The 65,000-nt window shown below is 43.3% G+C and overlaps 2 protein-coding genes across 3 annotated transcripts; both read right to left on the bottom strand.

The window, feature by feature from the left end:
• Window positions 1–4,597: 4,597 nt before the first annotated feature.
• LOC133138505 (ADP-ribosylation factor-like protein 8A) lies at window positions 4,598–18,857 on the bottom strand. Its single transcript, XM_061257319.1, has 7 exons — window positions 18,498–18,857; window positions 13,097–13,177; window positions 11,862–11,935; window positions 10,924–11,017; window positions 8,984–9,051; window positions 8,140–8,210; window positions 4,598–7,792 (listed from the first exon to the last, which is right to left on the bottom strand). The coding sequence occupies exons 1-7, from the start codon at window positions 18,618–18,620 to the stop codon at window positions 7,740–7,742; spliced, it is 564 nt and encodes a 187-aa protein (XP_061113303.1). The 5' UTR covers window positions 18,621–18,857; the 3' UTR covers window positions 4,598–7,739.
• A 5,059-nt stretch (window positions 18,858–23,916) lies between these two features.
• On the bottom strand, window positions 23,917–44,461 carry LOC133138889 (tyrosine-protein phosphatase non-receptor type 7-like). 2 transcript variants are annotated; one of them, XM_061258015.1, is made up of 10 exons: window positions 44,279–44,461; window positions 34,109–34,297; window positions 32,041–32,224; window positions 30,394–30,478; window positions 29,864–29,943; window positions 28,589–28,726; window positions 27,099–27,209; window positions 26,398–26,555; window positions 25,012–25,125; window positions 23,917–24,238 (listed from the first exon to the last, which is right to left on the bottom strand). In XM_061258015.1, exons 2-10 carry the CDS (start codon window positions 34,267–34,269, stop codon window positions 24,055–24,057), a joined length of 1,215 nt encoding a protein of 404 aa, XP_061113999.1. In that variant the 5' UTR covers window positions 34,270–34,297; window positions 44,279–44,461; the 3' UTR covers window positions 23,917–24,054. The 2 variants fall into 2 exon arrangements, with proteins under 2 accessions (XP_061113999.1, XP_061113998.1); XM_061258014.1 differs by lacking the exon at window positions 44,279–44,461 and adding an exon at window positions 34,683–34,813.
• Between the last annotated feature and the right edge of the window lie 20,539 nt (window positions 44,462–65,000).

Consider the following 65,000-nt stretch of genomic DNA (forward strand, 5'->3'; position numbering starts at 1 on the left):
CTGACATTTTAACTCTACAGTACTTCTTTAAACGCACATGAACGACAGCCAAATACTGTTCATGCATCCCTTACCATGCTCTAATCTATGAGTGAATACTCAGTGTTGGTGTATATGGCCACTTAGCTCATTTAGCCAGAGTAACTGGTGGAAATATAAACCTGTATAAACACCAGCACTCCAGGAATTGCCCTCCCCTGCCATATCATTAAATGTATTGACTGCAGTTGAAATGTTTTCAGCCGTATTTTTCCATTTTCAGATGGTTTGCTGCTGCCCCCTGCTGTCTGAAAAGCAGAGGCACGTCTTGGTCATCGCAAAACACATATTGTCGACCCTGCCTTCTTGAACAGGGGTGACCAATCTTTTGCAAAAAGGGTCAATGTGGGTGCAGGTGTTTTAGCCTGGCATACCTCATTAAACTAATTAACGAACCACAATCTTCAAACAAGATCTTGGTAAAAAAATAATAATAATCTAATCGGGTGCTGGGCTAAAATAAATTGTAAAACTAGTATGCTCAATAGTAGGCAAGTAAGGAGTTTCTGACACGGCCTAGCACCCTGCACCCACACTTGCCCTTTTTGGATAAGATCGGACACCCCTGTCCTGCAATCTAGATAAGGGTCTGCCAAATTACGGTTGAAATGAAAACCTACAGATCTCCTGGAAGATGGTTGGGCAGCCCCGATCTACTGTAATTCCATTACCTGAAAGCAGGTCGATGCGTAGGATAAATATGTTAAAACCTTAAGTGCAGCATATGAAGCTATTCTGAAGGATCTACTGTAGGACACATGCATAACATTCACTATTCCACAGAGTTAAAACATTTAATCTCTTCGATGTTTCATTACGGACTTCATGGTAGATGCCATAAGTGAGGATATGTGGTGCTGCAGTAATAGAAGTCTCTTAGAAGTTCCAACCATAATCGCAAACTCAGAATTTTAACAAGCAGTTAATTTGTCTTAAGTTAATTTAGGTGCTTCATGTTTAGAGGGTATATGTAGCTGTGCATGCCATGAAGAATAAAACTCTTAAGTTCATATTGTGCTTATTGTGCTATATTGCAAAGTACTGCATAAAAATAAGTACATGTTGAATGATCAAATTAAGAGCCCGAGTTGAATCAATATTTTCATAATTGCTGAGAGTGTGAACACCTGCCTACTAAAACTAATCATCAGGAAGATAATTAAAAAACTCCAGACAAAGAAAATGATAAAGAGCCAATGGTATAAGAGTGTTGGTATAATGAAATAAAACAATAACCTAAATAGGAGCATATTGATTAACCTCAGTCTTTTATTTGAAAAAAGCATTAGATGATTCATGGCATGCAAAGCTATGTCTGACGTAATCCCTTGAAACATGAAGCACCTAATTAAGCAAAATTAACTGTCTGTTAAAATTCTGAAATTACATGTCATTTGGTTGACGCTTTTATCCAAAGTGACTTACAGTTGATTAGACTAAGCAGGGTTAAGGGTCCAACAGCGTTGCGGATCTCATTGTGGTGATTGATCCATCGACCTTGTAGGTCCCAGTCATGTAACCTAACCACTATGCTACGGGCCTCTGCTGGATTTGGTTATGTTATGCTTAGAATGAAAACCAGCATACACAGGGGGCCCCCAAGACCCAGTTTGGGAACCACCATCTTAAACTACTGAAAAGTCTACTAAAGTCTACTGTAACTGGATATGGACTCGCTACATTGGGTATGTATAAGGTTTAACAGCCCCTTTACGACACAAACCTGAACAAACGCCAATATAGGCCCTTTCTATGAAATGATAATAAAATAAATTAATAAAAAAAGGTTACCAAACTGATTCAAACCTGCTGGTCCGGTTTGCCTTGCACCTTAATGCATTTGACCATTACATAATTACATTAATGGCATTTGGCAGACGCTCTTATCCAGAGTGACATATAGTTGATTAGACTAAGCAGGAGACAATCCTCCCCTGGAGCAACGCAGGGTTAAGGGCCTTGCTCAAGGGCCCAACGGCTGTGTGGATCTTGTGGTTACACTGGGGATCGAACCACCAACCTTGCGTGTCCCAGACACGTACCTTAACCACTACGCTACAGACTGCTGCCAGGCCACTCACCGATGATGTCACTACCACAACCTCACCCAAGCCACTACTCCTAAATATCAGGCTCTTTCCAATCGCTCATTTCACATCCTTCTTCCTTTCCTTGCTCCTAGCTCCACCCATGGGGGAGGCAGAAAAGGAAGTGAGAAAAGGAGGTGACGGAGACAGACAAGAGAAAGCGTGAATGAGGATGTGAACAAACGCCCTCTCACCTTCAAATGTGAACAAACGTCCTCCCACCTTCAAATGTGAACAAACGTCCTCTCACCTTCAAATGTGAACAAACGTCCTCTCACCTTCAAATGTGAACAAACGTCCTCTCACCTTCAAATGTCAACTCGAAGCCGCGTCAGTTACAGACGTGGCAGACAGGGTGCGGTTGATCCACAGGGTCACACATTCCTTCCCCAAATACTTCCGCAAAGGATGCGCTCATGTTTTCTTGCTCAAGAAAAGCTTAGTTTCTGACTTCTAGCTCTTAGAAGGAATGTTTAACTGATTTACATTTCCTTAAAGATGCCAGCCGGCCCTATATCAAAATCACTGGAGTATGCCGGGATGTTAGTTGCTTAATTAACTCAGGAGCCACACCTTTTTGGAAGCACCTGCCCTCAAATATACTTTTGACTCCTTAATTTACACTCGTTGCCTTCATGTTGGCAGTTACCAGTACCAACATGGTTTTAAAATTGTATTACAGAAAACCTCAAAAAAACATCATCCACAACTATGTCATATGCACAATTAAAAAAACTGAATAAAATAGATTTTACTTACTGAAAGAATTTCATAGTATTGGCATGAGGCCGTTGTCTATTAATTGAACAGCACCGCTGTGATTTTAGCTGTTCTAACAGATGAAAACATGTCAGTTCACTGTGGGGACCGTTTTGCAGGGTCAGTCAGCCATCTTACACAGGCTGAGGCCTCCATCTTAGGCAGGGAAATGCACAGCTTCACAGGAAGCGTGTTGCCTCCTAGCTCCGAACTCCTAACTTTTCCTTTTTTGATGGGAGTTTTACTTCATCAAAAAATAAACAGGGTTTTGATTAAAAAATAGTGAGTCTGTTCGATTGCCACACAAATACCAGCAAGTATGTTATATTCACTGGGAGTGAGGTTCAAATTCCAATATGTACACTAATCACGCAGTATTTGTTTTTGGATAATTTAAAAATGTGTAATATACAGGTATTGTATATCTTTTTAAAGAAAATAATAATAATAAACAATAGATAAAATGTCTCCATTCCTGTAAATGATGTTGAACAGTACATGTCTTTCCTGGGCCACTAAGTGGCATGTAGAGAGTAAATTAGTAAATTAGTCCACTCAATAGAGGGTAACAGGAATAATGCATGTCATTTATACAGGGGACGTCATGGTAACCACCTGTAGCCAGCTCCAGTATTGGTAATTAGCAGCAGTGGCTGTATCCATGGAGACGGACAGCAGAAAGAGCACAGAATGCCCCTGCCTCACCTCAGAACCTTTATACAATAAGCACACAGCAACACACATTCACACAATCAGTATAGCATAAACACACAGCAACACACATTCACAAAATCAGTATAGCATAAACACACAGCAACACACATTCACACAATCAGTATAGCATAAACACACAGCAACACACATTCACACACTCAGTATAGCATAAACACACAGCAACACACATTCACACAATCAGTATAGCATAAACACACAGCAACACACATTCACACAATCAGTATAGCATAAACACACAGCAACACACATTCACAAAATCAGTATAGCATAAACACACAGAAACACACATTCATACACTCAGTATAGCATAAACACACAGCAACACTCAGTATAGCATAAACACACAGCAACACACATTCATACACTCACTGAGCACTTTATTAGGTATTTACTACTTATTTTTTAGACTTCTACTGCTGCAGCCTATGCACTTTGAGTTATGATGCGTTGTGCTCAGAGATACTCTTCTGCATACAACTGTTGTTATGTGTGGTTATTTGTGTTACTGTCACCTTCCAGTCAGCTTTGGCCAGTCTGGACATTCTCCTCTGACATCCCTCATTCTGTCTGCAGAACTGCTGCTCACAGGATTTTAGTTTTTTGCACCATTCTTTGCAAACTCCACAGACTAGTGTGTGTGAGAAAATCCAAGGAGATCAGCAGTTTCTGAGATACTCAAACCACCTTGTCTGCCACCAACAATTATTCCATGGTCAAATTTCTTCCCTATCCTCATGGTTGATGTAAACATTAACTGAAGCTTCTGAGCCGTGTCTACATGACTGTATGCAATGCACTGCTGCCACACAAATAAGCAATAGGTGTAATAAAATAAAAATGTTCCTAATAAAATGCTTGGGTAGTGTACATTCATACATATACATATACATATGTATATATATATATATATATATATATATACACACACACACACACACACACACACAGTAATCACTGATTCCACATAAAACACAAAGTAACTTTCACTATTTGGTTTTAGTTGCTATATACAGGAAAGTCCCATCAAAAACACAATTATGAACGTATTTAAAACATACAAAATTACAATGTACACAAATTTACTTTAATGATAGTAATACACTGTTCTTCTTTACCCATTAAAATAAAGTTTGTTTGTTCTCTGGGATATGTCAGATGCTTAAAAAGAAGAATGATCACACGTGGAATTAAAAGGCAGCAGAAAAAAATCGGAGGGTGTTCTTTACCAGTTCCAACTACCTTGAGTGTTGTCAACAAACAACACACAGACAAATCTCACTATAAACCTAATCAGAGGTGAATGAACATAGTTCACTAAAAATGAGCTCTTATCCCAAAGATGAAGACACGTTTGACATCTGGAAATGCATTCAGGTTAGGTACCGATGACCAGAGAGAGTATTCGGATTGCTTTATGATTTATGAGTGGATGCTGGCCATTTAAGATGGAAAATATACGACATTCATCTCAATTTAGATACACTTACTGTTCATTTATTATCACAGGTATATACAAAATCTCACAGCTCATGAGCTGGCCTTGATTGGACCCATACAGGTAATGCCAGGAGTGAAGTTATGGAACACTGACCACCTGGACAAATATACACTTACATCTACCTGTCCAGAAGGTCAAAACCTTCATGTTGTAAGCAGTAAAATAGGAAACATATAAACTTAACCTACAATATTTCTTCATCCTCCATTATGTTAAAAATCAATGATATATACAAACAGCGAACATACTGTATGTGAATGCGATAAAGTCAACGTTGCTGTAAAAGATTTGCCACATTATGTTTTTTTTTTTGTTTTTTTTTTTTTGAGACAAGTTATACTTAAATATACTTGCCTTATCTATTTGAACAACAAGAAAGCTCTATGGGCAACAAATATTTTACCTTTAGACAAGAACATAGATGCAACAGTTCTATCTGTATTCTGTGCACTGCTAATTCATTCCCACAGAATGGAAACAGAAATGTGAACATGTCAAAAGATACAAACAAGAAAGTTCTGACAACATTCAACATGGCAGATGATTCTTGACCATTATCCAAAATACAAAGCAAAAATGGTTTCTGCAGTAGTGCTTACATATTATTAAAACGGCCATATGATTATGAGTTTGTTTTTGTGAATGAAACTGCCATTTACAGTTTTAAAATAGTGTACAGATTTTTAAGTGAACCAAACAGTTTAATACATCAGACTCCTGCAAATTTGCTAATGTAAAAAAAAAAGAAAAGAAAAAAGTGCTAAATTAAATATAGCTATAATTAACCAGAATATTAATATAAATTAGGGGTAGGACGCTAATTATTAAATATTATGTAGTTGTATCATATTTATCAGTATGGAGAAGATGAAGGGCTTTTTTTTTTTAAAGGTGCAAAACTATTATGCCACTTCCTGCATACCTGTTTTAACATAAAGCCAATTTACAGCAGTATGATAATTATGCGCTGCATGAAATGTATTTTTCTATTGCAGTTTACGAAGTATCTTAATAAGGAAGTGTCCACAGCCCTTCACCCAATCCAAGCGCTCTATCTGATTTACTTGACTTTCCTTCAAATGTACGTTAATGCAAAGGTTTGGTTTCAACCAAGCAATTAGCAAAGTGACTGCAGATCAGCAGCATGGTCTGGCTTTTTCAGCACTTTAAGAGAAAGTTTTAAGAGCGAGGAGGATTCGGCACAAACAGGTCTGTTGACGTGTTAGGCCTTCATGGCACAACGCCTCATTATGAATCAGCCGTTCTTCATAAGGTTCAGGGATAATGAGAGGGACAGGAGTGTTGCACCGTCACTTTTTTGCATGGAAACAAGCTCCACCAATCACAAAGTATGTTGCTAATAATAAACCTATCAGCCTATGACCCTGTGGGCAGCATGTAGCCGAGCGGCTACAGTACATGACTGATACCCAGAAGGTTGGTGGTTCAACTCCCAGTGTGGCCACGATAAGATCCATGCAGCTGTTGGGCTGATGAGGCCCTTAACTTAAGCGTCTGCTAAATAACTAATGTAATGCGATCCATTACAGCACCTACACAGTACAGCAAGAAGGTATCTAGCGGTTACCATCCATTGGTCGCCAATCTACTCCATGATTGGTGGACAGCTCCTCTCTGGTTTCCAAACAAAATGGAGGTCATTCCTATCCCCGTTTTTACATCCCAGATCACGTTGCTATTGGTTGCTTTCAATGATGTCATAGACACGCCTCTGTAAGTTGTGGTTAAAATGTCGCCGTCTTTTCCACCATGCAAGGACTGGATTACGATTTACAGATGACCACTGGAGTAAAAAGCTGAATGGAAAATCGTGTGTTCTTACCATGGATGTCAGACAGGAAAAAAAATAAATCACTGAAATATGACATTAAATTAAGTGATAAACTGCAGACAGGCAGAAGAGCCTGAACTCTTAAATAACTCAATGCTTTAGGAGATGGCACGCACACAGTTTGTGTCCACGATTGACCCTACAAGGTCTGGAAGCATTTGAACAGTGACATCCTTTTAAAGGACTGTAATTCCCACACGCTCCATGCAAGTGGGTGTAAATATCCTCAAATTGAAGTGCAGACTTTAATTAGAGGGCATGTACACCCATATCGAGTGCACTGAGTAGGAACTACAGTCCTTTAAAACTGTCACTGTCCAAATACTTACTGACCTCGCTGTATGTTCAACTCCTCAGTCCTCAGTGATTCTGCAGGTAGAGCTGGACTGCAGAACTGCGCACTGCTTTATTGTGTCTATGTGAGCAGCAGAAGAGGCTATGTCCCCTACACAGATTTACTTTGGGGGGACTTCTGTACCGGAGTTACAAATGCATGAAAACAACGTCATTGCACCAGTGATTGGCAAGCATCAGGTTATCCAGTTCCAATAAGTCACAAATAAAAAGAAAAAAAAGTAAAGTATAAAATAAAAAGTACTGAAATATTGCAAATAATGGTCTTCACACCATCATAAAGAGAAGAGAATGGGGGGGGGGAGGGGTTGGGCAGGGTGGTGGGTGGGAGAGGGAGGTGGGGGTAGAGACTCTGGATGAACAGGGAGACATCTCAGGGTAATGTCGTCAGGGTGATGTGATCAGGGTCTGGTTTTCAAGAGGTCCGCCTTGTTCTGGAGTGCTGGATCAGCCACTGTAGTGTGATATCTGGAATATAAAAAAAAGACAGTGGCGTTACAGTACAACAGTTTCCCCCTTTAGAAATCAATTAAAGCACAGTTGGGCCTACTGCAAATAGCACCAAATACTGACCTTAGACAACACATTTAACGACACTGGAACTGGGAAAATGCAACACAGAGTACATATGGTTTAACCCTTTGAAGAGTAAGGTTTTTTTCAATGTTTTAAAAAAATTCTAAGCAGTGATTATCACATCAGCAAGCTCAGTTAAGATCGTTCTAATCGTGTATTTGTGATCTCACACCCTAAACGGTAAAATCATCAAATTTGGAGTTGCACTCAGATTACAGTGACCGTGAGCAGGTTCTCACCAATGTTATCCTTTTCCTTGCAGGAGATGGAGTAACAGCAAATCTCTCGGTCCTGAATTGCCGATAAATTCCTGTAGGAAAACAGAGCCATCACACAACATCCATCCATCCATCCATTATCTGAACCCGCTTATCCCGATCAGGGTCGCAGGGGGGCTGGAGCCTATCCCAGCATACATTGAGCGAAAGGCAGGAATACACCCTGGACAGGTCGCCAGTCTATCGCAGGGCACACACACCATTCACTCACACACTCATACCTACGGGCAATTTAGACTCTCCAATCATCCTAACGTGCATGTCTTTGGACTGTGGGAGGAAACCGGAGTACCCGGAGGAAACCCACGCAGACACGGGGAGAACATGCAAACTCCGCACAGAGAGGCCCCGGCCGACGGGGATTCGAACCCAGGACCTCCTTGCTGTGAGGCAGCAGTGCTACCCACTGCACCATCCGTGCCGCCTCATCACACAACATGAAACATGAAAATGATGTACCACTGGAGATAAAAGTGACAATGTTGGCGGCATGTTTTCTGCTACATCTTGCAGTGTGAACTATACACTGTTCCAGGTACCACAGATTTTAAAATGTTCCTTTAGATGATCTCGCTCCCCACCGGTGGGTTTGCAGCGCAAGGAACAAGGGAGGAGAGAGAGAAAGGAACAGAGGAGAGGCAATGAAGGCAGGAAGAAATGAGGCAGGACAGGGAAAGAAAGAGGAGGGAGTTTGACAGGGAGTTGGAGAGGGAGAGCAGAAGGGTGACCAAGAGAAAGATTATGAGACAAAGGGAGAGTGAGAGAGAAAGGGAGAAAGAAAGAGAGATAATCCCCCCATACTCACATTCTCTCGATCAGTTCCTTCTCATCCAAGGCACCAGGAAGATCCCTCTTATTGCCCAGAACAAGGACCTACGAGGAGGAACACAGCCAGAAAACAGCCACGCTAAGACACTGGACCACTGCTTAACAAAATTCACTGAATCTGAAACGCTCCTTCCCCACACAGCAACATACATTCATTCATACAATCATAATTAATCCTTTCCAGGTGTGGTTTTAAAATCAGTCCTTTCTACCTCGATGGGGAGAAAAGCGGATGTCCCGCTGGATTGCATTTCCCGTATACTGAGAAATGCGAGGCTAGCGCATTTCATCATAGACGACAGCAGCGACAACGTCATATAAGCAAATGAAGCATTAATGAACAGTACAAGGCTCCAGATCTTACGCAAATGAAATGCATCTTTTCATTCCTTTCTTTAAAACATCGTAGTCACAAGCGCACGGGCATATTTCTGTACCAAAAACAACAACAAAGATGACATCCATCCTCAGCTGGCCAGTCTCATCGGACGTACCAAAACATTTGTGTGTTCTCCCCAATTGCGCTTGACATCGGTTGCAGGTTGCCATTGATAGGCTACTGATTAAATGAATGCATCCAATTTTTAATCAAGTTTATATGTTAAAATGAAGTCGGATTCGCACGAGTCGGATAAATCAATAGACACACTGCCGGTGGCATTAGGATGGTCCAATTAAGGAAGTTTTGTCACTGTGAAAGGGAAAGCATTATGGGAGCCTGAGTTTTAGCCTCTGTGATCCAAAAACGCAAAACATGATTTTTTACGAACTGAAATCCCATCGTTTTTAGGATATAGCTACGCACTTTAATCATGAAACTTTGAACCCAGACTTCAATACTATATTTAGCTTTCACCCCTCTATTTAACCCATTACGGACACCGAGGCAAAGGCCGACAAAAACAATGAATTTCAACAGTCATGCGTCTTGAAAAAAGGTTGCATGATCAAATACAACGCTGGCGTCACATCCGTCTGTTAAGGGAGATGTAATGTGCAGGTCACATCCGTCTGTTAAGGGAGATGTAACGCACAGGTCACATCCGTCTGTTAAGGGAGATGTAACACGCAGGTCACATCCGTCTGTTAAGGGAGATGTAACGTGCAGGTCACATCCGTCTGTTAAGGGAGATGTAATGTGCAGGTCACATCCGTCTGTTAAGGGAGATGTAACGTGCAGGTCACATCCGTCTGTTAAGGGAGATGTAACACGCAGGTTACATCTGTCTGTTGAGGGAGATGTAACACACAGGTCACACCTGTCTGTTAAGGGAGATGTAACACACAGGTCACATCCATCTGTTAAGGGAGATGTAACGTGCAGGTCACATCCGTCTGTTAAGGGAGATGTAACACACAGGTCGCATCCGTCTGTTAAGGGAGATGTAACGCGCAGGTCACGTCCGTCTGTTAAGGGAGATGTAACGCGCACGTTGCGTCTGCCCATAAGGGGTTCATAGGGAGCAGTATACAGGAAGTATTGTTCCTCTTTACCTCCCTATAACTCAGTGAAACTACGACTTCCACCTATTGCTTCCCTTACTTTCAAAACGGTGAAAGCTTGGTTAGTCGTGAACCACTTGGGGTCTGAAGACCAGAAAGGCCGGAGCGACGGCCATGTGTATTTACTGCCAATTACACTGTCAGCTCATCACGCTCCTCCTTCCATTACTTTTCCTAAATAGCTGGGCTTCAAAGAACTACGGTTAAAAAAAGAATAATAATAATCAAAAATACACAGTTCGGTGTCAGGCTTGGCCACTAGGTTCTAGGTAGTAAGTAGTAGTTCTGCTGTTAAACTACCAGTGGATCTGAGTTAGTGTATCGACCCTGTCATTTTCTGAGAGAAGTCTATTAGCCAGCAAGTTGAGAAGAAAAGCACAGCACAGCAGACAGCCAGTGAGATGGAGGACTCACTGGGATCCCCTGGAGCTGGGGTTTGTCTAACAGGTTGTGCAGTTCATTCTTGGAGGCCTCGATCTTCTCCGGGTCAGCGGCATCCACCATGTACCTGTACACAGAAGAGTAAGAGAGGGTGAGAGCTTACCCCGGGAAGGACAGGGCACAGCACAGGGGACTGCCACACACCTAAAATAACTGACACTTCGCTTAATTCCACTCCAACTCAGACCCAATACTCAGGAAAGAGAATGTGTGAAACAGGAAACAAAAAACAGGGAATTTAGTCCTCTCTTATTAATTTTGCTCAGGATTACACAGTAAAACTGAAAAAACAAAGCTGTCTCAACTCAAGTATTTTAGTCCCATATTTAGCCTGAACATTTTATTTATGTATTTATTTATATTCCTTTTTTCAGAACTGCCTTTGACAGTCATGTTTAATTTGACATTTGATTTTAATATTTGACCGTTTAATGTAGAATAAAATAATCCTTTTTAATATTTGTTTGCATATCCTTTGCATGCAAGGACTGCTTGACATCAGCAGACGCTGGGTATCTTCCCTGCGATACTCTGCCAGGCCTCTCCGGCAGCCTGTCTCCTCTTCACATTGTGTTCCACTTTCTCCACTGTTAACCGTTTAACCGTTCACACCCCCAGTCTAAAGGCATCAAATATAGACAACTCAGTGAAACTAACCAGATGGATAGATGATACTGGGTGGAAAAAGTGGAAACATACTCCAATTTAATTTGGCTTAACTACCCCTTTTTCTGATTTTAAGTCTCTAGACTAAAACAGAACAGGTCCAAAGTGTTAAAACGGTCATCATATAGATCATCATACAGGTACAACTGAAGTGTCCCTGTGCAGTCAAACCGAGCCCAGTCAGAGTGAGGGCAGAATGTGAGGGGGGTGGAGCAGGGGGGTAGAGCAGGGGGGTTTGTACTCACACAATGGCGCTGACTCCACGACAGTATCGCTCCCACATGCTCCGGAATCGAGGCTGCCCGCCAATGTCCCACAGCTGGAGAGGGCAGAGAGGAAACACCATCAGCCACAACCCAACCTAGCATGGACGCAGCCACAACCCAACCTAGCATGGACGCAGCCACAACCCAACCTAGCATGGATGCAGCCACAACCCAACCTAGCATGGATGCAGCCACAACCCAACCTAGCATGGATGCAGCCACAACCCAACCTAGCATGGATGCAGCCACAACCCAACCTAGCATGGATGCAGCCACAACCCAACCTAGCATGGATGCAGCCACAACCCAACCTAGCATGGATGCAGCCACAACCCAACCTAGCATGGATGCAGCCACAACCCAACCTGCTACAGCATGGATGAAGTCACTGCAACCCAACAAACTGTATATCTGATACAGGTGTGTGCAGCAATAATGTAGTATACCTCAGTACAGTAACATGTTACAAGGTTTCAGCTGCAGCAGTAGTAACAGCTTTCTGACCGCATAAGCACAGACCTATATGCACAGTATTAGCAAATATTTTGCAATATACAACTGCAGCTGTGGCTGCATTACCGCTGAAACTGCAAAGGCTAAATAAAACCGGCCATTAGACTGAGGTGTCACTGAGGACATGAGCATCCGTTAGACCGAGGTCGCACTGAGGATATAACCGGCCGTTAGACTGAGGTGTCACTGATGATATAACCATCAGTTAGACCAAGGTCTCGCTGAGGATATAACCGGCCGTTAGACCAAGGTCGCACTGAGGATATAACCATCCGTTAGACCAAGGTCTCGCTGAGGATATAACCGGCCATTAGACTGAGGTGTCACTGATGATATAACTGTCCTTGGATTGAGGTCCCACTCTGGATATAACCGGCCATTAGACTGAGGTCTCGCTGAGGATATAACCAGCCGTTAGACCGAGGTGTCACTGATGATATAACTGTCCGTGGATCGAGGTGTCACTGAGGATATAACCGGCCGTTAGACCGAGGTCTCGCTGAGGATATAACCGCCCGTTAGACCGAGGTGTCACTGATGATATAACTGTCCGTGGATCGAGGTGTCACTGAGGATATAACCGGCCGTTAGACCGAGGTCTCGCTGAGGATATAACCGCCCGTTAGACCGAGGTGTCGCTGATGCAGTAAAACACAGCTAATGGAAACAGGGACTGGCCGCAGTCTTCCCGGGAGGCTGACCTTGATGGTGACGTTTCCCTTGGTGATCTTCCTCATGTTGAACCCCACCGTGGGGATCATGTCCTCACTGAACTGCCCAGACTGTGGGGGAAGAAGAATCTCACATTACAAGACAACACAAAAACAATGGCTCATTCACTTCTCCACCGGCGAAACAACCCGTTTATTATTACACTGCCACCTGGTGGCTGACTACGGACACTGCAATCAAGCTGATAATAATATTCAAATAGATACGTTCCTTCGGATTCAAATTTGAGCCTCAAATCCGGATCATGGCAGTGCAGGGTGGGTCTCACATGGACCACAGCTGTGCTTGTAGACAGGTGGACATTCCAGATAGGGGTGGAAAACTGGATATATACCGCTCTGTTTTTATTTATTTTTCAAATAGGAGGGATTTTTTTTAGACACAATGTACAGTAACTGTGCTCTTCTGTTCACAGAAGAAAATGCAGCAATGACCCAATCATCCAAATATTCTTGAAATACGTTCAAATGTTATTTTTTTGTGTGTGTGTGTGTGGGGGGGGGGGGGGTCCATGAATAATGAACATAATGAATATACACGACTCTGAATTTCAGCAACAAAAGCGGGGGTGCACTCCGGTCCTGGAGGGCCGGTCTGCAACCAGATACCTTAATTCATTTTTATAACAGCTCTAGAAATGATGTTGGTTCACTCCTGTACTTGAGCGCAATAAATTCTTTAGGACAGACTTGCAGTCTGCAGCTGGTGTATATAGAACGTCTGATAAAAGCATTATTTAGCTAATGGAATCATTAAAAGCAGAAGTTGGCATAAAATCCTGAAGCGGATTGGGCCTTGCTGTGCACCACTGCACAAAAGATATGAACAGCGCGGACTGCACCCATGTCACACTGAGGCAGTCTAAGATTAGTGGCATTACACATAATCAAGAAAGGGAAATTTCTGCCATTTTAGTTTGTAGTTCAACCCATTCCCAGCCAACCGGAATATCTCAGCAAGGACTACAACCCCCACGGGCGCCAGAGTCGCCTTTAACTGCAGCCATACCTGCAGCAGTCAGGGAGCAGTCAGGGAGCTGACAGGGAAGCATATAACAGATTCCAGCTCATCCCAGTAGAGTAACAGATTAAAGGTGGAGAACTTGTGCAAAGGCTACACTCTCTTCCTTCAAACACGCAGGGGTTGGAGGTGGGGGTGAAAGGAGATACCACATAACTGTCTCAATCAAATGAACTATAACTGGCTCACTAGTTGAAGAAACCATCATAAAATGTAGTGCACAGATTCTCTTTGTATTCAAAATCAGGGAGCACTAAAGAAGAGTCAAGGAAAGGTAGGCCCGCGGAGACTTCACTAATTCCTTTGCGTCACTGAAACTCCCAAAACTTTCATTTCAACTGGTTGGCCTGGTTTAGTTACCACAAATATTTACACGTAGCAAACCTGCTAGCATATGTAGATAATGGGGGTGTGAGAGGATGTTGAAAGGCTAAACTGTCCTCACAAATGAAAACCAGAAATTAGTGAATGTAATATCTGTGTAATGTAATGATATCTCGGCAATGACTCAAATATCCAAGACCAAATTTTCTGGGAACGGTGTTGACATTATAACCTAAATTTGGTGAAAGTTTAATTCATTTTAATTTTTTATTTTTTTTTGCAAATCGGATTTCAATGTTATAATCACTCATAATTCTGTTACCTTTCATTTCGGATAACATATGTAAAAATAGAGCTGGTGAAGACCTATCGAGTGATATAAGAAGCTTTCCTCTATGAAATACAGTAATGGAGATATGGTGAGTCAAAGACGAATTACTACAAACTTTGTTAGCACAAATATCCCAGAATGACAATCGTTCCAGGGCTTTCTTAGTAGGCCAGGTCTGGTCAGATCACATTCAGATGATTAATTCCGGGGAATTTGCTCAAAACAAGTGTAGTTTACACCAATCAAATTATACTTACAAATGTTCAGCTGGAGAACAACATGCACTGAAATGCCTCCTCCCCTGGCTGCAGCCAGTAAATACTATGAAAGTGAAAGTGTAAAACAGGCTTGCAATGTGAAATAACAGGTCTCTCCACCTCAGGTTTTTGTCAGTTGATTAAAAAGGTGTCATTAGCAGTTTGTCCAAGATCATAATTTATTCCTCATTGCTGGCCACACCATGAAAACAAGATTTTTTTTTCATCTTTATCATGATGTTACACCCAGCTCGAGATTGCCCATAGCATCAGAGCACAACGTAGCAATCTATCATTTCTGAAGCTTACGAGAAATTATTTTCTGTCCGAGGCAAAAATTTACGCAGAGATGACCTTCTGGTGGGTGTGTGTTTTTATGTCCCCTGAGCATGGGAGGAATATTTATCAGACCGTTTCACTTCCTCCGAATCCCACAAAGGGGCCTCCCAGCAAAAATGGCCCATTAATCCACAACGGTCTTCCTCCAGAGGTTTGCACGGCTGTCATGAAAGTGCAAGTGAAGGTATCAAATGTACCATATGATCTGTGGCTGCAGCTTAGACTGTGGGCCATATATACTAGAGCTCAAGGGCGTAACTTCAGTTTGAAATTATCATTTTGGGTGAAAAGCGGAAAATACTTCAGTCTACTGCCGATATCCCAATCACAACATTAAATCACCATCTTAATTTTATCAAATTATTTTTCTCATTGTCATGCTATGTTATTGGGGGTCACCCTTCTGTAAGCTCCAACCTGACTGCCAGGGACCAAAAAAAATTATGACACAGGTACTATGTCTACAACAGGTAACTTGGAATTCTGCAACCGTAAGAAACAAGCACGTCTTCCATTGTTTATTACAGAAACCCCCTGAAGTGCTTTGAATTTGTGTACTGTGTAAAAGTGCAGCGTCATCAATGGGGTAGCATATACAGCAACAGGCACCAGGAGGCACAGATATAGTGGTGAATCCCATTAGCTGATATGGCATCAAATCACCTTTTAGGGATTAGCCTAAACTAATAGTGCATGTACTAAACTGGAGCACAGCGCAGGCAGTGTTAATGCTTTGAATTTCATTAATTTTCTCATGCATTTTCCATTTTCTGATGCACTCAATTAATTCAGTTAACCTTAACGTAACACTGGTAGCCTCAAGTTACTTGGCTAAATAAAATTAATGTTGTTCATCTCGTGAGCCAGATAGCTGGTAAAGTAACATTAGCAAATAAAGAAGCATTGCCTCATTTTTTTGCCTCACTGATTTGATGAAAATAGTAAATTGAATAAAATTGACCATCAGCATTCTCACATTTTACCCCAACAAATGGTAAAGTTGTGTTCAGTAAGTTATGCTTCTTTCCGTGCTAATGTTACTTTGCACCAGCTATCAAGCCCACTAGACGAACAACATTAATTTTATTTAGCCAAGTAACTTGAGGCTACCAACCTTGCATTGAGGTTAGCTGAATTAAAACCAATTAATAACCAATTTTAACAGGTTATTCCTGCCTTTATTCAGACCCCATAACCTCCTGTACAGCTGCATGATCCTAAAAGCTGTATGTCTGCTGCCCACGGCATTGCAGTATTGACTGCAACACTAATGCTGAGGAACAGGGATAAAATCAAATCTATTTGTCTCAGTTTTCGTTATGTATTGTTGTTGCTGTTTATATTGGAAAACCCAGGTAATGTTTGGGGTTATTTTGCTCTATCATAGGTACTTTTCAGATTATTGTCAGAGTGTTTTTTTTATTTTCGCGCCCAGTTTTGCTTCCCCTTCCCTCCTATATGAATCACTTAAACTGGCCCAGAGGTCCCTATATGAGGACCTTAGAGCACAATCTGAAATGGATGGGCTACAGGACTGGAAGGAGCAGAACGAAAGAGACAAGGGGAACCTCTGCTTCAGGTAACCACGGCTACCTCGCAGAGCAGTATAATGAGAGAAGCCTTTTGAAGTTACAGTTCTTACATTACATTTTTTTTTCAGATTCATGACCATGGTACTTCCTCCTGGGTGTAAAATCATGCTGTATGCTAAAAGCCCGGCAGTTGCAAGCCCGTTTACTCTACTGTTCCCATTCACTAGAGCTGTCAGTTTAAAGCCATTGGTTATGTTTGGGTTTTTTTTCAAATGATAAAACAAAACTTGGACATTCAGGGAAATATGAAAGATAACTCAGTCAAAGTCAACTACTATGAGGGTTTCAGAAGTTATTTTAAGATGCTGTTCAGTAGGCCTATATCAGCATAACTGAGTACCACTGTGTTGAGACTGACCCGGAGAGAGGACCGTTAACAGGACCCCAACCGACAGTGACATCATTAGCCAATAATGAAAGAGACAGGCCTAACACTTCGCATCCCAGCCTCACGGTTGCCATGTTGAGTAGACATACTTGACAACTCGGATCATTTTCTATTTTACTGAACGCACACGCAATTATTAGCTACATACCTTAAACGTACGCAATTCGAACTTGGAAAAATAAATGCGCTCTATAAATGCGCTCAATAGAACATCACACGGAATATTAAATATATTGTCTTCTGCTTTTAATTCACTGGCATATTTGTATAGGCCGTTCCAGCTTCAGCACGTTTCTATGCTTCTAAGGGCTGAGGAACAACGTCCATATAAGCTGAAGCCCTATCGAACATCCCCTGACCCACAATGGGAATAATTTCGCTACTGCAACCAAGAGAAACATTCCCGTAAAATAATTACCCATGTGTAGGAAGACTGGGCACATGACTTTTATTTTAACGAACATTTGCGTAGGCTGCTGCCAGCAGCCGATCAGACACCAGTGTACAGATTGGGCCACATATCACTCAAAGTGGAACAACTTACACGTGACATGTTTTACTCCAGGCGTTTGCGCTTGTGAGACGTCCTCCAATTTATTTCTAACAAACCGACTCGTCCGGAGGTGTTAACGCGATTTTGGCTTATGTGCGGCTTTTACCATGAAAAATAATTCAAAATGAATCTGTCAAATTGTAGGTAACTACATATACACGTTTAGACAAAAGCACACGTTTTAATGAAGCTAGATTTTATTGACGTTAGCATAAGACCTCAATGCTAGCTCATACAGACTAAATGTGGATGAGCTAAGGTAGCCTATGTAGCTACGTCTTCCGATGCTGTCATTGATGGCCAGCTCATATGATAGCGAACGTTACACTGAGTCATGCACAATGGTTTTCCATGCTTATTAACCAATTAACCTGAAATATAAAGAAATCACAGCATTTCCAATTCTCCACTCGGCTAACGCTTGGTAGATTTAGCTGAGAAGTAGTTCTCCGAGGACGGTAAGCGCGCATAATGCGTCTCGTAGGCAATTTGGGGGCGCCGCGTCAATCGCTCGTTATGACCCACAACAATAGATACGTTGATACAGAAAATAAATGACGGTTTACCGCAATCACGTTCACGAAGGTGGTCTTCCCTGAATACTGGAGCCCCACAAGAGTCAGTTCCATTTCTTCTTTCCAGAACAGCGCTTTAAACCAGTCCAGGAGCTTGTTAAACAAGGCGATCATTTTGGAAAAGTGGCTTGTTACAAATAACAGATATCAGCTATATACAGCCTCCTCACTCGTATCGCACAGTTAGAGGAACACCAATACCAGTATTGAAACTGTTACTTCCGTGCGTTGTTTTTATCTACGACGCTCAAACACCTCTCTTGTTTAATACAAATCCAAGCCCGTATTCTCTCCGCCTGTCTTTCTCCCTGCGGCTTGTCCTTCCTCATTGGGTGGGGTTTCGGGGCCATGCACAGCTGATCTGGGACAATGCACTGTGAGCAGAGCCGAAGTAAAGAAAGTACACGGCAGCTAGCGACGTCCGCCTCTCAGGACTGCGCCTTCTACTGGCGACGCGATCCTGGAGGGACAACACCACTGACTGAGACACCAAACAGTTTTGCTCATACGGTACAAGTACAAGTTTTTTATCCGGTTTTTTTTATATGCTTGTTCCAGTTTTGCTACTTCTATAGAAATGTTGCGATATGCCGATGCGAGGAAAGACAGCCACTGGTGAGTGCAGGAGGAGACTTATTTGTAAAATAATCTACAGCACAGAGTTACACTCCAGATATATTCTGGGAGGCTACCAGACCTGGGTTAAATAGGCTACGCAATTATTTTGGATACAAATACGTTTCTGTGCTCGTTTCTTGATCTTGCCTAGCGCCATTGGGTCAATCAAGAGGACCAAAAGGTGGGGTTTGCGTATTTCATAGGTTCCAATACACCAGACAAGCTCGGTAAAGCATAAAAAAGTATTTGACCCAGGTCTGGACGTTGGGATCCAATGCCAGAGACTGGAGGACCAACCTTTTCTCGACAAATAAATAGCTAGGCCTGTTGGAAAATATATATACATTTTTAAAAATACTCAATTAATTAACGTTGACAAGTTGGCCTAAAAAAACATTCCAGGTTCTCCCAATGGGACAAATGTACTTCCAACTGGATACAGACATGCACCTACAACTGTAATACTCAATAAATCTTTTTGGCCCTAATTGCCATTTTGTACAGGACATATAGCCATATGCATGCTTTTCCAGACAGATGGTCTCCTGCAGTCATTAGATTACAAACTGTATTTATCTGTCACAGTGAGTGGCTGTATCTATGTGCTGCTCTGTGCTTGTGCAGTGCTGTACCTGTGTATTGTGCCTGTGTGCTGTGCTATTGAGGTGCTGGGCCTTAGCTGTGTTGTCCTCTGTGACAGGGTCATGCATCCTTAGTCCTTATAGACATAAATCTCTAGGTAGGTAGTAAAATAACCTAAAAATAACCTATGAATACATGCATAAAGTAATGGCTTCTGTCAGTTTCATATAACTCTATAAATAGGGCGGAGTGGCTATATGCTGTGCAGCATAATGCATGTGTAGTTTATATGACGATCAATAGCTGGCTAGTAAACATGATCCGTTCACAAATTATTCTGACAATCTTTCCAATGTAGAGTACTGTGCAAAGGTTTTAGGCAGGTGTGAAAGAATGATTTCAAAAATAGAAATGTTAATAGTTTATTTTTATCAATAAACAAAATGCAAAGTGATTGAACAGAAGAAAAATCTAAATCAAATCAATATTTGATGTGACCACCCTTTGCCTTCAAACCAGCATCAATTCTTCTAGGTACACTTGCACAAAGTCAGGGATTTTGTAGGCATGTACTCAGGTGTGTGATTAACCAATTATACCAAGCAGGAACTAATGATGTGTAAGTTGAAACGCAATCATTAACTGAAACAAACAGCTGTGTAGGAGGGTTAAAGCTGGGCGAGGAACAGCCAAACTCTACTTCCAAGGTGAGGTTGCTGAAGACAGTTTAATGTCAGAATCATACACCATGGCAAGACTGAACAAAGCAACAAGACACAAGGTAGTTATACTGCATCAGCAAGGTCTCTCCCAGGAAGATATCCAGAAATGCAATAAGCTCAGAATTGGCAGAAACCAGTGGGACCCAGGTACACCCATCTACTGAGTGGAGAAGTCTGGTCAGAAGTGGTCTTCATGGAAGAATTGAGGCCAAAAAGCCATACCTCCGACATGGAAACAAGGCAATGCGACTCAACTATGCACGGAAACACAGGAACTGGGGTACAGAAAAATGGCTGCAGGTTCTCTGGACTGATGAGACAAAATTTTGCTCAAAAATCTGCTCAATGCTGAGAAGTGCAGGCAGATACTTATCCATCCTGCAATACCATCAGGGAGGCATCTGATTGGCCCCAAATTTATTCTGCAGCAGGAAAACGACCCCAAACATACAGCCAATGTCATTAAGAACTATCTTCAGCATAAAGAAGAACAAGGAGTCCTGGAAGTGATGGTATGGCCCCCACAGAGCCCTGATCTCAACATCATCGAGTCTGTCTGGGATTACATGAAGAGACAGAAGCATTTGAGGCTGCCTAAATCCACAGAAGAACTGATGTTTGGAACAACCTACCTGCCGGGTTCCTTTAAAAACTGTGTGCAAGTATATCTAGAAGAATTGATGCTGTTTTGAAGGCAAAGGGTGCTCACACCAAATATTGATTTAATTAAAATTTTTATTCTGTTCATTCACTTCTTCTGTTCATGCATTTTGTTAATTGATAAAAATACTATTAACATTTCTTTGAAAGCATTCTTATCTTACAGCATTTTTTCACACCTGCCAAAAACTTCTGCACAGTACTGTATAAAGGGAACAAATTAATCGTCAGCGTTTACAAATGCAGTCTGTCCATAATTTGTGCAAGTAAGCGCTTATGTAGCTATCATTTGAACTACTGTCACATAATTAAAATGATGATTTAAAGTTGCATTGTCATTACAGACGGGTGTAGGTTTACCCGAGCGACCACAGTCCACAATGAGAATAGCAACAATTAAAAATAGAAATGAATACAAGAATTTAAATTATAAAGATATATCCAGAAAATGTAAAATCAACAGCACGCCAGCTCGCATCACGGCAGACAATGGCCGGAAAAGAATGGCCCCTCTGCTCCTAACAACTACCGGCCTGTCTCCCTTCTACCTTTGGTAAATGGTAAATGGTTGGCATTTATATAGTGCCTTTATCCAAAGCGCTGTACAATTGATGCTTCTCATTCACCTATAAACACACACACACTCACACCCCAACGGCGACTGGCTACCATGCAAGGCACCAACCAGCTCATCGGGCGCAATTAGGGGTCAGGTGTATTGCTCAGGGACACTTTGACACACCCAGGGCGGGATCAAACCGGCAACCCTCCGACTGCCAGACGACCGCTCTTGCCTCCTGAGCTAATGTTGCTACCTTTCCTATCTAAAACTCTGGAACATGACATCTGTTCTCAAATGTCTACTTCAGAACATTCTTTATGATCCCAACCAACCAATCAACTGCCCAACTGCCAATCTCAAGGCTCTCCAGTCTGCTAGAGCCAATTGTCTCTTGGTTCAGTTATCTCTTCCCATGGCTTCTCTTATCATTCTTATGCCGACGACACTCAACTCTTTATTTCCTTCCCCCCCCCGATACCCAGGTCCCCACACAGATCTCTGCCTGCTTGGCTGATATCTCTGCGTGGATGACTTCCCACCACCTGAAGCTCAACCTTGCCAAAACTGAGCTTCTCTACATCCCTGCTAAGTTCTCTTCAGCAATGAAACTCTCACTGACCATCGAGTAGTACCCCCTTCCCGCTCAGCCAATAATCTTGGGGTGACTCTTGATGACAATCTCAGTTTTGCTGCACACATACCCTCCACTGTCAGAGCCTGCAGGTTCTTCCTCCACAACGTACGCCGGATCCATCATCTCCTGACGGGGAAAGCCACCCAGCTCCGGGTGGTGGAAATTGGAAATCACGTGAAAGCTGATTTGAATCAGTTTGTTCAGTTCAGTACAGAGATTCTGACAGTGGGATTCATTCACTGATGCGCTCAGTTCATCTAGCGCACAGATATTCCAGTAAGCACATTCAGTTCACTCTACTTCTGGCACAGTACCGTTAGTCTCTCTATAAATTCTATTTAGAAGCACTTTACCTCATATGAAGCATTTTTACTTTGCCTTGTAGTTAGTTTTCTGACATATGCTACTCTAAGGCCACTTCAGTGATGGTTTGAAAATGTATTAGAATATACAGAAATAGGCTTGCACAAGTACAACTTCAAGTTCTGATCATTCCACGGTAAAAAGTATGCTATTTTTAAAACATGAAACGGTAGGCTAAAGTTATCGGTAACGAGGGTCATAGTTTATCCTCTTTATTGAAGCCAGATCATTTTTTTCTTGAATGTCGGTGTACAGTCAGGGAAGCCCTTATACAGAGGGTTACTGATTGTTTTTTTTTATTTTAGTTCATCACACTAGGTAGTCAGCAGTTCATAGCCTGGTAATTTGGGTGGGTCAGTACTTAGTACAGTTCCTTTGAAGATCCCACCCCATTCTCCTTCCTCTTAATTGTGATAGGCTGCCTCATGTAGCCGGCCTATGACAGCCTTAGATGACAGCAAATAATATTTTATTTCATTCCCCCCGCCTTTATCGCCTTGCCTGCTCCACTGTACATCCAGAAATGCACCTTACATCCCAGCAAGACCATTCTGGTCTGCCAGCTCCGGTCCCCTTGTGGTCCCCTCATTAGAAGCACCAGGTGGTTGAGCTGCACGTTCATGCCTGTTCGCTGTTCTGATTCCTTAGTGGTGGAACGACCTGCCTACCACTGTCAGAACGGCAGAATCCCTCCCCATATTTTGACGGAGACTGAATAGACACCTTTTCAGACTGTACCTTAGTCCTCTCTTGATTATCCCCCCCCATACGCTCTTCTACAATGTAACACATTTGTAATTCATTCAAAAATATAAATGCACTTACTATGACTATTGTTTATGTTTATGATTGTGCTATTTGCTAGTGTTTCACTATTTCTGCATTTCATGCTCATGTACTTGTAAACTGCTTTGGATTAAAAGCATCTGCTAAATGGCAAAAATGTAAAATGTAAATACCAGCGATAACCCACTCACTCACTCACACACTCACACACACACTCACTCACTCACTCTCTCACTCACACTCACTGACTCACTCACTGACTCACTCACTGACTCGCTCACTCAGTCACTCGCTCACTCACTCACTCTGTCACTCACACTCACTCGGTCACTCAGTCACTCACTCACACACTCACTCAGTCAGTCACTCACTCACACACTCACTCAGTCACTCAGTCACTCAGTCACTCGCATTAATTCCAATCCATTCGATCCTGTCCATTCACTGTCATTCATTTACACCACTTTTATAGAAACAGCAGGGTACACTGACATACAAATATTTATTTTAGCCAAGCCTGTCTGCTGAGGCATTTAAAACAAAAAGATTGGAAGAAAACAAAGGTATTATGAAAGTACAGTTCTTAAAATGATACAATATGGAATACAGAAGCTGGTGGGATCAGGGATCCTGAAGCGGTGCTGGTGTTGCTGGGATGTGATGGTCCTCCTGGGCCCTTCTGTCTGTTTGGCTGGTGTTGCTCCGCCCCCTGTCTCCATGGTGACTCTGGCTCAGCTGACGGCTGTACAGCGCCAGGGTGAGGTACAGAAACTGATACTGCTCAGTGGTCTGGATCATCCCGCCCCTGAAACACAGTCTCATTACCATCACGCCCCTGGAACACAGTCTCATTACCATCTCACCCCTGAAACACAGTCTCATTACCATCACACCCCTGAAACACAGTCTCATTACCATCTCACCCCTGAAACACAATCTCATTACCATCTCACCCCTGAAACACAGTCTCATTACCATCACACCCCTGAAACACAGTCTCATTACCATCACACCCCTGAAACACAGTCTCATTACCATCACACCCCTGAAACACAGTCTCATTACCATCACACCCCTGAAACACAGTCTCATTACCATCACACCCCTGAAACACAGTCTCATTACCATCCCACCCCTCAAACACATTCTGATTACTATCACAGCCCTAAAACGGTCTCATTTACGATCCCACCCCTGAATACGGTCTCATTTTCCATCCCACCCCTAAAACACATGTTCTAACACAGATTAGCTGTAACATGCTCTATGTGTAGCACATGTTAGCTATAACATGTTTTATGTGCAACACAGGTTAGCTGTAATATGATCTATGTGTAACATGTTAACTGTAACATGATCTATGTGTAACACATGTTAGCTGTAATATTATCTATATGTAACACAAGTTACCTGTAACATGATTTATGTGTAGCACGTTAGCTGTAACATGTTTTATGTGTAGCGCATGTTAGCTGTAACATGATCTACGTGTAACACAGATTAGCTGTAACATGATCTATGTGTAACACAGACTAGCAGACCTGCTGTTTGCTCATATATGGATGACTGTAGTCATACCTGTCTAGCCGTAACTGACAGACAATTCCCAGCACATCCACCTCCCCGGTGTGCTGGAGCTGCTGGCAGCCAATGCTGCTGGCAATGAAACAACCGGTCCTCCCAATGCCTGCACTGAGGGGGAACACACACATCAGAGACATGACACACACACACACACACATATCACAGACATATTTTTCTCTCACACACGCATACACACACACACATCACAGACATCTTTCTCTCACACACACATACACACACACACATATCACAGACATCTTTCTCTCTCACACACACATACACACACACACATCACAGACATCTTTCTCTCTCACAAACACACACGCACATCACAGACATCTTTCTCTCTCTCACACACACACACACACACACACAGACACACAGGCACATCAGACATCTTCCTCTCCCTCTTTCACACATACACACACACACACGTCAGAGACATGACTCACACACACATCACAGGCATGGAACATAAATACACACACGTCACAGACATCTTTCTTACACACACACGTCACAGTGTGTGAGTGTGTGTGAGTGTGTGTGTGTGTGTGTGTGTGTGTGAGAGAGAGTGTGTGAGTGTGAGTGTGTGTGTGTGTGAGAGAGAGTGTGTGTGAGTGTGAGTGTGTGTGTGTGTGTGAGTGTGTGTGTGTGAGTGAGTGTGTGTGAGAGCGAGAGAGAGTGTGTGTGTGAGAGTGTGAGTGTGAGTGTGTGTGCCTACCTGCAGTGCACTATAGTGGAGCCGGGGTGTGTGTGTGTGTGTGTGTACCTGCAGTGCACTATAGTGGGGTGTGTGTGTGTGTGTGTGTGAGAGAGAGTGTGTGTGAGTGTGTGTGTGTGAGTGTGAGTGTGTGTGTGTGTGTGAGTGAGTGTGTGTGAGAGCGAGAGAGAGTGTGTGAGTGTGAGTGTGAGTGTGTGTGTCTGTGAGTGCGAGTGCGTGTGTCAGTGTGTGTGTGTCTGTGAGTGTGTGTGTGTACCTGCAGTGCACTACAGTGGGGCCGGGGTGTGTGTGTGTGTGTGTGTACCTGCAGTGCACTATAGTGGGGTGTGTGTGTGTGTGTGTGTGTGTGTGTGTGTGTGTGTGTGTGTGTGTGTGTGTGTGTGTGTGAGTGTGAGTGTGAGTGTGTGTGCCTACCTGCAGTGCACTATAGTGGAGCCGGGGTGTGTGTGTGTGTGTGTACCTGCAGTGCACTATAGTGGGGGGTGTGTGTGTGTGTGTGTGTGTGTGTGTGAGAGTGTGTGAGTGTGTGTGTGTGTGTGTGTACCTGCAGTGCACTATAGTGGGGCCGGGGTGTGTGTGTGTGTGTGTGTGTGTGTGTACCTGCAGTGCACTATAGTGGGGCCGGGGTGTGTGTGTGTGTGTGTGTGTGTGTGTACCTGCAGTGCACTATAGTGGGGCCGGGGTGTGTGAGAGCCTCTCTCTTGTGCTGCACGTCCCACAGCAGCCGCAGCAGTGGCTCGCCACAGTCTGGGGTCTGATGATCCAGCCAGGAGGAGTACCAGTAATGCCTCACCTGCCTGCTCTCACTGCCCAGCTGAGAGACACACACCTGCATCACACTCCTGACACAGCATTATCACACACCTGACATGACATTATCACACACCTGTATCACACTCCTGACACGACATTATCACACACCTGTATCACACACCTGCATCACACTCCTGACACGACATTATCACATACCTGACACGGCATTATCACACTCCTGACACGACATTATCACATACCTGACACAGGATTATCACACTCCTGACACGGCATTATCACACGCCTGTATCACACACCTGACACGGAATTATCACACACCTGACATGGCATTATCACACACCTGACACGGCATTATCACACACCTGTATCACGCACCTGACACGGCATTATCACACACCTGTATCACACACCTGACACGGCATTATCACACACCTGACACGGCATTATCACACACCTGACATGGCATTATCACACACCTGTATCACACACCTGTATCACACTCCTGACACAGCATTATCACACTCCTGTATCACACACCTGTATCACACTCCTGAGATGGCATTATTGGCGGGGCAGGTCTCACCTGAAGGCTGAGGGCTCGGATTGTGTATCCCTCACACTCTGTCACTGCAGTCACCCTCACATGGAATCTGCCAAACTGGCCTTCTTTCTCCGGCCAGTACAGCACACACTTCTGAAACACAGGACCAGCCCCTGCTCAACCACACCGTCCTGCCGGCCAACACGCACTCTGAGACTACGCTCAATCTAAGCACAAAATGGCTTTCACATTGGAGTGCTTCGCTTAAGTTATGCAAGCCTCAGGTCAACCCTTAAGTGTATTTCATTCCGTGAATTCCGTGAATGTCTGTTCCACTCAAAGGCGGTTGTAATCAAACTTGAGAATGGGTGGGTTTGGTGACAGAACCGCCTATTTAAAGGAGTAACATGGTGGTTGGTCACTTTCAAGATTTTTATATGCAATTTGCACAAGAGGGCATTGAAGAAACATGATGAAAGTATTAAGTATGTCCGTTCTTTAGTTTTGGAGAAGTAAGCGTTTTAAATGTATTGTCCTATTTTAAACCGCTTGAGAATGTTCTCCTCGTAGTGCGTGACACGCGGATAACCACTCCGCTTATGACCCAGAGTTTGCGCCGTTGGCCTCCAGGCATGATATTTGCAAATATTTGACAAACGTTTGGTTCACTTAAATTAGACTGCCTTTTAAGGACTATTTCTGGTTATATTAATTTCACCTTATGAAAGGTGACGTTAATGTTTGGCTTCATAAGGACGTTATAGTACAGGACTTTAATCTTAACTTGGCTAGCTAGCTAGCTAAAATTATCATCGATAAATCAGCGTCCTTACCTTAGCTATCAATAGTTGATATACTAAGCTAGCTAGCTAGTGAAAATTCAGTCTCCCAAGAGTGTGAATCATGGAGATGGCTATGGTAACAAACAATGTGTGGAAAGTGGGGGCACGGTCTGTCAATCATAGCTAATTGACAGTTCTCATTACCACGCCCAGACCATTTGGGTAAACTTCTATTATGGGTAATTTAGGCTAAGAAAAAATAGTTCCAAAATACATTTAAATGACTGAATAATAAAAAACAATATGCATATTTGTTTTCGTTATTGCCTAAAGACAACTGGCAAGTGTCACATTCAGCCACCATGTTAATTAACGCATTTAATGCAAGTTAACTGCTACACCACAGGAAGTGTTTGCAAATGTAATGAGTGAGTGTGTGTGTGTGTGTGTGTGTGTGCTCGAGTGCCTGTGTGTATGTAAATATATGAAAATAAAAACATGCTTTTTCTCTGCATCGATATTATTGTTCTATGTAGAAAAATATTTCTACATTGTGCAGGTATGCTCATTTATGCAGGTATGAACTAATACACAGAGGAAATCATTATTACTCGTTTAACAGAGAGAAAAGAATCAGCTGTATCTACCGCCGTTACCCCCGTAATCACGGCATTCGTGTACAGTAAGGACTTCAGAAACTCCTGGAAGCTGACAGACTGAGAAAGGGAAAGCACCACACTTCCATCGCACCTCCTTCTTCTCCTTCAGGTCTGTGATCATGACGATGACGCTGGACTCCTCCTGCCACACCATCTCCCAGAAGTCCCGCACGGTGTTGACCATCGGACCCTGGGTCGCGATGTAGCATTTTACCGCTCCCCCGTAACCCTGCGGGCAAAAGGGGAAGCAGGGATTCAATCAAAGGACACATTAGCTCCGACCGCTGTGCTGACAAACACTTAAAGGTCCCATATTGTGGGAAATTACATTATTCTTGCTATGTGAATTATAGAGGAGTGCTATAAAGACACAGTAAAAGAATGCATAGTCCCCAAATAAGTCCACATAATCGGTATGAAGAAAACAAGCTGTTTGGACTTCCGTGAATTTGTGACATCACAACGATACGCTCGTTTGGTTCAGAACGGCCCACCTGGTGTCCGGAGCAAATCAAAGCGCTCGGCACAGACAGCATTCAGTTAGTTGGAGATAACCAGCCAATCAGAACACAGGTTCACTGATATCAATGAGCCTTAAAGACACAGTCACTAAAACAGCCTGTTCTTGATCAAGCTCATGAGAGGCACTGGAGAATGGACATTTAAAACTGTTTTGGCACTTAAAACCACACAAACACCTTCTTATGGCTATCAGGACATAAAATAAAACACTGCGAAAGTGTACAATAATGGGACCTTTAAATATTCAAGCGTGGCATACTGGAGAGCGAGAACAAATAATATGTCAAATTTAGTAGTGCCACAAATCCACACAATCGTCATCCATGTTACACAACCGATAACTAAACAGGATGGCAGCAGTCACCATTTCCTCATGACACTTCAACCCATTGAGTTTTATTATCTGCCACATTACACGTGGGAGGAAGTGTATTTATTTAAATGTAGGCCTTTAGCAGATGCTTTTATCTAGAGTGACTTTCACAGCTCACAGTTTTACAGACAGTCTATTTATACCGTGGGATAATTACTGAAGCAATGCAGGTTAAGTATCCTGGGCATTGTACAACGCTGCTCTTAAATCCTGTTATGCCAGCTTGACCAGCTTGAAAATTCAGCTGGTCAAGCTGCGCATAAGCTGGTCTAGCTGGGTATGAGCTGGTCAACCTGCTAGTGCTGGTAGCTTGTCTGAGCTGGTCAACCAGCTAACAGCTGTTTCAAAATATAGCTTGAGCTGTTTTTTTCAACAGGAAACAGCGGTGTGAATGTAACCTGCAACAATGGAGTTACAAATAATTATTAAACATATAAATGTATTCGGTAAACAACAAAGCATCACTCGAACCCGGATGTAGTTTGCGTTGATGTAGCCATCTGCCTTCTCTTCAGCCCCTGGGGTCTGGAGGCACACCCGAGTCTCTGGGTCTGGTGGAGACACAAGAACAAGCAAAATGCCAATGTATTTAAAGGTACAATGGGTCATTTTGGACTCTGTGTGTCGTGTGTGTGTGTGTGTGTGTGTGGGAGAGAGAGAGTGTGAGTGTGTGTGTGTGTGTGTGTGTGAGAGACCCCCACCCACAGCTATACAATGTTTTCTACAGCAGTACAAATTGTATGTGATCTTCAGAACTGATGGAAATCCATACAGTCTGTCTCAAACATTGCTGTTTGAGACAGAACTCTTAAACTAGGTTCTTCTGTGGAATCACATGGTTCCTTTGGGAGCCATTTTGTCTTAGTGTTCAGTAGAGTGGAAACTAATAATTCACCACGACATGCTGATCACATCCAAGGTTTTGGCAAAGTATGTGATGTCCTTGTGTATTAAAATAACTATTAAAATAACTGTTTTGACCTGGTTTTGGTCGTACTCACTGGGAAGAATGGTCTTATAGCGGTCCTTTAAGGCGTGGCCTGGGATGTCCAACTCTGACGAATTGACAAAGTTTGGAGGTATTTTCTGTTATGGAGCAGAGAACAAAATATTTATGCAGCTATTTTAATGCAAAGCATGAACTGCAGATATTAACCTTTAGTGTGAATGGATGCATTGGAGACTGGGTCAAATACGTAATTGTTTTGGATTCGAGTACTTTCGATTTTACCTGCTGTAACTGAGCCAACCAAGAGGACCAGACGGCAGTGTTTGTACTTTTTGAGTATTTCATAGACATACACCAGACAAGCTCAGTGAAGCTAAGAAACATATTTAGATACAAAACAATTACACATTTGACCCAGGTCTGAATGGAGAGGGCCATTACAATTATACACTCACTGCGCACTTTATTAGGAACACCTGTACACCTACTTATTCATGAAATTATCTTATCAGCCAGTCATGTGGCATCAGTGTAATGCATAAAATCTTACAGATACAGGTCAGGAGCTTCACACATTAACCATCAGAAAGTGTTGGGAATGTTTTCTTGGCCCACTTTGGGATCGTTAATACAAATTAATCATCGCTTGAACGCCACAGTCTATTTGAGTATTGTTGCTGACCATGAGCATCCCTTCATTGCCACAATGTGCCCATCCTCTAATGGCTACTTCCAGCATGATAATGCACCATATGACAAATCAAAAGTTTCATGAACATGAACAATGAGTTCAGTGTTCTTCAGCGGCCTTCCAGTCACCAGATCTGAATCCAATAGCACACCTTTGGGATGTGGGAGAATGGGAGATTCAAATCTGCAGAAATTGCATGATGCAATCAGGTCAGCATGGAACAGAATCTCAAAGGAATGTTTTCAATATCTTGTGGAATCCATTGCATGAAGAATTGAGAGCAAAGGGAGGCCATACCCAGTTTTAGTATAGTGTTCCTAATAAAGTGCTTAATGAGTGTGTATATATATATATAAATCTCAAATGTGTTCTTTTATACAAACACACACACACACACAAAAACAACACATATGTGTGTTGTTTGTGTGTGTGTGTGTGTGTGTGTGTGTGTGTGTGTGTGTTTGTATAAAAGAACACATTTGAGATTTCCAAATATTCATTTTCCAAAAGATTTAATTTTACAGAGACATTTTTGCATTTAATTTAAAAAGTAAAATATTACTGTAAGCAATTTACTACTTTTTACATAAAAACAAGGAGCCAACCAAAGTCTGCAGAAAAACTGTGGCAAGTTCTCCAACATGCTTGGAACAACCTCCCTGCTGATTGTCTTAGCCAGTTCTATATCTCAGAGAAGTGATGCAGTTTTAACGCCGAAGGGTGTTCACAAAAAATATTGATTTGATTCAGTTTTTAACTGTTCTGCCAAATTACTAAAATGTAATGTAAAATGTATAGTACGTTTATTTAGGACCTTTCATTGAATCATTTTTGAAATAATCTTATTTGTACAGAATGTTATACAGGTGCCTAAGACTTTTGCTCAGTACTATATATATATATATATATATATATATATATATATATACACACACACATACACACACACACAAAATTATAATAATAATACAATAATAGCTTTCTTCCTAATGTATGTGGCTTGGGTACCTGGTACTCGTTGTCCAGGGCTTTGGCAAGGCCTGAGGCTTCCTGCAGTTGGCAGGCAGTCAGGGGGCGTGTGCTGGTCCGGAGGAGGTGCAGAATGGTTTCTTTTGGGGTTGAGATTGAGCACAGGGGTTCCACTGTGCCCAGACTACTAACGTCCAACACCAAGGACACATTGGAGCCCCGCCTACAGACACAAGGGAGTCTGAGGGTGAGACACTGACACACAGAGACACTCACATGAAGAGACACTGATACACAGAGCAGAAGTCTGAGGGTGAGACATTGACACACATAGACACTGACACATAAAGGCACTGACACACAGAAATACTGACACACACAGCAGAAGTCAGGCTGAGACACAGAGACACTGACACACAGAAACACTGACACACAGCAGAAGTCTTGACGGTGAGACACTGACACAAAGAGACACACAGAGCAGAAGTCTGAAGGTGAGACTCTGACACAGAGGCACTGACACACAGAGCAGAAGTCTGAAGGTGAGACACTGACACAGAGGCACTGACACACAGAGACACTGACACACAGAGCAGAAGTCTGACGATGAGACACTGACACAAAGAGACACACAGAGCAGAAGTCTGAAGGTGAGACTCTGACACAGAGGCACTGACACACAGAGACACTAACACACAGAGCAGAAGTCTGAAGGTGAGACACTGACACAGAGGCACTGACACACAGAGCAGAAGTCTGAAGGTGAGACACAGAGACACACACAGAGCAGAAGTCTGAAGGTGAGACACTGACACAGAGGCACTGACACACAGAGCAGAAGTCTGAAGGTGAGACACAGAGACACACACAGAGCAGAAGTCTGACGATGAGACACTGACACAAAGAGACACACAGAGCAGAAGTCTGAAGGTGAGACTCTGACACAGAGGCACTGACACACAGAGCAGAAGTCTGAAGGTGAGACACAGAGACACACACAGAGCAGAAGTCTGAAGGTGAGACACTGACACAGAGGCACTGACACACAGAGACACTGACACACAGAGCAGAAGTCTGAAGGTGAGACACTGACACAGAGGTACTGACACGCAGAGCAGAAGTCTGAAGGTTGAGACACTGAGACACAGAGACACTGACACACAGAGCAGAAGTCTGAAGGTGAGACACAGAGACACACACAGAGCAGAAGTCTGAAGGTGAGACACTGACACAGAGGCACTGACACACAGAGCAGAAGTCTGAAGGTGAGACACAGAGACACACACAGAGCAGAAGTCTGACGATGAGACACTGACACAAAGAGACACACAGAGCAGAAGTCTGAAGGTGAGACTCTGACACAGAGGCACTGACACACAGAGCAGAAGTCTGAAGGTGAGACACAGAGACACACACAGAGCAGAAGTCTGAAGGTGAGACACTGACACAGAGGCACTGACACACAGAGACACTGACACACAGAGCAGAAGTCTGAAGGTGAGACACTGACACAGAGGTACTGACACGCAGAGCAGAAGTCTGAAGGTTGAGACACTGAGACACAGAGACACTGACACACAGAGCAGAAGTCTGAAGGTGAGACACTGACACAGAGGCACTGACACACAGAGCAGAAGTCTGAAGGTGAGACACAGAGACACACACAGAGCAGAAGTCTGACGATGAGACACTGACACAAAGAGACACACAGAGCAGAAGTCTGAAGGTGAGACTCTGACACAGAGGCACTGACACACAGAGCAGAAGTCTGAAGGTGAGACACAGAGACACACACAGAGCAGAAGTCTGAAGGTGAGACACTGACACAGAGGCACTGACACACAGAGACACTGACACACAGAGCAGAAGTCTGAAGGTGAGACACTGACACAGAGGTACTGACACGCAGAGCAGAAGTCTGAAGGTTGAGACACTGAGACACAGAGACACTGACACACAGAGACACTAACACACAGAGCAGAAGTCTGAAGGTGAGACACTGACACAGAGGCACTGACACACAGAGACACTGACACACAGAGCAGAACTCTGAAGCTGAGACACAGAGACACAGAGACAGAGAAGAGGGCACCACTGATGGTCTTACCTCTCCTGGAGACGGATTGGTTTGCGGGGGGCTGTAATAGATGGAGGGGTCCCACAATGGTCCCTGTGAGTAGGGTCGGGGAGGGGCTCTGTGGAGGGGTCCATATCAGTTTGATTACGGAGTGAAAGGACAGGCTCTTTGGAGGAATGCAACACCACCATACTGTGTGGGCCCCAAACTAGGGAGGGTCTGGGACAGAGAGGGGGGGGGGGGGGGGGGGGGAGAGAGAGAAAAGAGAAATCAAATCAATGCTTTGCTCAGACTCATTTTGTGCTAAATATCCACTGCAAACATAAAACCTGGGCAGCTACATCTCTCAACCACAAATCCTGTTTTAATGCAAATTGGTACATCTCCCAGTCAGGTGATTTAATCATTTTATTTAAGTATCATTCCATGTTGTGCAGTAGGCTATTCTTACTGATTCCAACAGTGAATGATTTGTAGGTTTAATGAAATTCTGCCCTGTGAGGAAACTAATTGCAACCGACAGTAATTGCTTTCTTTGTCATCAAAATAGACTTTTAAGGCCATCTAGCATTCCCACTAACATCCACTTATTCATTTTACATACATGAAACGCATGCGAATGAGTACTGTTCACACCACCAGAATAGAGAAATTTACTCTTTTTAATGCTTGAATATAACAATTTACATCAACTTCACGTTAATACACATCAAGGGGTGTATAAATGTACAAAGCAGCGCTCCTCAACTACGCGTACTGCGGGCGTTACCCCACGTGATTTAACGAATTATTTTACCTGCGCGGTTCAGATAATAAGCTAATTAGTGAGATCAGGTGGTGTAGCGCACGGTTGAAGCAAATGCCTGTAGACACTGAGGCCCACAGGACGTGGAGTTGAGGAGCCCTAAAGTAAAAAATGTCATGCTACAGAATTGATAGTAATTCTAGACCATTTCCTTTATGATTGGCAGAGACAGCGCTACACAGTCCAACGCTGATCTTTCCTCTTCCACTTCCACTATAGCCTGCGCAAGAGATCCATACCTGTTATCCGGACACAAGATATCTGAGATATTATCCCAAAATGGATTAAACTGGTCCTTTGTGCGATTTAGATTCGGAGCAGGGTGGGAGGAAATGTGTCTCTCCCAGGAGAAGGAGAGTGAAAGTACGCAGGAATGGACATGTAGCAGGTTTTTTTTTTCTTTGAGGGGGTAATTTTTGACCCACAGCTTCGACACGGCAGTGAAGAAACTGTTCCTCGGGCGTCCTTCGGCGCACATGTCTAAACGTGAGCGAAGCAGATGCTTGCGGAGAAATTTCCCTGAGGGCAAAAGTTAGGCTGCCCATTACATTATTTCGCTCCTTTCAGATAGGAGCCTCAATTGTGAGTTTTAATTCCCGGTTTGATAGGCTATAGCTGTCGCTTACTTCCGCTGATAGAATAGTTTACACGGTACAAAATGAAACAGCACGGCCAGGATTGGACACCAAACAGTTGTGTGCATCACTACACCAAAAACGAGCGTTTTACCCCCAAGATATTTAGTCGTGGACAGACGTTAAACGGCCTATTGTCAAGTATATTTGGATAACACAATACACTGCACCACTGTGACGGCCTCTGATTAAACGTTGTTCACTTTGACTAATAGTAAATTCACTGAAGTTAAGGTTTTTTTTTCTTTTTTCATATCCATCCACCAGAGGGCACAATCGATTCACTTACTCATATCGAGTGTCGTGTACGTGTAGTTTTACAAACTACCAGTTACTTCACATTGAAAGTAGTTGAACTAGAAGCCAAGCTGCCTTAGAGTAATGCTGCGAAAGTCCAGCGAAAGAGTCGTCGTGTGAAACTACAATTACTCAAAAAAACTGCTTTATTAAAGTAACAAGAACATTATTAGCATGTTCAGCAGACATGACACGCATGTGAGCTCTGTGTTCCTTTTGCACTTGGGGAGAGTATCTGCAGTGTGTGGCAATAGGCAGTTCACTGGAACTATAGTGGAGGCTAGTGCTACTCACTAACCAGGACTGGAGGGGAAAGAGAGAGAGGAGGTGGTATTTTGTCAAAAGGGATTGGAAAAAATAGGGAGAAGTGGTTCCTGGAGTTAACTGCATGTAAAAAATTACAGAACAAAGTAATTACCTACTGGAACCACTACAAACAATTGTGTGAAATTGGATTGAATGTAGTTGAGTCAGAGACGGATGTATCTGCTGTGTTTATTGTGTTCACAGGGGGCTGCTGGGCGGCTCACTGGGGAAAAGCACTGCTTATGGCACGCCAGGCAGCGCCATGGTGGCGGGTTCAATCTGGCCCGCGCCATACGGCCATAGGAGCAGTGTTTCAGGGGGGAACCACAACTTATTATTTGCTCTCCCTGACCTGGCAGCCGGGAAAAAAATAATAATAATAATAATTATAATTCACAAAACCCTACAGTGTCTAATATATTTTTCTGATGTGTAGCACATATTCTGTGTCCCTTATTCTTCATTAATTCTCATTCCAATCCTTTATTTTTCACCTCTTTTTCTTTTCTCCTTTTCTAGGAAAAGATGAAAGAAAAAGTAAAGACGGATGAATTGAGAGCCACGTTCAAAGCCACGTCACTTAAAGACGTGGATCCACAGGTCAATCATTTATACGTAAGGCTTTCCAAAAAAATACTTCCACAAAGTATGCACTGATGTTTTCTTGCTCAAAGGGAAGATTGGGAGTTCCTAACTTCTACTTCTAGCTCCTAGACCAGGGGTCGGCAACCCTGGTCCTGGAGAGCCGCAGGGTGTGCTGGCTTTCGTCTCCACCTTAAAATAAGCAACTGATTCAGACCCAAGAAACCAGGTGAGGTGAGTTAACTGTGCAATCAACGGCTTTCATTGATCAGTATGGCATCAGTATATCTCCTCCACAGTCTCTGGCATCAGTATATCTCCTCCACAGTCTCTGGCATATCAGTATATCTCCTCCACAGTCTCTGGCATATCAGTATATCTCCTCCACAGTCTATGGCATCCGTATATCTCCTCCACAGTCTATGGCATCAGTATATCTCCTCCACAGTCTCTGGCATCAGTATATCTCCTCCACAGTCTGTGGCATCAGTATATCTCCTCCACAGTCTCTGGCATCAGTATATCTCCTCCACAGTCTATGGCATCAGTATATCTCCTTCACAGTCTATGGCATCAGTATATCTCCTCCACAGTCTCTGGCATCAGTCTATCTCCTCCACAGTCTGTGGCATCAGTATATCTCCTCCACAGTCTATGGCATATCAGTATATCTCCTCCACAGTCTATGGCATCCGTATATCTCCTCCACAGTCTATGGCATCAGTATATCTCCTCCACAGTCTGTGGCATCAGTATATCTCCTCCACAGTCTATGCTCCACCTCTAATTTTTGGCCGCCATTTAGAATTTGTAAAAAGGCCATAAGACAACTTCTCTAAGTCTGAATGATTGCAGATTTGGTATGTGTTGTAAATGAATGATTGCAGATTTGGTATGTGTTGTAAATGAATGATTGCAGATTTGATATGTGTTGTAAATGAATGATTGCAGATTTGGTATGTGTTGTAAATGAATGATTGCAGATTTGGTATGTGTTGTAAATGAATGTTTGCAGATTTGGTATGTGTTGTAAATGAATGATTGCAGATTTGGTATGTGTTGTAAATGAATGATTGCAGATTTGGTGTGTGTTGTAATGAATGATAGCAGATTTGTGTTGTAAATGAATGTGTCTGAACAGTACATGGGGGACTGAAGCAATCGGGCAATGAATGAAATCATTTTAATTTAATCTTTTAGTTTCTTCTGTTAGTTGAAGTATGAAAGGCAGAAAAATATTTTAAAGGCCTGTTTTATTTTTGGTATTTTTCATTATTGATATTGAACTGGTATTAAAAGTTGAATATAATTGAAAAGTAATACTTTGTCTTTTTGCTTATTTATTTACTGACATACTTATCTGAGTAACATTCTGTGAGTCAGCAGGATAAGTCGTTTATTTCACTGCAGTGATTCAATGCATGTTGTCCTAGGATGTTGCATTTGTGTGTGGAAAAAGTACATTGTTTATTTAGCTGATGCTTTAATCTAAAGCGGTGCATAATAGGTGTACATGAAGTGCCTACCAAAAGTGGACTTACAGAACAGGTTGGATAAGGTACAATTCACAAAGTATCAGTTGTCTACAGCCATGAGTATCAAGTCTAGTTCTCATGGTAAATATATGCCAAGTCAGTAAGTAGGGCATGTCAAACTACAAGCGTGGCAAGATACAATACATAGGGTAAACAACTACGGCACCAAAATTGATATGTATTTGTAAGATAGTGCTAGAAGGAAATACACAGTGCAGCTAGAGAGGGCTTGAAGATTGATGCATATGTGATAATAGATTAGAGCACTCCAGCAGCAGAGTAGAATAACAACTAGTGAAGGTATGGTTTGAAGAGATGTGTCTTCAGACTGTGGCGGAAAGTGGGCAGTGACTGAGCAGTTCTTGGAGGAGTGGGGAGGTCGTTCCCCCTCTGGGGAGCTGGCGCTCAGAAGCTCTGTGGTCGAGACGAGTGAAAACCGTTCACGCAGGTGGCAGGATGTGCAAGTCAGCCTGTGGCGGCGGAGCGGAGTGCTGATCTGGTGTGTAAGATGTAATTATGTCCCGTAGACAGCGAGGGGCTGCCTTGTTGGCTACGGCGTCGGCCAGGGACCCTGGCAGCAACAAGCAGCCAATGGAGTGACCTCAGCAGGGCTGCGATGGGAGGTTGGGAGGTTGAACACAAATAGGGCAGCTGTATTCCAGATGAGCACTTAAGCACTTGGCCAACAATGTAATATTAAGGCATTCAAAGGGTCCCAAACCCCAAGCTGTCATGTAACGTGGTCTAAAAGTTGAACAATCAACCCAGTCACTCTGTTTGAAGCACCGTAGGATAACAAGTTAATTGTTGCAATACCATTATGTTGAAGAATTTTCCATCAATAAGGTACATTGTTATATTTCTGGCGGCACGGATGGTGCAGTGGGTAGCACTGCCGCCTCACAGCAAGGAGGTCCTGGGTTCGAATCCCCGTCGGCCGGGGCCTCTCTGTGTGGAGTTTGCATGTTCTCCCCGTGTCTGCGTGGGTTTCCTCCGGATACTCCGGTTTCCTCCCACAGTCCAAAGACATGCAGGTTAGGCCAATTGGAGAGTCTAAATTGCCCGTAGGCATGAGTGTGTGAGTGAATGGTGCGTGTGCCCTGCGATGGACTGGCGACCTGTCCAGGGTGTATTCCTGCCTTTCGCCCAATGTATGCTGGGATGGGCTCCAGCCCCCCTCCGACCCTGATCAGGATAAGCGGGTTCAGATAATGGATGGATGGATGGATGTTATATTTCTTTCACCGTTTTGGTTGTTTTTGGCTTTGCATTACAACCACACAGCTACTATATTGTCAAACACCTCTGTTTTTATTTCATTAACATTTATTAAGCCAGGTTTGTGCAAATATCTTGCACAATATCTGGCAAGTAAAGAGCCCTGGTCGGTTCAAGTCCTGGGACTGTCTTGCCTGGCATGTTGCGATCCCCTTCTGACCAGTGCCCTGTTTCACAAAGCAGGATTACCGAGTTAGCTGGATAACTGCACCTGGTAAAACATGGAGCCAGATCTGGGACATGGACTAAAATAAAAATAGTCTGTAATCCCGCTTTGTGGAACAGGGCCCTGGTTCCCTGCTTGTGCCACTGACCCTGAGCAGCTAATACAGAATGCATCTGCATTCTTCCAAAGCACAGCCCTGTCACCTTCCTCCTTTTCTCTGGCCGTCTGTTACAGACCTGCTGGTCTGCAGGGCAGTGAATGAGCCTGCTCCACCTTATCTCAAATCTTCATTCCCTATACCCTGGCTATGTATCCCCATTCCACAACCTCAAGATCCACCCCATGCAAAAATTTGTACAGGGAGCAGACCTGGGTCAAATACCAAGTCAACCAAGAGGGCCAGAAGGCGGGGTTTGTACTTTTTGAGAGTATTTAATGGGTGCAAATACACAAGCCAAGCTCAGTGAAGCGAAGAAAAGTATTTTAATCCAAAATAATCACGTATTTGACCCAAATCTGACAGGGAGATTTTAAAATTAGTGAAGGGATATTGAAATCGGAACTGGGCAATGATATTTTTTAGCTCATTTTTCACTGTTGGTTGATTTCCCCCTCTGCATCATGAAAGGTGCCACTCCAGGGGCTGTTTGGAAAGTATTGGCCAGCACAGTTAGCTGTGCTCTCAGGACATGACTCTCTGAAGTAGTTACAAATTCATCTGATGTGCAGAGGGTCATTTATAGAGCATCACCAAGTAATTCTATGGTGCTTTCATAGGCACTTTATAAGAGCACATTATAACAGTATGGCTCACACTGGAGCCAATAGGAGCACAGGTTCGCAGTATGGCTCACACTGGAGCCAATAGGAGCACAGGATAATAGTGTTGCTCACACAGGGCCCAATAAGAGCACAGTATAACAGCATGACTCACACTGGAGCCAATAGGAGCACAGGATAATAGTATGACTCACACAGGACCCAATAAGAGCACAGTATAACAGCATGACTCACACTGGACCCAATAGGAGCAGAAGATAGTATTATGGTTCACACTGCTGTTATTAAACACTGTCTTTTGTGAAATGATGCAGAAAGGCATGGCACATATGAAGAAATACAGATTAGAATTGGCAGACAGAAATTTTACCATTTCCAAAATGTGAACACTCCCCTAACTTATACACATCTCACCAGAACCAACCCCTGTTGTATACACATATAACTCTAATTAACCCCTGGTTTATACACACCTAACCATAGCTAACCCCTGATTTATACACATTTGACCCTAACCAACCCGTGATTTAAACACATCTCACCCTAACCAACCCCTAGTTTTGTGCTAAAAGAACAAAAGTGGTTGAAAAGGCACATATCACACTGGCACAGAACAGCACATGGTTTCCCCTGGCAAAAGAGTGGCAGAAAGTATATATGAAATGAAAAATCTCATAAATACAGAGTCAGAGTAACTTGTTTATCAGCTAAAGTTTTGCATTTTTAACTCAAGCAACAAACAAAGCCAGTTTAGGAAAATGCTAGCTGGTATATGTTAGCTGAAAGGATCAATGATCTAAGGGGGTTATTTCTCTGTATGGTTGGCATGGTTACAGGTATGAGGCTAACAGCCCAAGCTGGGAAATATACACACTACACCATAGCTTTTTATTCTGTATTGCTTTAATATTTCATTTAGAAGTACGCCCTGAGAAACAATTCACCGCCTTAATAAAGATTCTATAGCTTTGGGGCATAATTTCAACAGAGATCTTCCCTTACAGAAATGAAATATCCTGCAATACACTGATTAGGCTCAAGATCAGAAAAGCTATTCATAAAATATAAGACAGTAATATAAGGTGAAATATTTGGTCATATAAAAATATGATATTATTGATCACCATTTGAAGTCACTCTGGCTAAAAGTGTTTGCCAAATGCATAAACTGTGAAATGATTTTGCAACGTTTCACAATATATGGGCAAGTATATTGCCACTTTCAGATACTGAAAAATAGTTTTTAATAATACATGACTATGAAATGTATTTGTCACTGTATTTCTCAAAAAGCCCACATAAATGGTAGGCTCAGTGGTGCTTTAACAGCTGTCCTCCAGCATATTGGAATATTAAGTCCAATATTAATAATAAGTAATAATTGTTTTCTGCTACAAATGCCTTTCTTAAGATCTATTCAGCAGAGGTTTGTAAAACTGTTACGAATTTGCCACAACTTTCAGGAAATAAGACAGGTGCACCTCAATGCCACAGACACTGAGAGAGCACAAGCAAGACTAACATGTACAGGACTTGAAAAGTAACTTCTGCATGTCTACAGTACTCACCGAGCTAGAAACCTATTTATTTATTTATTAACTATTTTGTCATGTACTAATATTTACATTTGTTTTCTGCACTAGAAATTATTATTTTCAAAAATGGCAGAATGATGTACTGCAATTATACAGACAAATTTGGATGAACAAATATTGACCGATTTTTGTGTTAATACTTAACTAGAGTTGAAGTATTAATACGCACCTGCACAAAATACTCTCTGAATAAAAAAAAACTCTCCCAAGCTAATTTGTTTTCATATTTCACAAATATGCATTTTATATTTTTCATTTTACTATAAAAATGACTTGAAAAGGCAGAGCTACAGAATAATTTGCATAATCTGAAGAACTAATCTAAACTGCTTTTCACAATTATAACATAAATTGTGTAATAAAACTTAATGTGTGTGTTTTCCATGGTGACATGTCATAGGGTGACCGGATGACACCAGCTTTCTCTTCCTACTTCCTGTTAATTCCATTTCCCTCTTCCTGCGCCGAAGCTTTATATAATCTTCTACAGAGCTCCTTGTGGAAACATTGCTTTGGTTTGTTGATTTTATTGAACAAATGGGAACAATCTTGCCCCTTATTAGCAAATCAATGTAAAAGGTAGAATACAGAATAAAATGCGATCAAGTTATCTGTTTTTGTCTGTTTAAGACAAGACGCATGCTGAATTACAATCAGGATATTTGACCTATTTCTGTAAGCTCAACCTCGCTCATTTCATGACCAAAGGGCAAATTGGACCCTCTTTTCCACATGCACAATTGCAAGTATGAATATCATGATGTGTTTTTGTTGCTATTGGAAACAATGCGTTTTCACAAAAGACATAGACATCACATACCTTCATGGATTACCAATATAAAAATGGCTAAAATTGGTAGTGCGACTTCAGAATCATAAGGGAACACGATTGTTTCCTGTCTGCCATTTAATTATTATATACTCTATCCCATATATCCTAAAAATAATATTTTAGTATACTTTTAACCTAGCTAGTATCTTAATTAACATTTCTAGAATGTCATATTGAACAGAATACTTCTACTACTACTACTACTACTACTACTACTACTACTACTACTACTATGACTACTACTACTACTACTAATAATAATAATAATAATAATAATAATAATAATAATAATAATAATAATTATATGAATGGTACTAATAAAAGTAATTATTATTATAATAACAATAACGGGCAATATCCTCACTAATGAAAAAATGGATAACATGGTATCCAGGTGTTTGCCATGATAATTACTCAGAGAGCTCTCCTAGAAGGCTGTTAGGGCTGGATGTGGAGGGGTTTAGACAGGGCACACCAGGTGCTAAATATATGTGTTGTGAGTAATACTCGCCAACAAACACATAACGGGAATCTTGTCAGTTGTGCAACTAATTATTCCACTTAAAAATGTTATAATGAATGCTGGGCAAATAAACACAATAAATCATGACTGCTGACACATTAGATCTGAAAATTACATAAATTAGCCTTTTCCAGGTTAAAGCAGTTTGCTCATTTTGGGCTATTAGTGTGCAACATTTCTGCCTTTGATACATTCAACCCACAAGATCTTCATATTAAATACAACTGAGGAAATTATCATTCATTCACAAAGAAAGAAAATTTTGGAAACTTGAAGCACAGGATTCTAGCATTATTTTAATTTCATAATTCATAATTTCATAATAAAGACTTTTTTGAGGAATGACAATGAAACCTGATGTCTTGGGATTTTGTATAGTGCAAGTTTCTCCACTTGCATTGCAAAATCTTCTGGTTTCAGAGTCAGTGCTGACATTTTCTGCTTTCTGTTGAACAGAGTTAACCCATCACCAAATCTTCTGTCCTTATTTTATAGGAGGTCTATACTACACCATCCTGCTAAGAATGGAGAGATGGTGGAAAAGTAGAGAAGACAGCAGACCAGAGCAGTGGAATGAAGTTCACTCTCACTCTTAATCAGCGACTACTTTCGTAAATGTATACTGAATCAAGAACCCTCTGCTAGTTCACTATCACAAACTTATTCTGCTGCGCATACATTAGGTCTAATTGTGATAGCCACTTTTTCAGCTGCGCACACAAACAGCAGCTGAAACAGCCCCCTTGAGCAGACTTCAGTCTGAACACACAGAATCGTGCGTTCTAGCAAAGCGCCTTTGAAAACCGTCTATGGTCTCGTGTGTGGGCATCCTGGAAATATGCACCTGTCTGCAACCGGCAGCTCACCTGGAGTCGGGCGGCTCAGAGCTGTCCCATGGTCCCGCTGGTCCGCACGGAGGGATGTTCAGTTCACAGGAGCCTGGGGTACTTTCACACACACACACACACACACACACGGAGATGCGTGTGAGACAGGCGCTGTGTTGCTGAGTTGTAGGGGAAGCTGAAGAGCGCTTTTCTGTTACCTCTCAGCTGCTTCCTCTCTCCCCTCCCACCCACTCATTCTCTCTCCCTCTCTCTCTCTCCCTCTCTCTCTCTGTCTTTCACTCTCTGTGTCTCTCTGTCTCTCTCTCTCTCTCTGTCTCAATCTATCTCTCTGTCTCTATCTCTGTGTCTCTCTGTCTCTCTCTCTCTCTCTCTGTCTCACTCTATCTCTGTGTCTCTATCTCTGTGTCTCTGTGTCTCTCTCTTTCTCTGTCTCACTCTATCTCTCTGTCTCTATCTCTGTCTCTCTCTCTCTGTCTCACTCTATCTCTGTGTCTCTATCTCTGTGTCTCTCTGTGTCTCTCTGTCTCTCTGTCTCTTTCTCAGTGTCTCACTCTCTCTCTGTTTCTCTCACACATACACAGATTTTTCACTGCTGCTACCTTGCAAAGACCATACCCCCAGCGGCACACACATTTGCTTTTAACCTCCTAAAAAAGGACAGAAGGAGGAGGACGAGGAGCGTTCGGCGCGTATGTTAGGGGGTTCTCTCGTTCACCGTGGGGTAGTGTTAATTATTTCCAGTTACACAAAGCACCAGTCTCTCCAGCCAATTAGACCAGAGGAAACAAACAAGCAGCGTCAAAGCAATTTCAGTCTGAATGAAGGCATTAAACGCGCTATGCTCGTAGGAGTGAAACGGTGAGTGCAGGTTTCAGCGGCTGGCTAAACAGCACTGTTCTCGTCTGATACCCCCGGTCCGAGCTGCCATTGTCCACCTGACCGCACGCCACACCTCTGCCAAAAACGGCACACAGGGAAAAAAATACAATAAAAAAACAGGTGCTCCCTGTACTATCTCACCTGTAAAACTTCATATCTGAGGGAGAGAGAGAGGGAGGGAGGGAGAGAGAGAGAGGGAGGGAGAGAGAGGAAGGGAGGGATGGAGAGAGAGAGGAAGGGAGGGAGAGAGAGAGGGAGGGAGGGGGAGAGGGAGGGAGAGAGAGGAAGGGAGGGATGAGAGAGAGAGAGGGAGGGAGAGAGAGGGAGGGAGGGATGGAGAGGGAGGGAGGGAGGGAGAGAGAGGAAGGGAGGGAGGGAGAGAGGGGAAGGGATGGATGGAGAGAGAGGAAGGGAGGGGGAGAGAGAGAGGGAGGGAGGGAGAGAGGGAGGGAGAGAGAGGAAGGGAGGGATGGAGAGAGAGAGGAAGGGAGAGAGGGAGGGAGGGAGAGAGAGGGAGAAAGAGAGGAAGGGAGTGAGGGAGAGAGAGGGAGAGAGAGGAAGGGAGGGAGGGAGAGAGAGGGAGAGAGGAAGGGAGGGAGGGCGGGAGAACCAAGAACTGAGACTGAGGCAAACAGCCCCCCTGCTTAAATGGTGCGGCGGTTTGAGGAGACGCGAGAGAGCAGCGATGTGGGCCCGCACTCCCCCCCTCCTCATAAAGAGCAGGACGACTGCCAGACTGAAACCGTAATTAGTACAGCAGGTTATTACGGCCGTGAGCGAGCCGAGGAGCAAATATTGGCTTTCTGTTCATGTGAGAATCATGGCGTGTGGCTGAGTCCCACGTGGACCAATGTGCCTTTTTGGAGAGGAGGCTATCAGTTCTCCTGAGCCGGGATGCAGAGCAGTGATGATATCAAACACCATTAGGTATATGTGTAGCGATCTACAGGGGCCCAGAGCAGCAGATGCTAATCAAACGCTGACAGGGTAATAAGAACATTGTTGTAAACAGTCACACAATGCTAATCCTGCTACATTGGAGTACAATACAGCCGTGTATCAGTTTGCACGCTTTGTGCGGGGTTTCCTGCGAAGGGTCAACTGAGCTCTTATCTTTCTTACTGCAAAATGGTATTAAAGAGTATTAAAAATGATTTTTTTTTCTTCCTTAGAACCAATTTCTCTGCTTCAGGCACTTTTTGCAATTACCATAACCAGTTATGCACTGCGATTGTTGCCAGCAGGTGTTTTTCTTGATAGTCTCTCCCCAGCTGACATAAGACTGTTCTCAAAATGTTGCAGTGAGTCTGCTACAACACGCTAGTACAATCATGTAAAGGTCAAGGGTGTGCAAGATGCAAACAATAAACCGGGTGTCTTTGTTGTCGCTGACTGAAATAAAGAATGTGCAACATGACTTTTGGTCAAGCCGATGAATGGAAATATGATATGGTAAATGTATCTGGAACCTGGGGCACAAATTCTCATTGCAGTATATGGCCCATTAGTAATGAAGAAAAGTTTCACTTCGAGCTGAAGAACCACATGACAGAGATAGACACCCACTGTCCAAATCAACTTGCACTTCCGGCAGTTGCTACGGGGGTGGGAGCTCCTTAACAACAAGCCCAAAGCTGGAAGCTAGGGCTTGAGCAAACCACTTCCTGCCACAGTGACACAGCACTTCCTGTTATTAACAGCCATTCAGAACCTCCACTGAATGTCAATAGAGCACACTATCAATGCTATTACTATGACTGAGCATTGCCATAATCAAGGGCATTAATATGTTTGGTATAATTTCTATGACTAACAGATATGATTTGGAATGGAACAAGAGTTCTAGCATAAAATAAAATCACAAGACAATGTTATGTGCTATTACATGCTATATGTTATATGTAACATGTATTGTATAACACAAGACACTCAAGAGGACAAGAGAACTACACCGAAGGGGACAGGTAAAATGTATTTTATTTAATACAACACAGAGTACTATGAAAAAGCAAGCTCAAATACTTCTGGAGAATGACTACAATAGTACACTTTCCGATAAATAAAGAAATAAATAAAAGATCTTGAGCCTTGGCCCCTATGCTCTTGCAAACCATGCAATATCCCAGGATGGATCTATTTTAAAGACGTAGGAGCAAAAGGCAAACTGTATTTTAGTTGGTTTGTAAATTAAAGTCGATTATATTGAAGAGTTTTACAGGATTCTGAGCCTACCACTCCATTAGTGTTGTCTTCTACACATCTCTTTTGAGTGAGAAAATGTATATATTTCGCCAAAATGAAGGACAATTAATGATGAAAACAACAAATATAAAGTTTCTTATGAAATCAAAAGGGACCTTTGGGCACTGGAGGCAACCCCAGGAGCCCCCCTTCCCCCTGCTAGTCAGGATGAGCCCTTAGTGTTGTCCCTTAAATACGCAGAAAACACACACACTGACGATGTGACTCACTGCTGCCCCAGTCTTGGGGGATCAAGACCTTTTCATGCCCCAGTCCTTTAGCAGGCTATGCTAACTGTTTCCTCAACACATTTGTACTGACAACCTGCTCTGTGTTTTCCAAACATACTAGTAAGCTTTTGTGCACCATATTTCCTCTGGTATATCATAGTAAAATTCCTCCCTGTGGCAAAAGAGAAGATAGTAAGGACAGCATAACACATAATACTACTACTAACAATAATAACACTAATAATAATAATTATTATTATTATTATAATAATAATTAGTTTTAGCATTTTTTAAATCATCATTATCATGTGTTTAGCTACTCTCCTGCACCCTCCTGATGTGCGCCTAAAACATTTTGTGAATTAAATTTGTGAACGACAGCATTATTGCACTTCCTGTTGTTTGATATTTCAGAACAGTGGTGGTGAAAACCATCTCTTTACTTGTTACTTTAAGCACCAGGACACATACACGCACACACACACACGCACACACACACACACACACATACACACACACACACAGGCACACACACATACACACACACACACACATACACGCACACGCACACACACACATGCGCACACACACGCACACACACACTTATGCACGCACACACACACGCACACTCATACACGCACGCACACACACTCACACACACGCGCACACACGCACTCATGCACACACATATACACACACATACACGCACGCACACACACTCACACACACATGCACACACACATACACAAACACACACAGAGAGACACACACACACACATGCACACACGCACTCATGCACACACACATACACAAACACACACAGAGATACACACACACACTCATGCACACACACACACATTACCATGTATGGTGACAGTTCCAGTATTAACAGTACTTGTGGTATGACTACTACTGACTGCTCACCAATTCCCCATAGTACGGCTGGGAGCACTATTCAGAGTGCCATCTCTTGGGTGAGATTCCTAGAGCAAGGTCCCCAGAGTCCAAACCTGTCAATCAGGTGAATATGATGCAAACTCCCTTGAAAAAAATCACATGTTAATTGAATTTGAACATATTAAATAGTATACTCACATGTGAAAATAAAATGTAACATGTGGACTGGACAGTTTCACCTGTGATCGGGTTTTTTTCACGTGAATGAAAATTTCCACATAAAAAAAGAAAATTAGATATGAAATGTCACATTTTCATGGGACTGACTTCTTCGAAAAATTTCAAGTTTTCCTGTATTTTCTAGTTCTGTGTTCCGTTTCTTAATTTGCACCGAACCTGTCCCCCCCACATATGTTACCTGTTTCCTAACGTGCAATCACACTCACCTCAATCCCACTGTGTCTCATTACCGATGCATATGGTCTGTCTGTTTCCGGGTCCTCTATGCCAGACTGTTACGGGCCCCACTTCCTGCCATACTCTCCAGAGTTTTCCGCCTGCTAAATTGTCACTGACCTCAGGTTCTAAAATGAGATGTTTTTTCACAGATTTGTCATATTTCCGGATAAAAGGATAGTCATTTGAGAGGCAATAGGTGACACAAATATTTTTAAAGATTTTCTATTACAATTTCATCCCAAACATAAAAGTGGCCTTTAACATAATATGGGGGTTGCGGCACGAGATAGATGAAGGTATCGGACCAGTCATCACAGAACAGGGTGAGGGCTGTGCCGTTGTGAAGTGGGCTGTTCTGTGATGGCGCTCAACTTCTTTCTCAGCTCTTCCTGTGACGGTCTGGGTTCCTCTGGCTCGCTGTCACGCTGGTCTGTTCTGAGAGTGTGGCTGACGTGTCACCAGCCTGCCAGAAAAGGAAATGACACTCCCACGGATCTGACCTTGTCTCAGGCAGCCCGAAACCTGGTCTGCACCCTCTCAATGCACTCCTGCCCTCCCTCCTTTTCAGAGTCACGGAAATGAGTAATATTCCCTGTCTTTATTTTTTATTTTGACTTATTTATCAGAATCTTTTGAAATCTTATTTAAATGACTAACGATCCTCGCCGACATGTGTCCTTTATGCACAGAAAGTATTACTCAGAAAGTGTACCCAGACAGCTTTAATTTGAACAGTGCACCGGAGCTCTACCAGCGAATACATGGGCTCACTTTTCAGATATGATCTTTGTTTTTGTTGCTGAAATGAGAGTGAGCCTCCATTCTGGCTTCACACTGTGAAGGACCGAGTAAAACCTGCACCAGTTTCTTCTTAGGGCATTTTCTCTTATGGTGTTGTAGCACTATATTAGTAATATTAGGAATATTGGTGAAATTTCAATGCTGATCCTTTATTTGCAGTAAAAATGCTTCTCGCAGTAAAGAAAAATCACATGGACATTTCCTTCCCACGTAATTCTCATGTTAATTTCGTCCTCAGCAAAAAAGAAATAACCTACACATTGCACAATCTATTTGTGTGGATTGCTAAAACAGGATGTAAACAGCACAGGGCTCTCCAGAACCATTCTCATGAACCAAATCTGCAGATGTGTTTCACTTATACGTATGTAATATCAGCATGTTCCTAATATTTCACCATAAGTTGAGCAGCCATTCGTTGAGTCAAACCATAGCCTACTGTGAAACTCAAAACTATTTTAGCATTATAGTATTGGATCATAACAGTTTTATTGCACTTTTTCCAATTGGCCCAGACAATTGTTTTGTGCGCTGAAAGACTTTACCAGTGTTCAGAGTTTCGGCCAGATCTGGGGCTTTACATGGCTGGTACCGGAAATGTCCTGCCTCCAATATTAATCTGAAATTCTATCAAACAAATAGCTCGAGTGAATGCAAAACATGTTTTGTCAAGGATTAACAATACTTCAAACACAAGTATTTGAAAATTATTAATGTAGAGTATTTCATGATTAATGATTGCTTGCATGATTGCTTGCCTTCATTGTGGTTTCAAGTTTCTAACATGATCTGTGGAACTTATTCAAATGAAAGTGAAGACGTGAGGCTTGCTTGTGACTTGCATAACTGATCACATCTCTGGTCAGATTGCTTCATTGTGAAAAGATGAACTCTCCCACCATGTCAGGATCAGCAATAGCATATGAATGAAATTGCAGGGTTTTGTTATGACTAATCTTGGTTTCTTGTACCTGCAACCATTGAATAAAGGTCGTAATGTAGCTCTGAAGGAAGTAGGAATCTAAAAATAGCTGGTTGTTTCCACACAGGCATTAAGAATGCACCTGATTCATCAATGACTTTTGGGATGCCACTGAAAACAAGACTAGACGCAAAGGAGTACACACAACTCTGTATGTCTCAGTCAAGGTATTCTGCTCACAAGTGGAAATGGATGACAAATTTAAATGTTAGCACCTTTCCCGAAATGAAACATTTGGAAAGTGTGAGAAAAAAAGAGAGATTCAATTGAGTTTGGGAGGTGATATACATTCACTGGGCACTTTATTAGGTATTTATTAGACCTTTTTTTAACTTATTGGTCTTCTGCCACTGTAGCCTATCCACTTAGAGGTTTGATGCGTTGTGTGTTCAGAGATGCTCTTCTGCATACCATTATTGTAATGGGTGGTTATTTTCTGTCACCTTCTTCCCAGCTTTGACCAGTCCGGCCCTTCTCCTCTGACGTCTTTCATTAACAACGCGTTTGTGGGATTTTCAGGCACAGTCTCTAGAGTTTTCAGAGTGGTGCGAAAAACATAAACCAGATGAGGAAAGTCAGTGAGCAGTCAGCAGTTTCTGAGATACTCAAACCACCATGTCTGGCAGCAACACTTATTCCACTGTCAAGATCACATTACTTCCCCATTCTGACACTTGGTCTGTAAAACAGCTGAACCTCTTGGCTACATCTGAATGCTTTGATGCATTTAGTTTCTGTCACACGATTGGCTGATTAAATATTTGTATTAACAAGCTGGTGTACAGGTGTACAGCTGAGTGTAAATGTGAAATTACCTACTCAAAGGAACAATACCATCTCTCTTAAATTCATTAAACTCTTGCCTCTTGTCAACAATATAAATGCAAGATTGTAACAGTTAATTTGGGGCTTAGGAATAAAGTATTAAAATATCTGAGCCTGTGGCAGCACTCCTCAATCTATCCTGCTTTTCCACCTAGAAAAAGAAACACACAAATATCCATTCACTGATATTTTCACTGATATAGAATTTAAAGCCTCAAGCACGCACACGTCACAGTGCACAGAAATTTGACATAAAAGTAATTCACAATAGATATGCCTACACCAGGGGTGTGAAGCTCCAGGCCTCCGGGCCACAGTGTGGGCTGATTTTTGGTGTGTTTCAGCACGAGTCACCTTGTTCTCAAGGCCTTAACTGGCTGCTAAATCAGTCCTGTCAGCAAAGAGCATCTACGGCGTAAGAGCTTGTGCTGCCCTTGTGTTCTACTCTGTCTGCTGTTGTAGCAGCAAGGATCCTGTGGGTGGCAGTGCTGGCCAAAATATGGGCAGCTGAAAGACTATGAACGCTAGCTGTCACCCCTACAGAACTTTCTACCAACCGTTGAGTCGCCTCCTTGCCATTATGTATCTCACCAGCTTACCTTTCGTAACTTGTGCTATCTTCATCCTTATGTGCTTTCTTTTTTTCTTTCTGACATTCCATTGTTTTCCCCTACACTTGTTTGTTTTATTTTTGTTTACTTTCTTCTTAATGAGATTTCCTTCCCCCTGGACAGCTCCAGAGTCTGCCTCCCCAACTGCAGAATCTCTGACTGATGCTGGAACACTAATTCACCATTCCTGAGACTCTCTGACTGATGCTGGAACACTAACTCACCATTCCTGAGACTCTCTGACTGATGCTGGAACACTAACTCACCATTCTTGAGACTCTCTGACTGATGCTGGAACACTAACTCACCATTCCTAAGACTCTCTGACTGATGCTGGAACACTAACTCACCATTCCTGAGACTCTCTGACTGATGCTGGAACACTAACTCACCATTCCTGAGACTCTCTGACTGATGCTGGAACACTAACTCACCATTCTTGAGACTCTCTGACTGATGCTGGAACACTAACTCACCATTCCTAAGACTCTCTGACTGATGCTGGAACACTAACTCACCATTCCTGAGACTCTCTGACTGATGCTGGAACACTAACTCACCATTCCTGAGACTCTCTCACTGATGCTGGAACACTAACTCACCATTCCTGAGACTCTCTCACTGATGCTGGAACACTAACTCATCATTCCTGAGACTCTCTCACTGATGCTGGAACACTAACTCACCATTCCTGAGACTCTCTGACTGATGCTGGAACACTAACTCACCATTCCTGAGACTCTCTGACTGATGCTGGAACACTAACTCACCATTCCTGAGACTCTCTCACTGATGCTGGAACACTAACTCACCATTCCTGAGACTCTCTCACTGATGCTGGAACACTAACTCACCTTTCTCAACCTCCCTCCTGCCTCCCTCTCTCTCATTTGCTTTCTACCTTCTCTCTCTCTCTCTCTCTCTCTCTCTCTCTCTCTCTCTCTCTCCTTCCCTCTCTTTTCATATTTTGCCATCAGGCCACTGCTGCTTACTGATCTGTTTGCACTGTTCCACAACATCAGGAAGAACAGACATCCCTCTTCTGTGTAGGAGCAGATGCTATCTATTCTGCCCCTGGTGGTGGAATGAACTAACTACAGTGAGCAGTCTGTGGTCCCACTCTTTCTCAGTCTTTCTTCTTAATTATAGTTTAGCACCAAATCTCACATGACAATAGTTGATTCCAGCACCTCACATAGATGTGGTACTAGTTTAATTTTATTTATTTCTCTGACGTTCAAGGGCCCAAGCTCCCTGTTCTTTTGTTTGACATCTGTTAGTTCTTTTGTTTTAATTATCTGCTTGTTCTGTGAATGTGGGCTTAGTTCATATAATAGATCAAAACAATAAAGATACAAGCAGAGGTTAACCAATTCATCTTTCCTACGTTTAGTTTTTTCCAACAGGTGTAAATTGCATGTGAGAACTGAGAATTCACACCAAATATTTTAATTAAATGGCACTGGATTCTGCCAGATGCCATCCTCATCCGGGTAGTCATGTCTAATGGTGTCTTTTGTAACACCAACTGTGCTTGAACAAAATGGCAGGCTTCATGAATTCCCTGACTGACAGTGACAATTAACCCATACATTTTCTGTAATCAGCCTGATTTGTACAATCAGTCTAATACTAGGGCATCCATAGAGGTAGAATAACAAGTCAGAGGAGAAAAGGTAAATACATAACTACATTATTTTTCAATAGGTTGGCTAGTAGTCCCAATTTATCGTGATTACATGATAACATTTGTCATAGGCTATGACTTTAGATTTGATTTGCGTTCTAAATATGACCGGTGCGGGAAACAAATAGGGGGAAATTAGCTATATATTAAGACCAAATGGCCAACTAAATGACGATTATAAGAAGGTTGATATATTATAATTTTAACGAACTGGTAGGTTAGGCTATGGGGAGGTAAAGCGGATGTACTGCTGAGTTGCATTTCCAGTATACTGCTAAATGCTAGGCTAGCGCATTTCATCATAGACGGTAGCAGCAACACCTCATATAACCAAATGAAGCATTAAATCGTTCTGCAACCATAAAATTACAAGGATCCGTGACATGCAGCTTTTCATTACTTTAAATATCATAGACAGAGCGGTGGGGTGGAGGTCTCTCTGGGCAGAGTGGGGGTGTGGAGGTCTCTCTGGACAGAGTGGGGGTGTAGAGGTCTCTCTGGACAGGGTGGTGGGGTGTGGAGGTCTCTCTGGACAGAGTGGTGGGGTGGAGGTCTCTCTGGACAGACTGGTGGGGTGGAGGTCTCTCTGGACAGGGTGGTGGGGGTGTGGAGGTCTCTCTGGACAGAGTGGTGGGGTGGAGGTCTCTCTGGGCAGAGTGGTAGGGGCGTGGAGGTCTCTCTGGGCAGAGTGGTGGGGGTATGGAGGTCTCTCTGGGCAGAGTGGTGGGGTGGAGGTCTCTCTGGACAGAGTGGTGGGGGTGTGGAGGTCTCTCTGGACAGAGTGGTGGGGTGGAGGTCTCTCTGGACAGGGTGGTGGGGTGGAGGTCTCTCTGGGCAGAGTGGTGGGGGTGTGGAGGTCTCTCTGGACAGGGTGGTGGGGTGGAGGTCTCTCTGGGAAGAGTGGTGGGGTGTGGAGGTCTCTCTGGACAGAGTGGTGGGGTGGAGGTCTCTCTGGGCAGAGTGGTGGGGGTGTGGAGGTCTCTCTGGATAGAGTGGTGGGGTGGAGGTCTCTCTGGACAGGGTGGTGGGGTGTGGAGGTCTCTCTGGACAGAGTGGTGGGGTGTGGAGGTCTCTCTGGACAGAGTGGTGGGGTGGAGGTCTCTCTAGACAGAGTGGTGGGGTGTGGAGGTCTCTCTGGACAGGGTGGTGGGGTGGAGGTCTCTCTGGACAGAGTGGTGGGGTGGAGGTCTCTCTGGGCAGAGTGGTGGGGGTGTGGAGGTCTCTCTGGACAGAGTGGTGGGGGTGTAGAGGTCTCTCTGGACAGAGTGGTGGGGGTGTGGAGGTCTCTCTGGACAGGGTGGTGGGGTGGAGGTCTCTCTGGACAGGGTGGTGGGGTGGAGGTCTCTCTGGACAGAGTGGTGGGGTGGAGGTCTCTCTGGACAGAGTGGTGGGGGTGTGGAGGTCTCTCTGGACAGGGTGGTGGGGTGGAGGTCTCTCTGGACAGGGTGGTGGGGTGGAGGTCTCTCTGGACAGAGTGGTGGGGTGGAGGTCTCTCTGGGCAGAGTGGTGGGGTGGAGATCTCTCTGGACAGAGTGGTGGGGTGTGGAGGTCTCTCTGGACAGAGTGGTGGGGGTGTGGAGGTCTCTCTGGACAGAGTGGTGGGGTGGAGGTCTCTCTGGACAGGGTGGTGGGGTGGAGGTCTCTCTGTGCAGAGTGGTGGGGGTGTGGAGGTCTCTCTGGACAGAGTGGTGGGGGTGTGGAGGTCTCTCTGGACAGTGGTGGGGGTGTGGAGGTCTCTCTGGACAGAGTGGTGGGGTGGAGGTCTCTCTGGACAGGGTGGTGGGGTGGAGGTCTCTCTGTGCAGAGTGGTGGGGGTGTGGAGGTCTCTCTGGACAGAGTGGTGGGGGTGTGGAGGTCTCTCTGGACAGAGTGGTGGGGGTGTGGAGGTCTCTCTGGGCAGAGTGGTGGGGGTGTGGAGGTCTCTCTGGATAGAGTGGTGGGGTGGAGGTCTCTCTGGACAGGGTGGTGGGGTGTGGAGGTCTCTCTGGGCAGAGTGGTGGGGTGTGGAGGTCTCTCTGGACAGAGTGGTGGGGTGGAGGTCTCTCTAGACAGAGTGGTGGGGGTGTGGAGGTCTCTCTGGACAGAGTGGTGGGGTGGAGGTCTCTCTGGACAGAGTGGTGGGGTGGAGGTCTCTCTGGGCAGAGTGGTGGGGGTGTGGAGGTCTCTCTGGACAGAGTGGTGGGGGTGTAGAGGTCTCTCTGGACAGAGTGGTGGGGGTGTGGAGGTCTCTCTGGACAGGGTGGTGGGTTGGAGGTCTCTCTGGACAGGGTGGTGGGGTGGAGGTCTCTCTGGACAGAGTGGTGGGGTGGAGGTCTCTCTGGACAGAGTGGTGGGGTGGAGGTCTCTCTGGGCAGAGTGGTGGGGTGGAGATCTCTCTGGACAGAGTGGTGGGGTGTGGAGGTCTCTCTGTACAGAGTGGTGGGGGTGTAGAGGTCTCTCTGGACAGAGTGGTGGGGGTGTGGAGGTCTCTCTGGACAGGGTGGTGGGGTGGAGGTCTCTCTGGACAGAGTGGTGGGGTGGAGGTCTCTCTGGACAGAGTGGTGGGGGTGTGGAGGTCTCTCTGGACAGAGTGGTGGGGTGGAGGTCTCTCTGGACAGGGTGGTGGGGTGGAGGTCTCTCTGGACAGAGTGGTGGGGTGGAGGTCTCTCTGTGCAGAGTGGTGGGGGTGTGGAGGTCTCTCTGGACAGGGTGGTGGGGTGGAGGTCTCTCTGGACAGAGTGGTGGGGTGGAGGTCTCTCTGGACAGAGTGGTGGGGGTGTGGAGGTCTCTCTGGACAGAGTGGTGGGGGTGTGGAGGTCTCTCTGGACAGAGTGGTGGGGGTGTGGAGGTCTCTCTGGACAGAGTGGTGGGGGTGTGGAGGTCTCTCTGGACAGAGTGGTCCAACAAAAAGAGCAGTCAACACAGAATCACAGCTGCCATGCCCATATGGAATCAGTAGGGCCAGTTTCAATGAGCCATTTATTTTTTACTTTACTCATGTTGAGCAAGCTTGCTAAAGTGTGGTGACTTTTCATTTTGGAGTTTTCATTCATTCACAATTCTCTTCAAATCTTGCAATGCTACCAGGATGGAAAAAGCAACTCTTTCTCTTCAAATCAAATAGACTTACTTAGGCATTTTTCAATGAACTGGCCGAACTAATCTCTTCCAGTATAGACGATACAGCCAAATTCAAATTGTAGCATATATTTCCACTGGTCGATCATTTATAACATTTATACCACCCACCCCAATTCAGGTATCATCAATGCAGTCGAAAATAATGTCCACATTGAACTCTCATCAGAGGTAGAACAAAACACCCCCAACATATCAAATTCCTCAGTACTCTTTCCCACCTGCCTGTAAATAAGTGATATCGTCTGAGTGTCAGTGGTTTGAGGGGAGAGACAGATGTCTTTACTTTGGTCTGAGCAGTTCACAGTCAGGCACAGCGGATATACTAGGCGTGGCATCACCGCCCAGCACATATGGGAACCATCACACAAACAGTTCTCTCCCTTTCTCTCACATTCAAAAGGCTTGGAGTACAGCAACAAAACAATCAAATCCCATTTCAGAAATGTTACTCATTGTACAAACCACTATATTTATACAAACAAACTGTTGGAAGAATGTTTCCCTGTCACATTCAAGATAATTTAAATGAAAGACAAGGAAAACACAGGAATTTTCACCAGACCAATTACATAAACAGTTTGCAATTGACCAGATTATAGTTATAGGTGGAGCTGGGTTTTCACAATATTTTATTTCAGCAAGGCAAATCTTGATGGCCAAAATAAGATTTTTAGAATGCATTTATATCAGCCAACTATATACTTTTTTAATGTATTTGTATAATTCTTTGACTATCCAAACTGAGATGAGTGTCAGTTTTTTAATTGACAAAATGTGGAGAGAAGTGTGGAGTCTCGAGTTTCACAATAGGGAATGGTCAACCATTGAGCTCCATTGATAGACATTACAAATGAAAGACCACATTTTCCCTGCTGAATGGTCCAGGATAACCCAGGATTACCGGCATTTCCTTGAGTCCCTGACCCTGAGAAATACTTTTCTGTGCTCGATTTATTTTGCCTGGTGTGACTGAGCCATCCAAGAGGACCAAAAGTGGGCTTTGGACTTTTTGAGAGAATTTAATTGGTTCCAATAGACCAGACAAGTTCCATAAAGTGTAATTTGGATTTGAAACGTGGATTTGAATCCAAAACAATTACGTATTTGACCTAGGTCTGCTAAGAGACAGAGACCTAGATTTAATCTGATATTGTCCCAGACTTTGACTAAATCATAAAAACATGGTTAAAAACAGTGTTGAAAGTTTTTATTTGGAGGTAAAACGTGAAGGCTCCTGGCTGAGGAAGCACCTTATTGACGCTATTGGATGGTTCTCGTCAGTAGGATTTAGGGGCCTGTTGTTCTCGCCCTGTCTGGTCAGGGTGCATTTGGGCTGGGGTGCAGGCCTTTATTTCCGTTGATGGTTGCCTGGGGATGACATCAACACGGCTTGAGATTTGGGGTGGGGTGCGCAAACACACAGCTGTGCGCATGACCTAAGCACTGGGGCCCTGCTGCCAACCCCCCGGGACCCCTCCCCACCGTACATCTGGAACGTGTTATTCTGCATCCCTCTGTTCCCGTCATCCCTTCATCCCTTCATCCTGCAGCCAGGGTCAGTGCGTAAGCAGGATTTTGTGAGTGTTTACCCAATACTGAAACAGCACATCTACAGAGAGAGGAAATGGCCCATGCTTTCTGTCAGAAACGCACGTCTCAAAACCCGGGTGAATCCTCCTGTTAAGACACTGTTCTAATGCATGGACGGGCCCCACCATCGGGGATCGAATCCCCGTCATGCCCAGCAGGGAGATGCAGAGTGGGAGGTAGCACGGATCAAGAGAAAGGGCTCTCTTGGCCGGGATCCACATCTCATTGCGCTCTTCCAACCCTTGCTGTTGAATATGGCACCTGCCGTCTGCTTGCTAAAGCTGCACATGAGGAGTCTTCCTCTGACGTATGTCTGTGCAAGCTTGGCTTGTTGGCTGTGGTGTGAAAGAAGCAGCTGTCCATGTCTAATGCTTTGGTGGTTTGTGTGTGCTCATTTAAACTCCCACAATCCTAGCGGAGATTGTTTCATTATATGAGGGAGGCTGCAATGGGTATTTCACACTGGGAGAAACCAGGAATTAGGAGACATTTAAAAGATTACATTTCCCTCAGACTAATTTTCCTCAGGATTTTGATAATGTGATATGGTGATGAAAGGTGACAATACTATGTAACCTGTAACCAATTACATTTTTGTTTTGGATTCAAATACTTTTCTGTGCTCAACTGATCTTGCCTGGTGCAATTGAGTATTTAATGGGTTCTAATACACCAGACAAGCACAGCAATACTTAGAAAAGTATTTGAATCCAAAACAAATATGCATTTGACCCAGTGCTGTATCCAACCCATGCTTATGTGCTCTGCATTTTCAGGAGAGGTACGGCAGTGTGCATTATTGTAAAAGGTGGTTTGTCCATAACTTCAACAGCAGCATGTTGACGAGCCTCTCCACATGCATTTAAAGTGATTACGTTCAAATTGTCATTATGAGAACATAGCTCATTTGGAATGTATGCCACCCCTTATATAATGCCACGGTGCATCTCAACATGCTTTTGTGCAAGACTTTGCATTTTTCTCTCAAACATTAAGTTATAAGTGACCATGATTTAAAAAAAAAAACTTTTGTGTGAATCTGTGAAACAGATACTGCCAGCTTCCACAACAACAAAAAAAATAGAAATCCTTCCCTGCCTTTTATATCATCTAGTCACTGGTAAAAAGGAAGCCTAATCTTGTGTGTTCTAATTTTAAATTTTATGATGCAGTTACTTATTGTCTGATTGGTGTGATTCTCAGTTGTTGTTTTCCTGAAGCCTGTTCTCCACTTCTGTTGCTCTGGAAAGGTGCTTCTGCTAAATGGCTGCAGTGTAATGTTATGTAATGTTTTGCTACCATGGAAATTTGTGAAAAGTTACAGGAAACAGGACTCGAGGAGAAAGACATGAGGACACCGGCTGGAATTGTGCTTTGCTGCAGGCACCAGGTTTCTCTGTAGAGCATCGTTCAGTTCCAGATGAGAATCTGAGTAATTGGGTGAGACCACTGGCCGTAAAGTGCCAGGCGGAGGGTGGATATTCCGACTGCCTGTCAGAACGAGTCAGGGTGTGGACAGCGGTGGGCTCTAGAGCATCTGGAGACGCAAGCACCAGGGAACTGGCTTCTGAAGTGGAACACCGTCCAATTCAGTGCAAGCATGGGGAAGACAGACCTGGAGACGGTGGACTTGGTATGGATGGAAAGGGGATAGTGAAGGATTATTAAGGGCAGTGACAGATTAGTAAAGGGTCTGCTCAGAGACTGACATTCAATTTGATTACATTTTAAAGCTTGTGACAGATGGAAAAAATGCTATCTGAATTTAATTGAATATGACCCATGAACAGTGGGATCCAGAATTATTGGCACCCCTAATGAAAAAATGGATTAAATACGGCCGCATATAATAAACAACATGGATAATGATCTATACATACAGGACAACTATACACTTTTATTTCAATACATTTACTCTTATGTTTCAATGTTTTTAATTTAGTAATCTTAATCTAATTTTTTCTGAAATCAACAGGTGCCAAAATGATTGGCATGCCTAACAATTTTTGTAAATAAAATTAAAGTGTAATTTTGTTAATTTTGTTAATCGCAGTCTAAATGAACTATACTATGTAATTCCATCACTTCCTGTTTCAATGGATTATACAAATGAGGTAACAAGCTTGCAAAATCCTTTTGTTAACCATCAGCATGGGAAAAGCTAAAGAACTCTCAATCTGGTAATAGTAGTAGTAGTAGTAGTAGCAGTAGTAGTAGCGGTATTTTACTATTTTTACAGAATGAATGCACATAGAAATAATGAATAACAATATTGATCGAAAAGGTGTAGCCTGAAGCTTTAGCTTATTACACCTACCCTTTTTACATAATATATTCACATGTACAGCCCACTGTATATGACATTGAATTGATGTTCAAAGTATGACTCAGAGGGAACAGAGCGTTTGCATGTCACTGTCATTTTGCATAGATCATAACACGCTGAGCAAATTGATTTTGAGGCTACCAATGTCTGTTTTCATGGGAACACTACCTCAGAAAATCATCAGGAATATTTTCACCCTGACATTGTCAATGAATAAGTAATATACTATATTTTCTTTTCTCCTACAGTATATAGATTACATTACATTAATGGCATTTTGCAGACGCTCTTATACCGAGTGACGTATGACTAAGCAGGGGACAATCCTCCCCTGGACCAATACAGGGTTGAGGGCCTTGCTCAAGGGCCCAACGGCTGTGCTGATCTTATTGTGGCTACACCGGGGATCGAACCACCAATCTTGGAGGTCTCAGTCATGTATCTTAACCACTACGCCGCCCATTCGTTTCTTACACTTATTCTGTAAGTGTAACTGGTGCTATTTCATGGTGGACAGCTGTGGGGAGATGTTTATTTATCTGTTCATGTTCTGTGGTATCTCCCGATGGCTGTGCATTTCACTGTCATCCAGTCAGGAATTAAACTTCCCTGTGTACAGATCCATGAGCCATATATCCTGGGCATGAAGCCACAAACATTACCGCCCAGCTAACCAACCCAAAAGTCGCCTGCGGTGTTGTGTCAGCTGGCCAAAGAGACCCTGCTGTGCTGGGTCTCTCGCTCACATTGGACTGCTAATTCAGGAAAGGGGCAGAGACAGCAGTTAACGCACACACATACACACACACCCATCGGTTGCTATGCATGTGCGTGGGCCTTGGCTATGTTACTCCAGCCTAATGAATGTAAGCCATCAGATTGTCTCCTCCCAAAAATCCCTGCACGAGCAAAATAAATATTGGGCCCGTCCTATGGTATGTGTGCCACATCTGCAGCTTATTAAAGGTCTTTTTGCATTCCACCATTTTAACGTGTCATGTTCATATTCACTGTCAATGTTTTTGTATGAAATCCCTGGCAGGCCTCCCGGACTAAATTAATTTTTGAGGAGAAAGAATGTACAGGCATACATGAGGCCCCTGGCCCCCTCATCTCTGCCAGTCTCTCCAGGTCACGGGCCTTCAAACACGGGTGCAAGTAAACAGGCAGTGAGGGGGTTATGGATGGCTTTAGAGACAAGGCGATGAAACCGTAAAAATACATAGAATCTGCCCCTCACTACAAATCTCCTGCCAGTCTCTTACAGCTCTACTTCCCGAGTGTTAACTTATTATTGGCAATGGTTTAATGCTCTTAGGATAAAGAATATTTCAACCGATCAAGAGACAAAATAGGAATTAATGTGCCACGACTAATTATTGCACTAATACCCCCAGCACATGACATCACGTTAATATTGCCAGATGAAGATATCATTCATAATGATTGTTTCCCCAGAGTAATTATCTTCTGGTGTTACTTTTGAGAACTAGCACTGGCTATATGTATCATTTTTCATAACTGTAAAAACATATCAACTTCATCACCCCACTCCTTACTCCCTATATCTAACCTGCATTCAACTCTGCCCTCCAACCGCTGAGGTTATGTAACATAACACTGTGTCTGTAGAGTGTTTACCCACTGCTCATGTCACCATATAAACAGCTTACCACTTTTCTCTTTAGTGGTTAAACAAATGTCTTAAATAAAATAAAAACAGAAAATAAAATGGGGAAATATCAAAAATTATAATCTGTTCCCCATCCTCTGCCTCTAGCTTTCCGCCCAAGGTCCATAAAAAAACACTTCTGTTTTTCGGTCTGTGCTGAACTATGTAAAGATCCATGCTATTGCTACCCCCTTTATACAGATGAACAATTTATGTCTGTGCTCATCATGGAGCTTCATCATTACAAATTTTGCCCAGATAATCCTTCCCACCACACATTTTGATGTTGGCTAGAGGTAGACCTCTAATCAGTGTTGGTCATGGAGATTAATATCACATTGATTAGAGGGGCATACAGTTTTTTTAAGACACAGGTCGACAGATCGTTTGGGAGAGGGTTTTTTCTCTTAATTAAATAATACATAAAATTGTGTCAGGCAGAAATATGTCCAGGACAGGAATGTGAGCAGAACACAAAAGAGAAGTGACATAAGCTAATACACTATATGAAAAGGGCGAAATGTAAGTGTAGCAGGTGGGGCTCGGATTGCAGGAAGGAGGCAGGGAAATCCAAGGACCACGCCTACTGGTTAAGTAGGCACACACCTGGACTTCATGAGGAGCAGTCCAGGCTGCTGAATGTGAGCTCTTTCCCACAGTCGGCGTCTGAGACCGAGGACCGAAGAGCTGCAGTGGGAGAGACGGAGCTGAAAGCGACAGGCCAAAAGCCGCAAAGTGAAAGCTACAGTTGCTTTTGTTTATCTTTATTTTAGTTCGTTGTTTTGACCCTGAACCTGACTTTTTGTTCATTTATAAGTTCTCACTCTCATTCTCCCCCATCCCCGCTCCTGTGACAAAAAGAAAATGCTCCCTGTGGTCATCTCTTCTGTCCATCCAGGGGGGTGTCACGGCCTGTGACAGTAAGCTGTAGAAAAAATCTGTTATGCATTTTCTTTTTTTTAAAGCTCATTTAAAACAAGCATGTTTTCAGCTGTTTTTAGTTATATTAAATGATGCCATAGATCTGAATCTGGTAGCACATTAAATAGCTTTTGGGCATTACTCCTGTTAAGCTTTGCATTACAGTTATTCAGCAGATGCTCTTATCCAGAGCGACGTACAATAAAGTGCAAATCAAACCCAGGCACAAGTGCGCTGAGGACCCTAGAGGAAAGTACAGTTCAGAGTCCTAGCACAATCACATAGATACAGCTTTAACCCTTGAAGAGTACATCAACTTACCAACTAGCATACCACGGCTGGGAGCTAGAATACCCCAAGTACAACAATATCTATACATAAGTGCTATTATAATCTATGGCATACGCAAGGCTAATCAAGGTAGTGATGTAGGGAGGGAAAGGTGCAGCCTGAAGACATGAGTCAAATCAGAGAAGAGAGAGGTTAGAGCAGGGATGAAGATTAGCTCCGTCTTACCTGGGTTAAGCTTTAGATGGTGGTCGTTCATCCAGCTCTGGATGTCTCTCAGGCAGGCAGAGATGCGGGAAGAGACCTGTGTGTCGGATGGGGTTAAGGAGAGAAAAAGTTGGGTGATATGACATGCCATGAGCAGAGATAACAGGGCCAAGGGATCTGGAGTAGATGGAGAAGAGGAGGGGGCCGTGGACTGAGCCCTGGGGGACTCCTGTAACAAGGGGAGGAGGCGTTGATACTTTACCCCGGTCACCTGGGAGGACCGGTTAGGATTTAAAGCTTCTACTTAGCAGCTTTACTGCTGAGATATTGAGCAGGCTAGCATTAGAAGACTGTGATGGGGAAATACATGGATGGACAGTCAGTAATGTATTCTGAAGCTAAACTGTTTAGTACTTAAAAAACAAGAAAATAATAATAATAATAATTGAACTCGAAAAGATGGAGATGTGAGTATTTTTGGATGGTTTGTAATGTTCCTGAGTTTTGTCTGTTAGTTTATCTTGTATTTTTGGGAAAAAATGTTTTTTGCGGTTTTCTGTTTAAGTTCATATTTCATTGCCCTCGTCTTCCCCTTGATGTCTGTGTCTTAATGTTTTCTCAGCCCGAGTCACTACCCTGTCTGCGTGATCCACTATTTGGGTGGTTTCCCACGATTCCTTCTTAGTCTTGCTTTTCTTACATTCATGTTTGTAGATAGCACTAAATCTACTAATACCAACTAACATAGGTGTTGTACAGTACTAATCTACGTATACCAACTAACATAGGTGTTGTACAGTACTAATCTACTAATACCAACTAACATAGGTGTTGTACAGTACTAATCTACTAATACCAACTAACATAGGTGTTGTACAGTACTAATTATATTAACACACTAATTTGTCGGTCCGACTAATTAACTAACAGTCACTAGTAATTAACAGACTAACTTTATCTCTATTTCTAGACTGCTATATAGCTCTGCCTGCCTGTTCTACCTC

This window comes from Conger conger, chromosome 10, assembly GCF_963514075.1.
Source record: "Conger conger chromosome 10, fConCon1.1, whole genome shotgun sequence".
Taxonomy (NCBI): domain Eukaryota; kingdom Metazoa; phylum Chordata; class Actinopteri; order Anguilliformes; family Congridae; genus Conger; species Conger conger.

What these genes read in the sequence shown, in the direction of transcription:
- LOC133138889 (XM_061258014.1), bottom strand. An exon ending in CCAATCCGTCTCCAGGAGAG is followed by an intron (nt 32,225 to 34,108) that starts GTAAGACCATCA and finishes TTGTGTCTGTAG; the next exon opens with GCGGGGCTCCAATGTGTCCT. An exon ending in CCCACTATAGTGCACTGCAG is followed by an intron (nt 25,126 to 26,397) that starts GTACACACACAC and finishes GTTCCCCCTCAG; the next exon opens with TGCAGGCATTGGGAGGACCG.
- LOC133138505 (XM_061257319.1), bottom strand. Translation starts at nt 18,620, where the DNA reads ATGATCGCCTTGTTTAACAAGCTCCTGGACTGGTTTAAAGCGCTGTTC. An exon ending in CCTTCGTGAACGTGATTGCG is followed by an intron (nt 13,178 to 18,497) that starts GTAAACCGTCAT and finishes CTTCCCCCACAG; the next exon opens with TCTGGGCAGTTCAGTGAGGA. An exon ending in CCCAGCTCCAGGGGATCCCA is followed by an intron (nt 9,052 to 10,923) that starts GTGAGTCCTCCA and finishes TCCTCCTCGTAG; the next exon opens with GTCCTTGTTCTGGGCAATAA.